At 42.0% G+C, this 62,342-nt stretch overlaps 1 protein-coding gene across 2 annotated transcripts; it reads left to right on the forward strand.

Moving 5' to 3' along the window:
- The first annotated feature begins 1,240 nt into the window (after nucleotides 1–1,240).
- On the forward strand, nucleotides 1,241–41,355 carry CDC42 (cell division cycle 42). Of its 2 annotated transcripts, none has more exons than XM_070404302.1 (6): nucleotides 1,241–1,324; nucleotides 26,637–26,791; nucleotides 29,286–29,358; nucleotides 34,930–35,039; nucleotides 35,161–35,358; nucleotides 38,439–38,622. In XM_070404302.1, exons 2-6 carry the CDS (start codon nucleotides 26,687–26,689, stop codon nucleotides 38,526–38,528), a joined length of 576 nt encoding a protein of 191 aa, XP_070260403.1. In that variant the 5' UTR covers nucleotides 1,241–1,324; nucleotides 26,637–26,686; the 3' UTR covers nucleotides 38,529–38,622. The 2 variants fall into 2 exon arrangements, with proteins under 2 accessions (XP_070260403.1, XP_070260402.1); XM_070404301.1 differs by lacking the exon at nucleotides 38,439–38,622 and adding an exon at nucleotides 39,881–41,355 and having other exon boundaries at nucleotides 1,242–1,324.
- The last annotated feature ends 20,987 nt before the right edge of the window (nucleotides 41,356–62,342 follow it).

Genomic DNA, 62,342 nt, shown 5'->3' on the forward strand with positions numbered 1-62,342 from the left:
TAGAACCAGTCTCTGGGGTTCAAGTCCCAGCTCTGCCACTGCCTGCCTTGGCGACCTTGGACAAGTCCCTTAACACTTCCGTGCCTCAGTTCATGTATCAATAAATGGGGGTACTAGCTCTTAACTTATAAAATGGTTGTTGAGTGTTAAAGTGGCTACTATTCCATGCCTACAGTAATCCACTCAAAAATGTAGTTATTCTTGTGTAATTAAAAAAAGTCCAAACAACAACATAAACTGATGAACAAAAATAGAACCAGAGTCATAGAAGCATCGAACAGACTGTCCAACCTATGAGGGAAGGCGGGGGTGGGGTGGGGGTGGGGGTGGAGGGGCGGTGAGAGGGTAAGAGATCAACCAAAGGACTTGTATGCACGCATATGAGCAAAACCAACGGACACAGACAGTAGGGGGGTGAGGGTATGTGCTGGGGGGTGGGGGCGGCCAGGGAGAGGTCAATGGGGGAAAAAGGAGACTTATGTAATACTTTAAACAATAAAGAATTTTAAAAAAGCTTAAAAAAATCCAAAAGAAAATATGACTATTAAGTTGTATATATTTAAAATAGGTGTCTTTCTTGGCCAAATAGCTGTGGTAGTCAACAACAATTGGAGTATTATTAAAATAAGCTGTTTCCCTCTAACACTGGGACACGTTTGAGAAAAGACAGAGAAGGTTCCTATTCCCCTGGAGTCTCCACACTAGCAGGGAAGACAGATAAACAGGTGCTGTGAGGACAGGGGGATCAGGAAGGGCTGAGAGCCAACCACAGGGCTCGTGAAACAGTGAATGCAAGGCCTTGCAACGGGGAGGAAGTCTCTAAACCAAAAGACGACGCTGCGGCTGGAGCGAGGGAGGCTGGGGTGTAGGCAGAGATGAGAAGAGACCCACAGGACACAGGGCCCTGTCGCCTGCAGGGTGGTCTTCCGCAAGTCACTTTCCTCTGGGTAGTTTCCGTCTTCTCTGCAAACCAGGGAGATAATACTGTGCTTCCCCAGATGGCAAGGATCAGAAGAAATGTTAGTGAAAGCCCTTTGCAAACGGCCGTTTACACATTATAAATAAAACCATCTGAGCAGGAGGTGCGCTCAGCCGCAGCCGCGGAAGCCGCGTAGGCTGGCGCGTGCGCGACAGGCAGCCCGAGCCCAGGCGGAGGGAGAGTGCATTCAGGTCCTCGCTCGGCCTCTGTTTGCCTCGCGGTCCCGCCCACTTCCGCGGGTACCCAACCGTGCGTCGCCTGCGTGCTGACGTCAAGCGCGTGCCCCTGTCCGGCAGCCGAGGAGACCCCGCTCAGTGCTGCCAACGCCCGGGCGGAGAGGCTGAGGTGAGTGCGGGGCCCAAGGCTCCCCGCGGGAGCGGCTTCCCAACTGTCCCGTCCCTACTGTGCCGCCCCGGCACCTCCTTGTCCGCGGGGACACCCCGCTTCTGGGTTCCGGGGACGCCTGGGAGCGCGGGTCGCGGGGTGGGGGTGGGGTTGCCCGGATCGCGCGGCGCCGTGCGGGAGAGCGCGGGTCTGGGTTCTGTCGGGGAACGGAGGGGAGGGGGTTCCGGCGGGGAAGGTGGGGGGCGCCCGTTCCGCCCAGGGGAGCGCGGCCGGGATGCGGGGTGCCGGCCGGAGGGCGCGGGCGGTGCCGGGTTGTCACCGGGCAGCGGCGGAAGGAAGGAGTCACACCCATCTCGGCCGCCCGGGCTCCCCTCCCCCCGGCTGGCCCCGAGGGCGGGCGGCGGGCCGGGGCGCCGTCGTGGGTCTGGGCCGTGGAGCCGCTCGCGGGCGCCGGGCTGAGCGGGAGTGCCTGCGGCTCGGGCGGCCGGGCTGCCCCAGCGCCCGAGCTTCAACTTCCTGCTTCGCTGGGCGCCGCCGCGGACATTTTGCGGCGGGCGGGGGAGGGGAGCGGAGTGGCCGGCGCGGCCGGGGAGCGGCGGTCCCGGGGCGGGTGGCCTGCTGGGTGCCCCCCGGGCTTTGCCCGCGACTGGCTTCTCCCCGCAGCCTCTCCTCGCCTCGCCTCCGCCGCTTGGCCCGGGCGGGGTGGCTCTGATCCCCGTCTCTCCGGTCTCTGCTGTAGGTTGAGTTCCTAATGCCATTTCCGTTTGCTTCTCCAGCTCTGTCTCTCCGCCTGCTCAGCGGAGCTTCCCTTTCTGGGAGTTACCTAACCATCTCTCGAAACTGTCGTTCTGCCGCTTTCTTAATTCCTCTTACCAGGGGGAAATTTTCTTTGTTCGTTTGCTTATTTTCCTCCCCTTTCAGTCCAAGAGAAATGCAGTGTGGAAGATTACGTCATCGCAATATAAGGGGTGAGAGTTTTAACTCCTGCAAGTCAGGGATTCACCCCATTAAGGCAGCATTTTGCAGCCTCAGTTGGCTATCCTGCCTGCTTTCTCAGTGCATCGTATTCAGAGATCTCTTCAAATCCCGGTCGTCTCAAAGGCACCCAAAAGCCAGGAAGGTTTACAATCTCAAGAGTAGTTTGTGCCAGGGAATAAAGCGTAAGACAACACCCTGTACAGCCACTTAGGAAGGCCATACCTTTAAAGACATCCCTTTGTACTCGAATGAAGTGCATTTATTTGTAGAAGCATCTTTGGTCCAGAAAGACTTGCCCAGACTGTCTCCTGTATGACTTCCTGATGCAGAGAGCGCACCTAAGTCGACTAACGTTGTGCTTTTTGTGCCAGGGGAGAAGAGAATTGGTTCATCTCAACCCTAATCTTTGCTTGCTAGACACTTTTAGTTTTGTAAGTAAAAACGAGTTTTGGATTTATAACAAGAAAAACTTGAGTAACATTTTCAGTCTTTTTGGATCACAGTATTTGTTCCCCAGAATGTTAGGTACACCCTTCATGAACTACAGGGTACAGTAGCACAGAAGAAATGTTAGCATTGTAAAGTAGATGAGATCCAATTGTGTAATGCATTGTAAAAGTAGTTCTTGTTGGAACAAGTACTTTCCTATTGTCCCTCATTTGTAGTGAGAGAATAAATTGCTTGTTAGGAAACACATAAAAGAAATGTAGGTTTAAATCGGCTTTCTGTAGTGTATAGGTGTTGTAGATTGGATAGGTGTGGAGCTTGGATCTTCTGAAATATGTTTGCCATAATCTATCATGTTTTAAGAATGTAAAAATGGAACACAACCTGCTGTCTTGTTTCTTGAATCTTCTATATTTAAGATGTTTAAATGTACATACTGTATATTAACTTGTATCTTTCCTCTTAAAATATAGCAGAATAGTTTGAGTTTATAGTGTTTACACTGAAGCAGTGAGATTGGTAATTAACTGAGTATTAAAAATGAGCTATTTTCTAGTAATTTCTTCAAGACCAAAGAAGTATCCCATCCTCTTAAAATGTTTTCACATAATAATGAACAGTTGTACTCAGTTCAAATTATTTTTTCTGGAATCTAAGACAGTTGTTATAGCTAGAAGGTATTCTGGGGGCTTAAATCAAATATTGAGAGCCCTGGCCAGTGTGTTCAGTGGTTAGAGCGTTGGCGAACCAAAGTATTGGGGGTTTGTTTTCTGGCCAAGGGCACATACTTGGGTTGTAGGTTTGATCCCTGGTCCCCGTGTGCATGTGGGTGGCAAGCAATGGATGTGTCTCACATTGATGTTTTTTTCCTCTCTGTCTTCCCCTCGCTCTCTCTCCGCCCCCCCCACCTCTTCCTCCCTCCCCTTCCACTCTCTTAAAAAAAGATCAGTGAGATTCTTAAAGCCCACTGAGATCAAATCTTGACTCTCTTGTAACTTAAGATTTGTTTTTTATTTGGATAATTTTTCCACTTAAAAGTTTATGGTCTATTAGAAAAGCATTTCTAGTTAATTCTAAAATGGTTACTCTAATAAAATGTATTAATCCAGGAGCTGTCACATTTGGAAAACTTTGCGGTACAATTTACTATGCCTATCTGGGAGTAGTATTTATAGGTATTCTTGGAAGTAAAGGTCAGATTGTACTTTTAATTTGTAGATACACTTTTTAAATGCATTTATTGTGTTAGGGTCTTTTTCAAGAGGATAAGAAACAATGAGCATTGCAGGCTACAGGGCCTCTGCAGCAGGAGAAGGAGTGCTTAATATTTTGTGAACTTATTTTCCATAAATGGATCTATATAGCCCACTATATCAAAGAGCTTTATTCTAGGCCTTCAATATTCAATATTCTTTTCCAAATCTATTAGTTTTCCCCATTAGAATATAGGTTCTTTGAGGTTAGGGCTTTGACTTCCCATGGTCACCGCTGTATCCCTAGAAATGTTTGTCAGATGAATGAATTTGATGATGTTTAAGAGTTAATCTTTTCTTTCTGCATACTTTTTTTTTTAAAAAAAATACATTTTTAATGATTTCATAGAGGAAGGAAGAGGGAGAGAGAGATAGAAACATAAATTATGAGAGAGAACCATGAATCGGCTGCCTCCTCCATGCCCCTTACTGGGGATGGAGCCTGCAACCCCAGCATGTGGCATGTGCCCTTGACCAGAATCAAACCCGGGACCTTTCAGTCTGTTTCATTCCTCTCTCTCTCTTTTTTTAAAGTTGATTTGAAATAGCCTCTATTTCTTTATCTGCCATTAGCAGCTTATTTAAAAAAAAAAATATTGATTTTTTACAGAGAGGAAGGGAGAGGGATAGAGAGTTAGAAACATCGATGAGATAGAAACATCGATCAGCTGCCTCCTGCACACTCCCCACTGGGGATGTGCCCGCAACCAAGGTACATGCCCTTGACCGGAATCGAACCTGGGACCCTTCAGTCTGGAGGCTGACGCTCTATCCATTGAGCCAAACCGGTTAGGGCCATTAGCAGCTTATTTATGCCACTTCTCCTCTACTCAACAGTATCAAGTTCCTGGTCATGTTATGCTTTGTCCCTTACTAGTTTCTACTTTTAGTTACTTATCTCTTCAGTCCAAAATATTTTTGGTAAAGCAGTTTTCATTACTTGCCATTTCAGCTATGTCTGCCACTGCTGCTGTTAAAAGCCCTGGATGTCAAACCTCTTCTTCACTAGTTGCCCCTCAGACGTTGGTCTCAAACTACTTGTTTTGCCACCAAATGGTATTCCATTAAAAAAATTGTTTAGGGCCGAACCGGTTTGGCTCAGTGGATAGAGCGTCGGCCTGCGGACTCAAGGGTCCCGGGTTCGATTCCGGTCAAAGGCATGTACCCTGGTTGTGGGCACATCCCCAGTGTGGGGCGTGCAGGAGGCAGCTGATCAATCTCTCTCATTGATGTTTCTAACTCTCTATCCCTCTCCTTTCTTCTCTGTAAAAAATCAATAAAATATTTAAAAAAATAAATAAAAGTCAATGATTTGCATTTAAAAAAAAATTGTTTAGGAAAAGATTTTTTTCTCAAATATTTAGTTATGCTGAAGTCCAGAACAGTTTCTAATATAGCAAACACCTATATATGGTTAAGTCATTCACCAAGCATTGGTGGTCTGTCACCTGAAGAGAACCTTGTTGCTCTCTCTGCTTTAACACTACACTTTAACACTTACATCATTTTCTCCAAGAGTAAGCCATTATGATTTGCCATTTTAATTCTGCTGCTGTGTGTTCTTCAGAAGAATGCTGCTAGTACAATGATTAAAAGTGTAGAGCCTGAAACTGACTGCCTGGGTTAAAATCCTGGCTCTGCTCTTTATTAGTTATGTGCAACCTAAGTAATGTCTTTATGACTCAGGTTTACCTTCTGTATAATAAGACTAGCAATGGTCCTGCCTCACAGTGTTATGAGAATCAAATCAGTTAATCTGTGGGAAATACTTAAGACAATTCACTGGCACATAGTAAGTGCAGTGTAGGTGTTTGCTTTTGTTATTATTACAACTTCTCTTAGGCTCCCACTTTTAAGCAGCTATCTGCATTTTCCCTAAACATCCATATTTTAATAACCATCTCTCTCCCAGATTAATTTCATGAAACCATTATTATTATAAAATTATTAAATGAAGTGGAAATTGTTGCCTGTTTTAAATTTTTGTCCATTATCTCAATCATCATCATAGAAGCAAAGTTGTAAGGTCCCAGGTATGCCTTGTGTGGTCTATGGACCAGCAGCATAAGCATCACTTTGGAGCTCATTAGAAATCTCAGGCTCCATCACAGTCCTACTGAAGTGGAATCTGCATTTAATGTGACCCCCCACGTGATTTTTATACATGTTAAAGTTTGAAGCACCTCTTCAGAAACAGTGTTGAGTATTTTATTCTTAGTTTCTCCCCTACTTAGTTAAATATAATATTTTAGGCAGTGTACCAGAATTTATTGCAAAGATCATATCTTAAAGTAAATGTGAAACCTACTTGGTTTTTAAAGGAATTATAGTTTCTTACCTATAGTAGAATCATCCTGTACTCATTATCAGGAACAAATGTTTAGTTATTAAAATGCCATTGCCCGCTTAACTAATAACTAGATAATCTAAGATTCTAGTTTAGTATATCAGTTAACACATTTGAATTCAAATGACATTTTATTGGAAACGAATTTTTATGAAGAGGATCATTCATGGTTATGAAAACATGGTAAATACAAAATTGTCATTTAGCTGGTCAAATGTAAAAAGTTTTCTGCTTTTTAAAATAATATTTTAGATATATATTTTTATTGATTTCAGAGAGAAAGGGAGAGGGAGAGAGATAGAAACATCAATGATGAGAAGGAATCACTGATCAGCTGCCTCCTGCACACCCCCTACTGGGGATTGAGCCTGCAACTCAGGCATGTGCCCTGACTGAGAATTGAACCACCACCTCCTGGTTCATAGGTCAGTGCTCAACCACTGAGCCACTCTGGCTGGGCATGCTTTCTTTAAAATAAACCGTATCTTCAGTCTCAAGGGAAGATGTTAGTAACAAAAATCTAGTCAGTCTTAGCTGCCATATTGAAAAATTATTGATATTTTTTAAGGACTAAATTGAATTATTTTTCTAATAACTTTTCCTTTTTTTTCCTTTTTTTAAAATATATTTTATTGATTTTTTACAGAGAGGAAGGGAGAGGGATAGAGAGTTAGAAACATCGATGAGAGAGAAACATCGATCAGCTGCCTCCCGCACACCCCCCACTGGGGATGCGCCCGCAACCAAGGCACATGCCCTTGACCGGAATCGAACCTGGGACCCTTCAGTCCACAGGCCGACCCTCCATCCACTGAGCCAAACCAGTCAGGGCCTTTTTTCTTTTTCTTAAAGTATTTGGTGTAGGATAAATTCACCAGTGCTATCTCTTTGCAGTGTACACTCTAGAGTAGTGTTTCCTAACTCTTTTGAAATCAAGGCAGACATAGAAAATGCCACACTGTAGTAAATGGATGAGGCTGCTCTTGGCTGACTGGAGTTGCTGAAGACCCCAGGAGAGCTGTAGGGTCAATGTCTCAGTCACACTGTGTCCATTCTTTGTGTCCCAAGTGGCAATATGAAGCCATCTAGGGTTGGAAGTTAAACCACAGCCATCCTTTTCAGCTAAATAGATTATCACTGTTTGCTACTCCTTGTGGAAACAAGTGATTGAGGACAGATCAAATGAGCCAATGAAACAATGGAGAGATGAAGGAATAAAAGAATACTGTGTTGAGTATAAGAAGGGGATACATTTTGTAAAAGAAAGCATAAGCAAGATTTCAGATACAATCCATTTGCTTTGTTGGTTGGCAGTTTAAGAATATTTGTAACTTTTTTTGGTTTACTTTTAAATCTGTTTAAAAGTAGATGAAGAGGAGTAGGAAATAAAGAATAAAGTTTCTTAACAAAGCATCTGTGGTTTCCGGATTTTTCATTATAATACACCTTTGTTTTACCAGCTGAACACTATTTGAGAGGAGGTCAGTTTTGGAATCTTCCAAAGTGGAATTTAACTATCACACTACTTTCCTAGAAAACCCTATTTTTATTGTGGAGTTTAAGATTAAAATTAATATTTTAAAATAAATTAGATTTTATTTATTCATTTTTTATTTTTATTTATTTATTTATTTAAAATATATTTTATTGATTTTTTACAGATCGGAAGGGAGAGAGATAGAGAGTTAGAAACATCGATGAGAGAGAAACATCGATCAGCTGCCTCCTTCCTGCACATCTCCTACTGGGGATATGCCCGCAACCAAGGTACATGCCCTTGACCAGAATCGAACCTGGGACCCTTCAGTCCGCAGGCCAACGCTCTATCCACTGAGCCAAATCGGTTTCGGCTGCTTATTCATTTTTTAAATATATCTTTATTGATTTCAGAGAGGAAGGGAGAGGGGGAGAGAGAGAGAGATAGAAACATCAGTAATGAGAAGGAATCATAGATTGGCCGCCTCCTTCATGCCTCCCACTGGGGATCAAGCCTGCAACCTGGGCATGTGCCCTTGACTGGAATCGAACTTGGGACCCTTCAGTCTGCAGGCTGTCGCTCTATCCACTGAGCCAAATTGGCCAGGGCAATAAATTATTAGATTTTAAAATGTAAACTTTTTTTTTTTTTTTTTTATCCTGTAGATTTTTTTATGTGGATACATAAAACATAAAGTTTACAGTTCAAAATCGGCAACAGTTGATGAACTAGGGCACATAAATATCAAACAAAATGATTCTTGATGTTTGCGATTCCATTGCTTCAAATTATCAGCAGGGCCTGGACCTGAACAGTCATCAATTTGAAACAGGCATTGACAAAACAATGACTCATTTCTGTCGATTCTTTTAAATTTTGAAAATGATCTGTATGTTAATAAACACTGACTTAATAATCATTCAAAGTCTGTATATATACTTATTGAACACCTTCTATGCCCCAGGCACTTTTCTAGGTGCTGAGGGTACGGTAGCTAACTAAACTCCCTGCCTTCAGGGAATGCATTCCTCTTGCGTGAATGGACACTTTTAAAAATACTGGAAACAGATACACAGGAAATCCACAACAGCGATTACCTGTTGGGAGAGGTAAGGACTGGGCAGACATGGGACAGATACAAGAGAGCAAGTTTTCACTGTGTGACCTTTCATATTTTCTAAATATTTAAATTAAATGAAATATAAGTTTAAAAAGAACAGGAAAATCTTAAATGCCTTTCCTTATTAATCTGATAGATTTTTGCTCACTAATTTATCCAAACCTGTCTTCAACCTCTTTACCTACTTAGCCAAAGGATTATACTCCATAACATAACCTCTTCATATACTTACTTACTGTAAACTTTTTTTGATAGCAATTTTTTTTTATTGGTTTAAAAACCTAAGCATATATACAAAATTAGGTACACATTTAGATGCTTCCTTTGAAAGAATGGTCTAGTCTTTTTAAACTAAGTTTTAAAAAAATAAAAACTGCAATTTTTCAACACTGTTTTGAAAACTTAAAAGTGCACCAATATACTTAGCTTCCTTACCTACAAAACTAGTGGCCTGGTGCACGAATTCATGCACATTGAAAGGAAATTAATTAGAAGAAATAGTTTTATATCGCTATTCGCCCTTTATAATAGAAGTGTCAACCAAATTCACAATTGACAATGACAGATCGAAACACACGCGTGCGATTGGCGCCAGCAAGAGCTTTATATGTATCGTGCATGCGTGAGTCAACTTAGCCTTTTACCAGTATATATATAGAATAAACTTGCTTAGTTAGACCTGCTTTGTGATTTAGCTACACTTTTTCCAGCCCAGTGAAGCACCCCAACTTCTCTTTCAGGTAATTGTCAGCAACACAGCAGTAAATACCAACACGAAGCAGATTGTATTGTAGATCACGCAGGGAGAACAAAGGGTAAAATATTTAACTGCAGCAGTGTTTGACTATATTCTATGCAGTGAGAAAACCTGAAGTCATTTTCAAGGTCTACAATTTCTTTTTAGTCAGGTCAAGTTTCTAAGCTTCTAAATCTCTATTTTCTGGCTAATGAAAAGAAAATAGGATTCCATCGAATCTTCTATCTACCAACTCCAGGACTTATGTGAGGATCAAATGAGATGAGGCTCGGGAAAATGCTTCACAGACATTTGGTTAAAGTGTAAAATGTTTCCACCTGGCTATAAAGCAAGTTGTGTTCCTGGGCTGAAGAAACTACGAGGAGGCTAGTTGCTAGGGAGAGGAAGCTGGATGTTGCCACATGACATCATTACCCAGCACCCACAGCCACTGTTTCTGGGCTGAGCGGGGCTGTGGGCCACATTTTGCGCCATGGGGTCTTGGCAGTGTTGGTTGTGATTTGGTGGGCTGTCGCTCCGGGGTGGTGGCAGGCCCTGTGTTCCACTTGGGGGAAGCTGAGTGTTGCTTTGTGGGTACCAGGTCTGCAGTGCCATTTCTCTGTAATTGGCCAGTGCACATCTCGGCAGCTCCTGCGTTGAGCGTCTGCCCCCTGGTGGTCAGTGCGTGTCATAGCAACCAGTTGGACGATCGGATACTTAGCGTATTAGCCTTTTATATATATAGGTATATAGATGGTGCAATTACAATTCTTACCTGATAAGGTCACAACAAATTGAATCAAGCAAATGCATATATCTATGCACTACTTGATGTTATGTTCACTTACGTTAGTTTGCACTTAAAACACAAGAGGAAATGGGAATTGGCACAATAGAGGCCCAATTTAATCTCATTGTGTGCAAAATTTAAAAGGTAACTGCCAGTAAATAATGGAGAGAGCAGAAGAAAATAACTGGAGGGGCACAATTCACATTGTCAGTTAGAATGTAAAGTTTAAAAAAATATGTTTTCATAGATTTTCTTTTAAGACAGAGGAAGGGAGGAGTGGAGGAGAGAGAGAGAGAAAGAGAGAGGGGGAGAGAGAGAGAGAGAGAGAAAGAAACATCCATCAGCTGCCTCCTACTGGGGATGTAGCCCTAAACCTGGGCATGTGCTTTGACTGGGAATTGAACCAGTGACTTTGTGGTTTATGGGTTGATTATTCAACCACTGAGCCACACCAGTTGGGCTATCTCAGTTCTTTTAAAAAAAATTACTATTTGGTAATTAAGCTTCCTTCAGGATCAAGATTAATTCATGTCCTGCATGTGACATGTGTTGAAGATCTAAGTTTGTTTTCTGCTGACACCACATTCTTACTTCTGCTCCTTTTGTTTGGAAAAATTGCTATTTCTTCTCCTATAAATTATACGAGTAAATTCGCCTCTCTGGCTCTTAAAATATCATGGTAAGATGTTTCTCTGCAAACATTAAAAAAAAACATGCCACCTAAAAATCTAAGAAAAATCTAAGACAAGCAGCTTTTAAAATAGAACTAATCACCCTTGCCTTTGTGGCTCAGTTGTCCTGTGCACCAAAAGGTTGCCCTGGTCAGGGCTTGATCCCCAGTAGGGGGGCATGTAGGAGGCAGCCGATAGATGTCTCTCTCCCTCTCTCCCTCTCTCTCTCTCTCCCTCTCTCCCTCTCTCCCTCTCTCCCTCTCTTCCTCTCTCCCTCTCTCCTCTCCCTTTCTCCTTCTCTTCTTCTCTCCCTTCCCCCTTTCTCCCTCTCTCCCTCTCCCCCTTTCCCAGACTCTAAAAATCATTAAAAAAAATCTTAAATAAAATAAAAATAGAGCTAATCAATGGCAGATTTTTGTGAAGACTTAGGTTGTAGAGATAATTCTTTGGCAATTATGTGATGCTTAAATTTGTTATACACTATTTTAATAGATTCCAATCTGAGTGAGTTGTTTCAAAATTGGAGGCATACAGTGGGGCCTTGACTTACGAGTGTCCCGACTAATGAGTTTTTCGAGATACGAGCCATCTCGGCCGATTTTTTGCTTTGAGTTGCGAGCTAAAATTCGGGTTACGAGCCAGCTTCAGATACCCCACCGCTAGTTGGCGCAGCGAACGTCACAGTGAACGCCACAACTTCAGCCCAGCATCACGTGTCTCACTCGTTCACTTTAAGATTTGACATACGAGTAATTTGAGTTACGAGCTCCGTCACGGAATGAATTAAACTCGTAAGTCAAGGCCCCACTGTATTTTAATTATAAAATGTCTAAGGGTAAGATTGCTTACCTTAACTATTTTACTCTGATACAGTTGTGACTACAATGTGATATACATACTTTAGGATGATACTGCTTTTTTTAGGCGTTTTCTCCCCCCCCACCCCCTCCCTTCCCGGTTTAAAAGTTGGTAGAACTGTGCATTCCCAGAATAGAGTTGCTCATGATGATACAGTGTGTTTATTCCCTAAAATGATGCTGGGTGGCTTCAAATGCTTGGTGTTAAACTACTTTAGCTAGTTCAGACTGCAGATTTGACTTATGTCTTAGAAATGGGATTTTTCTCCTTCAGAAGGATATCGAAAAAAATTTATTTGTTTTTTATTCAGATAGTAATACGGGAGGGTTTAGGAGCCTAAAGGACACATTAAAGGGTGTATTCTGAGTCCAAAGAACATGTTTTTGACTTGCTGCATCTCTAACCCATACTATCTATTTTAAATAATATATATTTTTATTGATTTCAGAGAGGAAGGGAAAGGGAGAGAGAGAAACATTAATGATGAGAGAGAATCATTGATTGATGCCTCCTGCACACCCCACTCTGGGTATCAAGCCTGCAACCCGGGCAAGTGCCCCACTGGGAATCAAACCGTGACCTCCTGGTTCATAGGTCAGTGCTCAGCTGAGCCACTCCAGCTGGGCTACTCCATACTATCTTTTTTCTTTTTTTTTAAAATATATTTTATTGATTTTTTATGGAGAGGAAGGGAGAGGGATAGAGAGTTAGAAACATCGATGAGAGAGAAACACTGACCAGCTGCCTCCTGAACACCCCCTACTGGGGTTGTGCCCGCAACCAAGGTACATGACCTTGACCAGAATCGAACCTGGGACCCTTGAGTCCGCAGGCTGACGCTCTATCCACTGAGCCAAACCGATTAGGGCATACTATCTTATTAATTTATGAATTCAGCAACGCTTTGAATGTGTGCTGTGTGGCAGTTACTGTGTCTGGGTGTTGGGGATGTAGCAGTGAATAAAATAGACCAAAGCAAATCTCTTTCCCCATGAAATTTACATACTAGTGTGTGAGCTGGAGATAAGTGGAGAAAAATGAAGTGGGGGAAGATGAGGGAGGGCTGGCGGTGATGAACAGTGGAGTACTTTAGGGTTCGGTAAAACTTGGGTTGCATTTTATTGGTTTTTTTTGGTTAATCCTGAGGATATTTTCCCATTGATTTTTAGAGAGAGTGGAAGGAAGGGGGACAGATAGAGAGAGAAACATTGATGTGAGAGTCACATTGATTTGTTGCCTCCCGCAGCCAGGGATTGAGTCTGCAACCAAAGTACGTGCCCCTGACTAGAATCAAACCTGCAGTCCTTCAGTCCCATGCTCTATCCAGAGTCAAACCAGCTGGGGCTTGGGTTGCATTTTAAAAAGGTAGAGTTGTTCCAAAATGAGATTTGAGCTAACATCTATAGAGGATGTGCCTAAACCATCCAGGCAAGAGAATTTTAGTTAGAGGGTGCAACTGTGATCACTCTTTATCAGTGACAAATACTGCTATGCTTACTTTTATAGGAAATCTTTAAAAATAGACCTTAAGTAGCCCTGGCAGGTGTGGCTCAGTTAGTTGAGCATCGTCCCGTATGTTGGAGGGTCACTGGCTCAATTCCCGGGGGGGGCCGAACATGCCCAGGTTGCCGTCCTGGTTGGGGTGGGTGCTGGAGGCAGTGGATTGATGTTTTCACATGGATTTTTTTTTCTCTCGTTCTCTCTCTCCTTCCTCCCTTCCTCTCTCTAAAATCAATAAAAACTTTTAAAAAATAGACATTAAGCAACTGTATTTCATAATGCATCTGGAGTACCATTATAGGAGCTTAGTTTCCCAAAGTATAGTGTATGTGAATAATTTTCATATCAAACAATTGAAGGTCAAGGCAGAAGTTTATGCTTTGGTGGTGTTTTTCTTGGTTTTAAAGTGTGCTTAAAAAAGCAGATTTGTTACCCTAATTGGTTTGGCTCAGTGGATAGAGCGTTGGCCTGAGGAATGAAGGGTCCCAGGTTCAATTCCAGACAAGGGCACATGCCGGGGTTGCAGGCTTGATCCCCAGTGTGGGGTGTGCAGGAGGCAGCCAATCAACGATTGTCTCTCATCATTGATGTTTCTATCTCTCCCTTGCTCCCTGAAATCAATAAACATGTTAAAAAAAAAACCAGATTTGTTGTCAACACATATTGGTTATTTTTCAGTCTTTGCAATTCTGTCTCTGTTGTTTTTGTTTCTCTCATTCTCTTTTAGTGGAGAGAACTATACAGTTACTCACTGTTGTGCAACCAAACTGAAACAACTGCATTCATGTCAGCTGCACTCTGTGGACATAATCTTTGGTACACCTGTTATAGTATCTCCAATTATACTTTGTCCAATTATTTCTTCAAGTACAAGGTTGAATGTTTCTGTACACGTTTGCCCCATTAACAACAGATTTTACATCAAAATTTGGTAGACTGCCTTGATTCAGAATCTTTTTAATTTTATTATTTTTAAAATTCTCACCTGAGGATATTTTCCCATTGATTTTTAGAGAGAGTGGAAGAGAGAGGGAAAGACAGAGAGAGGAACATAGATCTGAGAGAAACACATTGATTGGTTGCCTCCTGCACACGGCCTGGCAGGTCCCAGGCTGGGGAGGAGCCTGCAACTGAGGTACGTGCTCTTGACCGGAATTAAACCTGGAACCCTTTGGTCCACAGGCTGACGCTCTTTCCACTGAGCCAAACTGGCCAGGGCTTGATTCAGAATCTTGGTAATTTTGTCTTGTTCTTTAAAAATGGTTTGTGGTTTATAAAACAGACTGTATGAGAATCTGAATGTAGGTACTTCTGCATTACAAGATGTAACAAAGAAAGTCTAAATGATCATGGTTAGTTTTGTAGTTGGTTTCTCACTGATAAGATGTGTGTTGCCCAGGTAAGATAGTGACTTTTTATTTTTTTGCTGCAAATGTATGCTTGTATGTAGGATTTCTTATACTGGCTGGCACATGATTTCATCCTTGATAGACTTAGGGCGGAATTTGTTCACTGAATCTGAAAAGGTTGTTTTCTTACAAGAATGCCTTAAGAACATAATAGACTTTTTCTAACTTCTCCATTTATCTGTGGTACAAAGTTATTCTCTTATTTCCCAGACTAAGAAACTTTCTTATAATTTCTCACTTCCTTACACAAACCCACTCTCCACCCTCAAACCGGTCAACTATTTCTTTTCTCTTTCCATGCTCCTACCCTAGTGCAGGTCTTTTGTTTAAGTCTTGGATTATTAAAGTAGTTTCATAGCTGAGTTCCTTTGCTTCCTCTGGTTATCTTTGACAGTTCACCTTGGAATACAGGTATAAGATTGATACTCTTAAAAACATACACACACACACACACACACACACACACACACACATACTTGTTCACAGTTAAGAAAGAAATGGTAGCCTGTTCACCACCCAGGTTAAATGAAAACTCTGCCTAGTTTTCAGTCTTTAATGATTTGGACACATCTGTTTTTTTAAAATCCTTACCTGAGGCTATTTTTCCATTGATTTTTAGAAAGAGTGGAAGAGAGAGGGAAAGACAGAGAAAAATATCAGTGTGAGAGAAACATATTGATTGGTTGCCTCCTGCACGTGCCTGACCAGGGCCCGGGCAGGGGAGGAACCTGCAACCGAGGTACATGCCCTTGACCATAATCGAACCTGGGACCTTTCAGTCCACAGGCTGATGCTCTATTTACTGAGCCAAACCGGCTGTAGCGACTCATCTGTTTTTTGTGTTTTTCTACTTTGGGGTCCTAATTTCCTTATAAGGACACCAGTCACATTGTATTAGGACCCATCAATATGACTTTATTTTATCTTAAAGATCTTATCTCCAAATACAGTCAGTCATATTCTGAGGTACTTGGGGTTAGGGCTTCAACATGTTACTTTATTTGGGACCACAGTTCAGTCTATAATAGGCACTATAGCACATTCTTTATAATAGTTTATAGTATAACTAGAGGCCTGGTGCATGAAATTTGTGCCCTTGGTGGGAGGGAGGGTCCCTCAGCCCAGCCTGCGCCCTCTCGCAGTCCAGGAGCCCTTGGGGGATGTCCGACTGACGGACATCCTTAGCGCTGCTGTGGAAGCGGGAGAGGCTCCCGCCACCGCCTCTGTACTCGCCAGCCGTGAGCCTGGCTTCTGTGCACTGACCACCAGGGGGAAGCTCCTGCATTGAGCATCTGCCCCCTGGTGGTCAGTGCGTATCATAGTGACCAGTTGTCCTGCCGTTCGGTCAATTTGCATATTAGTCTTTTATTATATAGGATACTAGAGGCCCGGTGCATGAAACTCGTGCATGGGGTGGCGGGGGGTGTGTGTCCCGCAGCCTAGCCTGCGCCTTCTCGCAATTTGGGACCCCTTGAGTAGGGTCCCTAGGCCTGGCCAGTGATCAGGGCCTATTGGGGCTTTCCTTCCCCCGGCTGCCCACAGCTGGCCCCGCCCCCGCCGCTGCCACTGCTTGCCATCTGTGCAGCTCTGTCTCCCTCCCCTGCCACTGGTCGCCTCCCTCTGCGGGCAACAGGCATGGGGTGCAATTGCTTGGCTGGTCTGGGCCTCCCTCTACCAGGTGATCGCTGGCCAGCCCTGAACACCCGCCATAGCGTTGCTGGCCAGAGGCCCCGCCCACCTGCCACAGCACTGCCAGCTGGGTGGCCTGGGCCTCCTTCTGTGGCCACCGGCCGGGTGGCCTGGGCCTCCCTCTACAGAGCCCTGCAATCGATCACCCCGAAGAGGGAGGCCCCGCCCACCTGCCACAGTGCCACCAGCCGGATAGCCAGGACTTCCCTCTCTGGGGCAATTGATTGCGGAGCTCCGCAATTGATCGGCGCACAGAGGGAGGCCTTGCACACCCAGCCAGGACTCCATGATTGATTGCCGTGCAGAGGGTGGCTTTGGCTTCCCTCTGTGGGGCGATGGCGAGGCCCCCCGACCAATCGCATTGCACCTGCCTTTGTTGGCCTGTTGCCTGTGCGTGTCATAGCATGGTCGTCTGGACGGTCGTTCTGCTGTTCGGTTGATTTACATATTACACTTTTATTATTATAGATTACTTTATATTATAACCTAGTTTACCAGTCACCTGTTGGTGCACATGTAGGTAGTCTCCTGTCTTATTCCTACAAGCAAGACTGATAAATATCCTTGTGTCTACCTCTTTGCATACATGGAGAAAGTTTTAGAAATGGAATTGCCACAACAATCAACAAGTGTGGGCAAGGATGTGGAGATAGGGAACCCTAGTGCACTGTTGGAGGGAATGCAGTCACTGTGGAAACCAGAATGGAGTTTCCTAAAAAAATTAAAAATGGAACTGCTTTTTGACCCATTGATACCACTTCCAGGTATATATCCTAAGAATCCCAAAAATAATCAGAAAGAATATATACACTCCCGTGTTCATAGCAGTGTTATTTACAATAGCTAAGATCTGGAAACAGCACAAGTGCCCATTGGTAGATGAGTGGAGAAGCTGTGGTACACATGCACAATGGAATATTATGAGGTTGTAAAAAAGAAGGACTCTTACCCTTTGCAACAGTATGGATGGACCTGGAGATTATTATGCTAAGTGAAATAAGCCATTCAGAGAAAGATAAATACCATGTGATCTCACTAATATGTAGATTCTAATGAACAAAATAAACTGACGAACAAGATAGAACCAGAGGCATGGATACATGGGACAGAATGACAGATCTCAGAGGGGAAGGAGAAGGGGGTGACTGGATAAAGGAAGGTGAAGGGATTAGCTAAAGAACATATATGCATAGTCCATGGACACAGACAATAGTGTGGGGAGGGCCAAGGGAGTGGGAGCAGGGGCTGGGTGGAGGTGGACGGGGGAATATGGGGGACATCTGCAGTAGTGTCAACAATAAAATTTTTTAAAAAATATATTTTATTGATTTTTTACAGAGGGAAAGGGAGAGGGATAGAGAGTCAGAAACATCGATGAGAAACACCGATCAGTTGCCTCCTGCACACTCCCCACTGGGGATGTGCCCGCAGCCAAGGTACCTGCCCTTGACCGGAATCGAACCTGGGACCCTTGAGTCCACAGGCCGACGCTCTACCCACTGAGCCAAACTGGTTAGGGCAACAATAAAAAATTTAAATAAAAAAAGATGGAATTGCTAGGGTCAAAGAATGTACATGTTAAGTTTTGGCAAGTATTGACCTAGACATGGAGGTCTTGTTTCTTATTGTTTCTGATATTTTTTTGAAAGTAAAAATTTGCCTTGTGTGTTATATCCTAATCTAAAACCACATTGTTTTCCTGGGTACATGAATGGCTTTCATTTAGTACTTCGATGGAGTATAAACACAATACCCTATACAAGATTGCCTAGATAATCAGATTCTAAATTGACTGCTTATTTGGGTGACTTCACAATGATAAAAAGAGCTTGTAATTGAGTGTTAAGTACTGTACAGAGGAGTAACTCAATAATTCTTACAACCTGTGATGTTAGGTTTATTTCTGTTTTACAAATGGAGAAATAGTGTTAAAGAGGTCTTGTAGCTTGACCAAAGTCACACAAGAAGGGGTATATGAGCTGAGGGCTGCTTGACTGCTACTCCATATTGTCTTCCTTGGGCATATTCGAGACTTGATAAATATTTTTTGTATGATTAAGTACTGTTATTTTGTCTCATCTTAAAATAGAGGCAGATTACAACCCTTTTTATAACATTCCAAATCCTCTGGCTACAAATAAGAAGTTTCCTTTAAACTGTTCTTTGAGATCAGAGTGCCAGGATTTCAAAAAGGATTGATCAAGTTAACAAATAAGCCTGTCTAGTAGAAGCACAGATTTTTTTTTGAGTTTTCTCTTAATTGTAGTGTTCAGATGCTTTCCTTTAACAGTAGTAGGCCATTTTGATTTTTGCAAGTTTTAATTTAGAATAAAATGCCCTATTAGGTGTTTACTCTGTGCCAGGTGATTGTTAGTTGCTTTATATACATTACCTCATTTTTCTTTATAGCAGTTTTTTTTTTTTGGTTAATCTCCATCTGAGGATATTTTTCCATTGATGTTTAGAGAAAGTGGAAGGAAGAGGGAGAGACAGAGAAAAATATCGATGTGAAAAAGACATATGGATTCGTTGCCTCCCACACATGCCCTGGGGATCGAGCCTGCAACCAAAGCACTTTTCCTTGATCGGAATTGAACCCAGGACCTTTCAGTCTTCGGGCCAACACTCTATCCACTGACCCAGTGGTTGGCAAACTCATTAGTCAACAGAGCCAAATATCAACAGTACAACGATTGAAATTTCTTTTGAGAGCCAAATTTTTTAAACTTAAACTATATAGGTTGGTACATTGTTATTAACTTAATTAGGGTACTCCTAAGCTGGCCTTTGCTAAAAACGTCCTCAATCTGAGGGGTCGAACTCAGCGAACATACCCCCACTTCTAACGCCACTTTTTCAAAATAGACTCGCCCAGGCCGAAAACCGACTTCTGTGCATGGGCCACGAAGTTTCAATCGCTCTGTACGTGCGCGTCCGCACGTGGTATTTTGTGGAAGAGCCACACGCATGTGGCTCGCGAGCTGCAGTTTGCCGACCACTGCACTGACCCAAACTCTCTAGGGCTATAGCAGTTTTTCGAGTTGAATGGTATTGTGTAGATGAGAAAATTAAGGTATAGAAGTGAAGTAATTTGCCAGGATTCACACATTGAAGTGGAGCTAAGATTGGAACCCACATGTGCTTGTCTTTAAAAATCCAGTGCTTTTTAGCCAACAGGGTTTTAAAAAAAATTAAAAATTTTATTTTTTCATCTGGCCAGCATGGCTCAGTGGTTGAGGGTTGACCTATGAACCAGGAAGTCACAGTTTGATTCCCAGTTTGGGTACATGCCAGGATTTCGGGCTCGATCCCCAGGGTGGGGTGTGCAGGAGGCAGCCAATCAGTGATTGTCTCTCATCATTGATGTTTCTATCTCTCCCTTTCCCTTCCTCTCTGAAATCAGTAAACATGTATATTTTAACATTTTAAAATTTTTTTTCTTGCCATTAATATATGCTCAATACTGTATGAGGTGCTTTGGGAGGGAGATAAAGAAGTATAAGCCTAGTTTTTCCTCTCTGAGGGCCTTTAATCTATTAGAATAAGCACACACACATGTGAATAAAAACAGCCTGAGTAAGTAGTCACTTGTGTGATTAATTTATTCAGTGAGTACATATTAGTATCCGGTATTGAGCTATCTTCTTGGAATACAGCAGAGTCCCTGCCTTTACAGAGGTTTTCTTATTTTTTATCTGTTTCCTTTGCTGCAATATAACAAATAAATGAGATAATTATAGACTATGATCATACTATAGAGGAAATAAACAAGGTAATATGATAGAAGTAAGGAGGGAGGGGGCTGGATATTATTCTAGGTCCTGTGCTTAGGATTTTCTGAGGAAATGATTTGAGTTGAAATCTGAAGGATGAGAAATGAACAGCTTTAAGAATAGGGGAAAGAGTGCTCTTGGCAAGACAGAGCCCTGTATGTTTGAGGAATATAAAGAGATCTGTGTAGCCAGAGCATGGAGAGTGAAGGGGAGAGGAGTATGAAATATGAGATCAGAGCTAAGAAGGGCCTTGTCATGGGCGTTAAGAATTTATTTGGGCAGTTTTTTTGTTAATCATCATCTGAGTATATTTTGTCCATTGATTTCTAGAGACAGTGGAAGGGAAGAAGAGGGAAGGAGGGAGGGAGGGAGGGAGGGAGAGAGGGAGAGAGGGAGGGAGAGAGAGAGAGAGAGAGAGAGACAGAGACAGAGAGACAGATGGATTGGTTGCCTGCTGCATGTGCCCCAACTAACCTGGACCCAGGATCAAACCTGCAAACCACCTACATACCCTTGACTGGGAATTGAACCCGAGACCCTGTGTTGCATGGCTGACAGGCTAACCACTGAGACACACTGGCCAGGGCAGAATTTGGGCAGTTTTTGAAAGCTGGAATAGTTAGGGAAGGAAACTCAAGATGGGATTTTGGGATGGAAAGTTAGGTTAGAAATAGGATGAGTTGTAAGGTCAGACATCCATGGTTTGGAGAGATGATGTGAATAAAGTCATAGACTTTGAAATAAGCAACAAACAGTATTGGATAATTTATATAGTATCAGGCAATTGACAGTTGATTAGATGATCAGAATAAGATAGATGATGCAAATTCAGTCCTGTTTTTTCCCCAGGTTGTCTAGACCTCGGAGCTGTGGTAAATTCAGATTTGAGATTTGAGATAAGCACAGTGCTCTTATTTTTTGTTATCTGGTCTTTTGCATGAAGCAGAGGAAGGTTTGAATGTATCTAATAGCTCCTTGCCTTTTCCTTTTTTTTAAAAAAAATATATTTTATTGTATTTTTACAGAGAGGAAGGGAGAGAGATAGAGAGTTAGAAACATCGATGAGAGAGAAACATCGATCAGCTGTCTCCTGCACATCTTCCACTGGGGATGTGCCCGCAACCCAGGCACATGCCCTTGACCGGAATCAAACCTGGGACCCTTGAGTCCGCAGGCCGACGCTCTATCCACTGAGCCAAACCGGTTTCGGAGGTTCCTTTTTTTGAATTTATATTTTTTAATATATTTTTATTGATTTCAGAGGGGAAGGGAGAGAGCTAGAGAGCTAGAAACATCAATGATGAGATAGAATCATTGATTGGCTGCCTCCTGCACATCCCCTACTCGGGGGGTTGGGGGCGGGGGCGGGGGGGGGAGATCGAGCCTGCAACCCGGGGTGCCCTTGGCCAGAATCAAACCTGGGACCCTTTAGTCCGCAGGCCGACGCTGTATCCACTGAGCCAAATCGGCTAGTGCTCCTTGCCTGTTCTTAATTAAGAGAATAGAATTATATTGCCCTTAATTAAGAGACAAGAATGAGAACATTACCTATAAGGGTGTCAGTATCAGTAATGTTATGAAAAAAAAAATATGTTGGGCGGGGAGGATGATGCTGATTTATTGTCTGTATACCCCACTTAGGATTGTTGCCCCAAGAGAACAGGAACTTTGTTCCAGGCATTGGCCATGTATAAGGGATTAGCACATATTAGATGCTTAAAGGTATCTTGAATGAATGAATAAATCTACAAGTCTTGGATATTTTGAGGGGAAACCTTATAATTTCCATTCTCTTCCCATGAAAGAAAGTAGTAGTTTTATACATTTCATACTCTTCAATTTTTCCAAATTGTTTTGAGAAATTAAATTTAAAAATTATATAGCTTATTTAAATATGTGCTAATTGGATTTTTAAATGTTATTTTAAAAAACTTTATTATTATTTTTTAATTTTAAATATATTTTTAATTGATTTTTTTTTTTTAGAGAAAGAGGAAGGGAGAGGGAGAGAAACATCAATGTGAAAGCAAAACATCCATCCGCTGCCTGTTGTATGCCCCCTACTGGGGATTGAGCCTGCAATCCATGGAGGACTCTCTCCTACCACAGGGTTGTCTACTTTTTACTGATTGAAAGATATTTTACAGAATTACAGTTTTAATTTATTTTTTCAAATCGGAATGGATATATTTATTACTGAAAACTGAGGTAAACTGCTGGTCATATTTAAGCTTCTTTTGGTTCTTTTTTTAGGCAAATAACTTTTAGCAGTATCTCTATTGCTTTGACTTTTTGAATGAGTGCCAAAGTTTGTAAGATTATTTCCTGTTTTTAGAGGACTCTGGAAACAAATTATAATGTTTAAAAAGGACTGCCCTTGGCTGCCTCCTACATGCCTACCAGGGATTGAGCCTGCAACCCAGGCATGTGCCCCAGCCTGGAATCGAACTGGCAACCTTTCGATGCCAACCAACTGAGCCACACAGGCCAGGGCTTGACATTGTTTCCACAGGAAGTTAACACAGGATATGCAAACATGTCTGGCCTAGTTTTCTCCATGTTGTTGAAGCTGGCATTGTATATATTGCAAAACCAAAGTTTCTTCTCTGGTTACCTGCTTCCTTTCCATCTGGTGATATTTTAATACATGAAGTTATCATTATTTAAAAAAATATATATTGATTTTTATTGATTTCAGAGAGGAAAGGAGAGGGAGAAATAGAAACATCAGTAATGAGAAAAAATCATCGTTCAGCTGCACACCCCTACTGGGGACCCAGCCTGAAATCTAGGCATGTGCCCCACTGTGATCTCCTGGTTCATAGGTCGATGCTCAACTATGGAGCCACACTGGCCAGGCAATACATGAAATTATTAACACTATATAGCAAATGTTGTGCAGAATAGTTAATTAAATTGGAATTTGATGCTGAAATGACCACTTTTATAATGATAGCTTAGCTCTATATTTGACTACATTTTTAGTAAGTACAAAGAGTACTGTAATTATTTTGGAAATAAAAAAAATTTATGTGCTCCTTATTTGGTTGGCATTGTTGATGTTTTAAACTATATTAACTTAAAAGTGCCTTTAATCATTCAAAATTAATAGCTAACATTTACTAAGCATTTACTGTATGCCAGACACTGTTTCAAATTCTTTACATGTATTATCTGAATCAACTTATCCTATGAGGAAGGTATTACTGTTTTCATTTTTTAGATAAGGGAATACTGAGCCATAGAGAAGTTAAATAGCTTGCCTAAGGTCACATAGCTTGCATGGTAGAACCAGTCTGACTCCTGAACCAACGCTCTTAACAGGAGACCCACAACTAGTTTCGAACAGATTGCTGAGCTGTTAAGTTCAGGAATCCTAAGAAATGGAAGATTTGTGGGTATATAGAAAGGGGAACAGCAGACAAAAACTCAGTTACTATTTCTTCTGTCCCCTTTCCTCAATAAAATTCAGTAATTGTCTGCAGGGTGAAGAAACAGGAATTGAACTTCTGTTTCTTGCTTCCTCTTCTGTCTTCCTCTTTCCAGTGCCGGCAACTGTCATGGGTATATACTTGCCACTACATTTGCAATGAGCATGTTTGTTTTTATTAATGTCAATTCTCAGGTGAGGTAGTATAGTGTTTTAGAGCAGGGGCTTGCTTGACAGTCAAGACTGCTTGGGTTTAAATTTCAGCTCTGCTATTTACTGGTTCATTGATCTTGGCCTAATTACTTCACTGAGACTTGGTTTTCTTATCTGTAAAATGGGGATAATGTACACACTTCTAGGGTTGTTGGGAGGATGAAATGTATGAATATGTTTAGGACAGTATGTGGCACATAGGAAATGTTTGCTATTGTCTCTGTTATTATTTGAAAACACTTTTTAGGTTGAAACACCTCTGAAGTATATTACTTCATGATCTTTCAATATTCAACATGAATTTTTCATTACTGATGTAAAATGCCTAGGTGATACAATGATTCACTTTGATAATTTGAATTCTACTTTAAGAAACTATTTCTAGGTGACCTAAAATGTCAGTAATGTTTATCCTAGTTTAGATTCTTATGTTATTGGTATTCCTTATCTTGCTATCACACAGAAAAGTGGTTCTCAAACTTTATTGTGCATTAGAATTACATAGAAAGTGTTGTTCTGATTTATGAGATTTGGGGTAAGGCCCAGGAATCTGAATTGTTAATAAACGCAGTCCAAGGTAATTCTGACTGTGGTGGTCTGAGGTGTGATATTTTTGAGATTACTGGTTTAGAGGCTAAATTCAAGCATAAAAAGTAATAACTGTCAGAGTTTTGTTCATTTACATGTAGGCAGTGATGATTTGTAAACTAAAAAAGCACTTAATTTGGTGTTTAAAGACAGTGATAGGGTCTGTTCCCCTACCTAAATTATTTTGTTAATATCTGTTAGATAACTTGGTTATAGGGTCTACTCTATAGATACAGAAATAATACAGGAGTTTTTAGGTGAAGAAGAAATATTTGGGTGGATTTCTTGTGTGTGTGTGTGTGTGTGTGTGTGGTGTGTTGTGTGTGTGTGCATGTATTAAGTAGCAGCGGATATGGTCAGTTCATTTTAACCTCTGTTTTTGTTGTGCCTGGTATGTGCAAAGCATGAAAACTTTGATTAGATAGTTCACCAAAGAGAGAAGGAAATACACTGTAAGCTTTTTTTTTTTTAAATCCTCACCCAAGGATATGTTTTTATTGATTTTTAGAGAGAGAGAGAGAGAGAGAGAGAGAGAGAGAGAGAAAGAGAAAGAGAGAAATTGATGTGAGAGAGAAACATCGAATGGTTGCCTCCCATGCTTGCCCTGACTGGGGATTGAACCTGCAACCTTTTTGGTGTACAGGATGAAGCTCCAACCAACTGAGTCACCTGGCCAGGGCTACATTGTAAGTTTTGACTCATTGGATGAAAGTAAAATGTGATAGAATTGATTTATTTGACACACTAGGTAGAGAAATTCTTGCATATTGAGTATGAGCTACACGCCAAATCTTTTTTTTTTTTTTTTTTTTGTTAATCCTCATCATAGGATATTTTCTCCATTGATTTTAGAGAGAGAGGGAAGAAGGGAAGGAGAGGTTGAGAGAAAGAGAGAAACATCAATGTGAGAGAGACACATCGATTGATTGCCTCCAGCATGCACCCCTACCGGGGCTGGGGATTAAACCTGCAACACAGTTATGTGCCCAAGACCCTTCAGTGTGAGGGCTGATGCTCAAACCACGGAGCCACAATGGGCAGGGCAAGGCCTTGTTTATATTATTTAATCGTCATAACAACTGTGTGAGGTTTTGATATAATTAGTTCTGTTTTACAGATGAGAAAACAGGCAAAAAGAGATTTAAGAGCCTGGCCAGTGTGGCTCAGTGGTTGAGCATGGACTCGTGGACCAAGAGGTCACCGGTTCAAGAGCCTGGCCAGTGTGGCTCAGTGGTTGAGCATGGACTCGTGGACCAAGAGGTCACCAGTTCAACTCCCAGTCAGGGCATATGCCCAGGTTTTGGGCTCGATCCCCAGTAGGAGGCAGCTGATCGATGATTCTCTCTTAATGATGTTTCTTTCTCTCCCTCTCTCTTCCTCTCTGAAGTCAATGAAAATATATTTTAAAAAATGTAGATTTTGGCTTCTTTATGCCACAGATATTGAATTAGTAACTAGGCAACCCGATGCTAAAACAGCTGCTGAGAACGAGGGATTACCCTGGTCTCTGTCTGGTTTCTGATGTTGCTCATCTCTTACAAGGGAATGGTGGTGCTCTGCTGCTTGTTGGTTATAGTCCGAGTAACTGTAGCTCTAAGGTTGGATATATGGACCATTCTTTAAAGAAGTGGCCTTTATATTGCAGTGTAATACACATACATGTATACACACATGGGTGTGCACATACAACTGAAGGAAAAGTTTCACAGAATATTTGGTATACTAAATGGGATTCATTCTGAAATACAATTGGCCTCTTCTCTTTCACTATAGTAAGAATATGTTGCTTTTTACACAAATTTGAACTTTTAAAAACACCATTTAAGTAGAAATATCCAGGCATTAGAAACTTGACTCTTACGTATTATTGTGACTTTGAGCAAGTCACTATTTCTCGTTAGGTTCTTTCAGTGATAGTAGTTGGGGTACTAGTTCTGTTTTTGCTCTAAATGAATGAACCTGTTGCTAGGTGAAGAAAATAATACATATATAAGTACTAATAAATAAAACAAATATTCTTAATTTTTTTGTAGGTCATCATTGGATTTGAAATATTTAAAGTGGATATAAAACGGTTTCAGCAATGCAGACAATTAAGTGCGTTGTTGTGGGCGATGGTGCTGTTGGTAAAACATGTCTTCTGATATCCTACACAACAAACAAATTTCCATCTGAGTATGTACCAACTGTAAGTATAAAGGCTTTCATCTGTTAGTTAAACATACTATAATTTGATATCCTTTTGAAAATTCTTTCTCTGAGTGTACTGAAATATTTCTGTTGTCTGCCTTTGTTTCCTGTTTTTAAAGATCTTGACTTCTCATGGGTAAATTATATACACTTTAAAATTAAACAGCTGAAAAATCAGTGGAAAGTCAAAAGGGGTGACACAAGGGTTTGCAAGAAGTGCTGGGAGGCAAAACTCCAGTAGACAAGATTCTAAAGAGTGGTGTTCTCGGTTTGGAGAAGTATGCCCTACATCTTGGAATGAGGTGACTTTTTTATTTTTGACATCTTGGCCAATGATTAATCAGTGCTTGGAGGTCTTTTGGAATGCTTTTTGGGGTCTTATAACTTCAGAGAAAGTAGTATGTCTACACTTATTCTCCTGAGGGAGTAGAAGAGAATCTTATGGAGCTGTTGTCTTGGCACTAATGGAGCTCCAAAGTGTTTTTTAGGGGTGGAGAAGACCTCTGCTTTTGTTATGAGAATACTAACAGAAGCCTTTGGGGGTCCTCTCCCACAAATCTTTTTATTAGCTTCTTGGAAGAATAGAGGGAAAATGGGAATTACCAAGATAATGAAGAGAGAGAGACAGAGACAGAGACAGAGACAGAGACAGGGAGACAGAGTTATTTAGGGTAACACTTGTGAAAGAATGTGTTTGGGGATTCATTGTTTGTCCCAAGTTATTGGACCAACCCAGTGGTATAATTATGTTAAACATAGATGTGCAGTCAGTGGTGTGAGGGGAGTAGGGTTGGCCTGGCTTGGCAACATCCACCTCTGTTAAGTGAGCTGTTTTAGGGATTATGGAGCACCTATGTGGATTAATATTGTTTGTAAGTAAAAAGGAAGAAAATATATGAGTACTTTAGGTTAATCTTCAGAGACATGAGCACTGTTAAGAGGGTGAATTGTTAAAATGTTGGTAATTATGTTTACTTGGAATTGACAGTCTATAATATCCCAAGGCGGGTAAAGTGAATGAGGTAGACCAAAATTAGGTTTCTTGGAGGGGGAGAATTTAAATGTATAATTAAATTAAAAAAATCATTTTTTTTGTGTGTTGGCCCCTTTGGGGACATTATAAGTGAAAGAAATTCTGAGATTGAAGGGGACTTTTAGGGATAACATGGATCTTGTTTCATAGCGAGGGCAACTGTCAGAATTTTTGTGTTTCAGTTTTCATTAACATTATTTTCTTGTAAACATTTCTGATTGTTTTATGACTGTTTAAGGTGGGCTTGTGGGTGCTCTATGTGGTTGTATGTGGATTTCTGGAAAAGGGTTAGGTATGACTTAAGAAAATAACCAATATGGTTTGAGAGCTTAACCACATTAGTTACATTTCCTTGTTCTTGTTATTAAGAACTGACTTTTCCTTTAACTACCACCTCCCCCATGCCCTTGCTTCCACTCTTGTTTACATTTATTTTATTTATTTAAATATTTTTATTGATTTCAGAGAGGAAGGGAGAGGAAGAGAGAGATAGAAACATCAATGATGAGAGAGAATCATTGATCAGCTGCCTCCTGCACGCCCCCTACACTGGGGATCCTATCCACTGAGCCAAACCAGCTAGGGCTAAGCAAGCTCCTAACCTGTTAAAACATGAATCAGAAAATTAGTGTTAGATAGCTAAAAGGTGTCTTGAAATGTAACATCCTCCTACTAGTTGGAAAGCATTGCTTTTTAATTGTAAATTAATTAAAAGGCATCCATGAATTAGTGTTGGGTCTTTATCCACTTAGCACTATTATCTCCCATTTTTACAAATAACTCAGTACAGCCATATTAATATATATTGAGTTTGTCATGGGTTTTACAGTCTATTTGCGAATAAAGCATCTAGATCAAAGAAGGTATCTTAGGTCATATGGTTTGTACACAGTAACATAAACTTTATTCATGAAATCCCAGCAAATAGTCTTCTAGCCTTTAGTTGGACACTTACCTTGATTATCTTGAGGGAACCTTTATTTCTTTCTAACGGGCCTGTTGGCATCAAGGCTCTTCTTATCTTGAACCCTGAAGGGAAAAAGATTATCATGGACTGTCCTAGGAGATTTTAATTCTAGATGAAAAGGAAATGGTCTATGAAGAAATAATTTCTCAGAAGTCAGATTGAACATTGAGGTAAACTTTAAAACTATTGTCTCAAAATTTTCAAACTTAAACATGGTCATTTTGTATAGCTAGGGACTCTGCTACTGTGACATCTCTAACCCTTTTGTCCAGGCTGCTGGGGTAGAGCAGACATTTCAGAACACTCCCTGTAATTTTTCCCAATAACCATTTAGCTCATGCAAAGGGCTTGGTTGACAACGTTGTTTATATATAAAGAAGATGGGCTAAGAGAGGAGTAAGTCTTAGGAAGGAAACATTGCCTTAGTTTGAGCTGTCCTATCTCATTTTGACCACTGCCTTGCACACTAACAGTGTATTTTTATGTTTCTAGGTTTTTGACAACTATGCAGTCACAGTTATGATTGGTGGAGAGCCATATACTCTTGGACTTTTTGATACTGCAGGTGAAAACTTGATATCTTTTCTAATGTTTGGGTCTGTAACTATGACAGTTGCCGGTTGTCTTTTTTTGGACATTTTTGGGAAACTAGCATATTAGCAAACCACTTGCCATTTTTGTAATAGTTAGCAGAATTGAATATCATGATGGTTTTTGCTTGACCAAGAGGCAATCCCAGACCTGGAATGGCAAATAGGAGTTTGGAGGATCCTGGGTGGATGGTGTGGAAAGAGATAAAGTAGGGTGAGAGCAGAGTACTAGTACATAGACAAGATGTATTATCACTCCCTGAAATTTGTACAGTTAGCTTCATAGAGATAGCTTGTTATTTTATAACTACATTTGAAAATATTTTGAGGGTTATCCAATGTCTAACTTATAGTATTGACATTTGTGGTCAACTTTTCAAATTTTTTTCTTTTTTAACTGTAACCAATTCTTCAGTGTTATTTCTTATTTTAACAGTGGCTGCACATCTTAATTTCTGACTTCTCACAAATTTTCAGTTCAGTTAGCCAAAGGGAAATTTCAGTGTTATCCTTTTAGTATGTAGGAATTCTAAATCTTTCACTTTTTATGAATTACCTCTCACTGACTTCTAGCTGACATAATGCTTTTATGGAGTGTATTATACTGCCCAATGTGAGGAACTATCTAGATTCATTTGGGAGGGTGAAATGGAGAAACAATAGTAAGCAGTTAGGTTTAGAGATCAGTAGCTTTTAATAGTGTCTTAGACCTTTTGACATTTTTGTGAATTAAAAATTATGTGAGTAATGGTATATTAGAGGAACCTTGGAAAATAGAGAAAATAAAATAATGACCTATATCTCATGATATGTAAGGGATTTTGTTTTATGTGTGCCTTTGGAAGCAATCTATATATGCAAAAAAAAAGATAATTTAAAATTTTATTTTAAAATTTCAAAGTGTATTTTTATAAGCCTTTACATTTTAATCAGTATTTATTTTGTAGCTATATTGAAGTATAATACAATAGAATTCACTAATTTTAAGTATTCAGTTTGATAATTTTGCTGATTATAGAGTTGTGTAACCTCTACCATAATCAAGATATATCATCTTAAAATTTTCCTTGTGCCTTTTCCCTGGAAATTACAGATCTGCTTTCTGTCACTGTAGTTTTGCTTTTCTAAAGTTTCATATGAATGGAATCATACAATATGTAGTCTTTTCTGTTTGATTTCTTTCACTTAACATAATGTTTTTGAGTTTTATCTGTGCTGTATATCAGTAGCTTATTTTTCTTGGTGAGTAGTATTTCAATCTATGAATATAGTAAAGTTTATCATTTATGAGTTGATTGATACTTGGGTTCCACTTTTTTTTTAATATATTTTATTGATTTTTTACAGAGAGGAAGGGAGAGAGATAGAGAGTTAGAAACATCGATGAGAGAGAAACATCGACCAGCTGCCTCCTGCACATCTCCCACTGGGGATGTGCCCGCAACCCAGGTACATGCCCTTGACCGGAATCGAACCCGGGACCCTTGAGTCCGCAGGCGGACGCTCTATCCACTGAGCCAAACCGGTTTTGGCTTGGGTTCCACTTTTAAGCTATTACGAATAATGGTGCTATGAACATTTGTATTGACATATTTTATATCTCTTCAGTAAATAGCTTGGAGTGGATAAGCCTTTAGTCCTTTGATTAATATTGACTTTAACTTAGGTTGACAAGACTTTAATTCTAATCAGCCTCATTTTAAACGACATTTATAAATTTAATGTATTCAGTTTCCCATTTTAAATAATTTAGAGTGCTTGACGTGACAAGTGAAACATTACCAAGCTTTTACATACAAAACTTTAATAAACCTGGTAACTTGTGGTTTCCTGTACTAATTTATCTTAAACTGTTTTCTTTATAGCTTTCATAAAATTCTTAACATTTTCAACAAAGAAATCCCAAGTTTAAGATCAGTTACTCAATTACACATTTTATTTTATTTTTTATTTTTTTTTAAAATATATTTTATTGATTTTTTACAGAGAGGAAGGGAGAGAGATAGAGAGTTAGAAACATCGATGAGAGAGAAACATCGACCAGCCACCTCCTGCACACCCCCCACTGGGGATGTGCCCGTAACCAAGTCACATGCCCTTGCCCGGAATCGAACCTGCGACCCCTCAGTCCGCAGGCCGATGCTCTATCCACTGAGCCAAACCGGTTTCGGCTCAATTACACATTTTAAACTGGGATCAGAATCATGTTCTTTAGTATGGCATGTTATTTAAATGTTATAGACATGAGTGTTAAATATAAATAAGGCTAGGTTATTCCTAAATGTAACTGAAAGTTAACAATAACAGTATTTGATTTATTTTACCTCTATATTAGATCCTGAATCTTTCTGGGAGTAAAAAGACATGCATTAAGAAATAATTTTACCATCCCAGGCAAGGTAGGGGCAGGGGCTTTCATCTCAACTGGTTGAGGTCACTATAAGTCCCAGAGGCCTTTTCTGAGAAGCTCTGGAGACCTGAGGCTGAGGTGTCCAGGGTGAGTTTCCTCTCTTTGACACACTTGAGGAGACTCCATTTCCTTCTTCAAGGCCTTAATCTCAGAGTCTCTTTTCCTTGTTCAAGTCATGACATTAACTCAGTTTTCTTCTAAAGCTTTCATCCCCATTGAGATGGCGGCTGACTTTAACTGTTTGGTTGCATTTAATCTGTTGACTGTGTCATTTTGTTTTGAATTCTTTGTATAGCCTTCCTACCTCATGTTTGGCTGCAACTATTATGGTTATAGTTAAATAAAACTATTAAGCCCAGAGATAGGCTTCTCCCTCTGTTAAGGCCTTATTTCTATTTCTGCTTTTGATCACAACAGTAAATTCTTGCTAGTGAGTTCCCCACAATTATTGTGTTTTTTGTTTCTGCAAATGATTTACTGCTGTGTATATATTTTTATATTTAGCTTTTTAAATTTAACATATTTACTTAACATAGACTTTTTCCCATGCTGTAGAATCATTACCCCAAAGCCAATTGCTTTGTATGTCAAAATTTAATTGTTATTCTTTTTAAAAAATATTTTTTATTGGTTTCAGAGAGAGGAAGGGAGAGGGAGAGAGAGATAGCAATATCAATAATGAGAGAGAATCATTGATTGGCTGCCTCCTGCACACCCCACACTGGGGATCAAGCCTGCAACCTGGGCATGTGCCCTGACTGGAAATCTAATTGTGACCTCCTGGTTCCTGGGTCAACACTCAACCACTGAGCCACATCAGCTGGGCTAATTATCATGTTTTGCTAGCTCCTCTAAATTCTTATATTCTCTCTCAATGGTGGGCAAAAAAAAAAAAAAAAAAATTATTGGCATACAAAATATTTAACTTGTCTTTCCTGCCCTTTAAAATTTTTTTATTAAGTGTAGAGTTCAGTGTCATTAAATATTTCTTTTTAATACATAGGATTGCTGTAGCTCAGTTTTGAAATTAGAGTATTAAATCCTTCCCCTATGACTCCTCCCTTCTCACAGTTTGGAAGCGCATGTGGCTATTTAAAAAATCATTTTAAAGTATGTATTTTAGTGATTTTTTACAGAGAGGAAGGGAGAGGGATAGAGAGTTAGAAATATCGATGAGAGAGAAACATTGATCAGCTGCCTCCTGCACACCCCCTACTGGGGATGTGCCCACAACCAAGGTACATGCCCTTGTCCAGAATCGACTCGGGACCCTTGAGTCCGCAGGCCAGTGCTCTATCCACTGAGCCAAACTGGTTAGGGCTTTAAAAAATCATATTATCTGAAAATAAATTGCAAGCCTACAGAATAGTCGCAAGAATAGTTCCAGGAGCACCCATAGGCCCTTTAACCAAATTTACCAGTTGTTAACATTTTGCCCTATTTGCTTTACTATTCTTCCTAAAAATATATATATTTTTTTTGTTGATTTCAGAGAGGAATGGGGGAGAGAGAGAGAGAGAGAGAGAGAGAGAGAGAAACGTCAATGATAAGATAGAATAATTGATTGGCTCCCTCCTGCACACCCCCTACTAGAGATTGAGCCTGAAACCCGGGCATGTGCTTTGACTGGGAATTGAACTGTGACCTCCTGGTTCATAGGTCAACATTCAACCACTGAGCCACACCAGCCGGCTGGCTCTTTTTTGACATTTTTAAAATGACATTATTTTAATACAGGTCTATCCTCTCTTCCTCCTCCCCTTATAAAATGTTCCTCATTTTGAGTTTGGTCTGTGTTTCCTCGTGATTAGACTCATGAGGAAACACAGACCAAACTATGCTATTTGTTTGGACTATCACTTTAGTGATGTCTTCTTTAAGATATAAATCTGGAGGCGCATGATCTTCATCTGTCACTCACTGCTGTTGATATTCATGTACCACTCACTGGTGATGGTCATTTTCATCAGACAAGATGATGTCTGGTTTCTTCACAATTAGTTTACATTTCCCCCCTCTGTGGCTTATAAATAATCTTTTAGACCATGCAGATATTATTCTTTTCACCAGAATTTCTCCCCATGGATTTAGCATCCATTGAGTATTGTTGAATTATATTTTTTTCTAGGCATTCTCAGTTTCAGATACTGGTTTTATTTGCACACGTTTACTAATGTGAACCTGCTTTGGTAGTCATGAATGGGCAATGAGTATTGTAAGTTGGGTTTCACTGAGATTTTTGTTTCCTTAGATGGTTTCAGTGTAATCATTTCTTAAGCAGATCTGAGTTAATTTTTAACCATTTCTGTAGCAACAGTTCAATGTGTTTAGTACACTGTTGTTGGATTGCTAGTGGACACAGAGATTGAAAACTTCAAACTGGTAATAAAGCAAATAATACATACCATTTATTATATTCTAATGGCATGAAATATTAAGTAGAATTAGCACAGTGAGAATTTTCTCAAATATTATCTATCTATCTATCTATCTATCTATCTATATATATATATATATATATAAAAGCCTAAGTGACCATCTGACCGTACGATCGGTAGCTATGATGCGCACTGACCACCAGGGGGCAGATGCTCAACACAGGAGCGGCTGAGCTGTGGTGACTTGGCAGCAGTGGTTCTCGGGTGACGCACCCCAGAACCAGAGGAGGGAGCCCGATTCCAGGGTGCGTCATCCGATAACCACCCTCTTGCAATCTGGGACCCCTTGGGGGATGTCAGAGAGCCAGTTTTGGCCCAGTCCCTGCAGGCCAGGCTGAGGGTCCCTGCCTGTCAGAGGGACCCCGCTCACTCTGCAGATGCCCTCTGAGCCACTGCACTGCCCCAGGTGCGGCCAGCCAGGGAGGGACTGCGGAGGGGGAGAGGGGTTAGCTCCAGGGCATGTCTGACCCATCTCACCCAGTCCCGCCCTGCTGGCCACATTCTAATTAATTTCAATGTGCATGAATCCGTGCACCGGGGCACTAGTATTATATAAAGCCATACATTTTATTAGATAAGTTGCTTTCTCGTTAACGATCATTGTGCTGTTAGCTGCATACTTAATTTGTTGACTGGTAATTTTAATACTATGAGGATATCAACATTGAGTTGATTTCTCCAATTTTTTTCCTTCCTAGGGCAAGAGGATTATGACAGATTACGACCGCTGAGTTATCCACAAACAGATGTATTTCTAGTCTGTTTTTCAGTGGTCTCTCCATCCTCATTTGAAAATGTGAAAGAAAAGGTGAGTTGGTCAGGTATTCTTGTCGTGAAAAATGTTGTCACAGAACTTCTGTTGACTTGAAAATAGATCTAGAGGCTTGTGGGTTAATGAAAGTGTAATTTTTAAAATACCTTTTCCCTAGTGGGTGCCTGAGATAACTCACCACTGTCCAAAGACTCCTTTCTTGCTTGTTGGGACCCAAATTGATCTCAGAGATGATCCCTCTACGATTGAGAAACTTGCCAAGAACAAACAGAAACCTATCACTCCAGAGACTGCTGAAAAGCTGGCCCGTGACCTGAAGGCTGTCAAGTATGTGGAGTGTTCTGCACTCACACAGGTGAGGACTGTGCGGAACCCGATTTTTATTTACAGCTGAATAGTTTGTTCGAGCATTAGGATTCAGGGGCTGTTTCTAACAGTGGTCAAGAAAGCTGCCTAGGAAGACGATGATCAGCTTCATAGTTTATATATCTTTTTCTGGATGTCTGTATTATGGAGAAATTACTAGTCTCTAAGTAAAGCTCTTGTGTTGGTGAGCTTCCATGTTGTGTTGAGTCATTTGTAGTGGTCAGGGATTGTGTTTTAAAAAAAAATTGCAGGAAAGGTCCAGGTAAGCACAAATTTACAATACCCCCCTCTCTCCCCCCACATATACCTTAAATTTTCATCTAAATAGTACTGACCTTTTCTTGTCTATTCTATTCTGACAATTGATGCTATACTGTTTCTGGGATAGGGAGTTAGTCATAATAGAGACTTTCATGTCAGAAAAAGTTGCCATGGCTGTTTCTTAAGTATGCTTATACGTATAGTGTCTACAGTTTTGGGAGGCATTCCTTCTTTATGTGGCCCTCTTTCCTCTGTCTCTTTCTGAATGATTTAATTGGAACTCTTCTCATAGCTTAATGGGAAATGTCAGATTCTGAGGACAGGGAGCAGCGCTAGAGTGTGTAGACTGAGAGTTGTAACTGACCTGCGGTTTCATTTTCTTGACTTTCATGGTTATTGCAACTCATTCCCCCATTTGATTCTCTTGTCTGGGGCAAAGGAAAGAATTATGAAACTAATTCGTGCAGAACTCTTTTATTTTACTAGTTACTGGTGGCTTTGACTTTTGAACAATGAACAAAAACATGCCCAAGTAAATTAGGGCAGGTTTGAAGGGAAGAGATTTTTTCAGTTACATTAATCTTGATTATATGTATAGTAAGATAAATGGCATATTAGTTGCATATTATGCGTATATTAGGTATTTAGTATGTGGGGCCTAGACATAATTCAGTAATCTTCAGTTTAGTAGTAGGTTGGATAAAGATAAAATTTTCATGTTTATCTGGATATTACACAGGATAATTTCAAGGCCTAATATTCTCCCAAACCCAGTTTTCCTTGGCAATTTAGTTGTATTGTAAAAGCAGATATTTAAAACTAAATAAGATTTTACATCTTATCACACACAGCACTTACTGAGATTTAAAAAAATGCCTGATGCTTCTGTATTTTGATACCGTACTCAGAAAAGTGTTCGTGTGTTTGTTGGGGAAGGATATGTGTGGAACGTGTGTGTCAGATTATAATTAATTATATGCATCTTTTGCATATCCCTTTTCTCTAAATATGGGTTGTTTTGGGGGTGGGGGCAAGTAGGACAAGTGGACCCAATTTTAGGTCACTGATGAAGCTTATTTTAAAGAATTGGATGCTTCCATATATGACTTTTTTTTTTTTAACAGTATGAACAGCTTTATATAGTAAGTCATTTTGCAGAGAATAAGAATTTGAAAAGGTCTTAGCAACTGTGTTTTTCTTACCAGATTTTTATGTTGGAGAAGTCAAAAGAGAAGATAGAAAATAAGGTCCATGGTTATGTTTGGGAGCTAGAACTTTTAGGATTACAAATTCTGTTTGTTGGTTTCTCTAAAAGTAAACTATATAACCAGATAGTTTGTGGGTAAAAGTGAAGATTAGTTTTGTTTTATAGGGAATTAGTTGATCTTTGCCAATAAACAAGAAAATATTTCCTTCTTATTAAGGAATGCTCTAGTTTCTAATAGCTGTTCTCCATTTTTTTTCCCTTATAGAATGTATTTCCCTTTCCATTCTCCCTTCTTCCTTTTACATTTGACTACTAGAACTTGCTCCTACATGTGTAGAAAGAATTTCAGAAGATCTTTAATTTTTGTTTAGCATTTCTACTTTTTAAAAGATATGGAAAGAAGAAAACTTTTTAACCGCTTTGCTTCTTTTTAAGTACTTATTGTTATTTCTGATTTATTTTGTACCTAATAGAATGCGTAAGTGCCAGTCCTCTGGGATGCATTGGTGGGGCTGCGGTGGGAATAGGGTAGGGGTGGGAATATCTGGGGTAGGCTGGGGCTGGTACTTGTTATTGGAACTGTATTCTGGAACTTTTGCAAATTTTTTATTTGGGATCAAACTGACATAAAGAACATGTGAAACTTCTTTGGGTGGTAAACCTGTGGCTTCAGATTTAGGTGAGTTTAGGTGAGTCTGTAGACCTGGGCCCAAGGTACCAGTACTACTGAATCACTGTCACGTTGGAGTTCTGCCTGAGGTGTAAGTGTATTTATGCATCTTAATCTCTGTAGATCTGAGAATATTCTTTTTTTCACTTCATGCTTTTATGCTCTGATACCCATGCAGACACCCTAAAGCATTGGACTGCTTGCTAAAACTCATTCTAGGATCCCATTCTTTGTTTTCCTATAACTTGGGTGGTGGTTACTTGCTTTGATAACATTACTGAATAACTGAAGTGTTTGCTGTTTCTAGAGTCTGTTCTTTAAACTTTTCCCAGTTGGTACTGTTGAACAGTTAACACTCTTTCTAAATGTCTGAACCTTTTTGTTCTGGGAAACTGACTTTGAGATCCTGATTAATTCCATCCAGCTATGTCATTGAATCTAGAAACATGTAGCATGCCTGTTAGTCTGCTATTTGTGTACTTCAGTTATTCAGGGGCTGAATTCACAGAATTCTGAAATTTAATAGATTTCAAAATGTGTGTGCCATTCTTATCCTTAGAAATACTGGGGAATTTACAAGGCTTAATTACACAATGCAGCTCTTGTGTTTGCATATCTATTTTCCTCTCCTGGCATTATTTTCATTAAAATGTAATATTAGGTTTCAAAGTGTGATTGTTTTAGAAGTCAACATATGACATTTTCATAAAAATTTCTTTCTTGTTCAGTTAACCTTTTTGAAGTAAGAAGTTTCTGTTCAGTTACGTACTTTCCCAGTAATGGGCTTAAGTCTTACATTCTGGCATTTATTTTTCTTAAGGCACATTGCTTCTGTGAATCCAGCCCATTTAATCCAGACTGCTATTGTATCTGCTAGTCTTTCTAACCTCTAACCTGGCTGCTATTCTCTCTCCTCCCCTCTGTCTTGTAGAGAGGTCTGAAGAATGTGTTTGATGAGGCTATCCTAGCTGCCCTCGAGCCTCCGGAAACTCAACCCAAAAGGAAGTGCTGTATATTCTAAACTGTTTCTCCTTCCCCTCTTTGCTGCTGCTTCCTGTCCCACTACTGTAGAAAGATCACTTACAAACAAAGGAATAAAACCATCCTGTTCGAAAGCCTCTGTGTCTTTTTACTCACCACCTTAGAGCAACCTCTGTATTAGTTTTTGATCAAGAATGCAATATCTTATAGAATATTTTGTGTGATCAGTAGTCAAGTTGCTGCTTGAGTTGCCTGATGCTCAGAGCTTTTTGGTTTGGATTACTATTGCAAAAGGGAACTTGGTCTAGCATTAAGAATGTCCTCTTGGAGAAAATAAGAGTTTAACACTCCTAGATCTTAGTCTAGATGGAGAAAATAACACAAACATCATTTTATTCTTATGATCAATTGTTAATTGTAATTGCATGACAAACTTAATGGAAAAAGGGTGACCTGCTAGTAGAGTGTAATGGGGAAGGGACGATTTTTTCCTGGTTTTCCTTTGTGCAGTGAAACTTTGTGTTGCTATTGCTTTGGCTGTCTGTGCTGCAGTGGAGTATTTGTCAGTCCGGGGTGGGAAAGATATTGATGTATCTGCTACTGCTTTATGAGATTATTTGTTACATTATCTTTTAAGAATAGCATCCATTTTAACAGTTGACTTACGGTTTATGTTGAGATGTAAAGCTGCCACCTTTATATTTTCTTCTGATTTTGTCCTTGTGAGGGAAACATACAATTGTGGTTACCTTCAAATTTTGAAATTAAAAATATACAATTGTTGGTATAAATGCCTGATGAAGCTTTATTCCTGTTGCACTGACTGGCTCTAGTTTTATATATGTTCAGGTACCCACATTTTTGCTTCCTTGAATCCCCTTGGCTCTGTGTAATTGGTGGGATAAAGGGAGTTCAGAGTGAATATCTTTGCAGCCACTGTAATCGCTCTCTCCATCTTTGCCTGTGCCTTCATGTAATAAGGATGCCACTGCCTGGTGCCCATCCTCCCATATCCAGCTGTTTCATTTGAATGCAGAGCTGCTTCACTTGTTTTTATGTAAAATGTTTCAGCAGCACATTACAAAACGCATATTGAATGAGCAAATGACACATGTGCTTGTTTGCTTCTTGTGACATACATTGGTCTGCAAAAAGCTTTCTCAAAGGACCACTGTCTCACTCATGAATATCTGCTCCTCTGAATTGCTGGATCCTTCCAGGGCCCTGCCTGGACAAAACTTGGTGAAGTGAGATGATTGTGTTGTGATTCAGGATTGTTTTTAATGTTTTGTTCTTTGCCAACTTTTGGGATTTGAATGTTTTTAATTCGAACTTCAACTTTCTTATACTGAAAATCAGACTGCCCATTTTTTTTCTTTCTACCCCTTTCAGAAAGGCCTAAAGAATGTATTTGACGAAGCAATATTGGCTGCCCTGGAGCCTCCAGAACCGAAGAAGAGCCGCAGGTGTGTGCTGCTATGAACATCTCTCCAGAGCCCTTTCTGCACAGCTGGTTTCGGCATCATACTAAAAGCAATGTTTAAATCAAACTAAAGATTAAAAATTAAAATTCGTTTTTGCAATAATGACAAATGCCCTGCACCTACCCATATGCACTCGTGTGAAACAAGGCCCTTAGTTAGGGTCCCTTTCCCCCCTCTCAATACTAGTTAATTTTGAGTAATTGTGTATTGTCAGAAAAGTGATCAGTACTAGTTTTTGTTTTGTTTTTTGTTTTGTTTAAAAGCAAGGCATGCTTGTGATGACTCTGTAACAGACTAATTCGGGTTGTTGAAGCTGCTCCCGGGTTCCACTCTGGAGAGTGATCTGAGACATCTAGTATTTTTTTTTTTTTTTTTTTTTTTTTGCGGTGGGAGGGGAGGGGTGTGTGTGTGGAGTTTGTTTTTATTTAGTCATTTTTAAAAAATTTGTTAACCATTGGACAACCCTTTAGGTGAGGAGGATGGAGTGATTCCACATTCCACTTCCTAGATCTAGTTTAGAAAACATGTTCCCCACCGGTGCTCTTAGGAAGGAGTATAGTAAACGCCTCATTTAATAACATACTCCTTTTTGAAAGTTGCCTTTTCTCTCCACCCTTGAGTAGGTTCAGTATTTGATGAAACTCATGAAAGTGGGTGGAACCTGTCTTGCCCCTCCTCTTTTCTAGGATGCACTATATACGTGACTGACTTTCAAGGAAATTTGTTAGCCATTTGCTAATTTTTTTTTTGAAGTTAATGTCTAACTTCTTTCACTGATAAATGAAGAAAATATTGCACCTTTTGAAATATACCAAATGGATTAAGTACATAATTAAAAACATTTTTTCCTTGTCAGTCATTGTTTTATATGCTTAGCATAGATGTGCAGCTTAATAGTGTATGATATGGTGTTCCTAGAACACAGCTGAAGACCTGGTATATATGAGGGGTGCTAGAAGACAGATGTTTGTGGAATGTTCACATCCTCTTCAAGTTATGAGGATGGAGTCCTGCTTCATTAAGAAGCTAGGGGTGGGGTGGGGGGTGGGGAGAACATTTAACAACATGGGGACCAGTCAGGGGAATCCCCTTCTTTCTGTTTTGCATGAGGAACCCTAGAGCAGCCAGTTGAGGCTCTCTAGTTTAATAAAAACCATGGAGAGAGTCTTATGAAGACTCTTCATAAGTGTTAATAGGGATTTTATCAGTTTATTTTGGTTGCAGTTTCCAACATTTTAAAAAATGTTTAGGTAATATTCTCCACCTTCCCCAAATCCTAATTCTTGTAGTTTCATTAGTGTTGAACCAATGCTTTCTCATGTCTCAATTCTTTGTATATGCATTCTTTTCAGATGTATTAAACAAACAAAAAACCCTTCACAAGCCAGCCTGGGGGTTGTTATTTTCCCTCGCCTCTTTTTTAGATATTTAGCAATGGGAACTTAACTGGGCTCTTATTAACATCAATTTCTAACAAATTTTGGGATAAGATTTTAAAAGCTTTATTTCATTTTTGGCATTCAGTTTGAGATAATGCTTTTTACTCCATGTATTCAGGTTTGTGCCTTCTCCCCTAAGTTTGGCATGTAGCCTGCAAACTCCTATTTAATACCAAGTAGGTTCTTAACAGGTCTTTGTGAAGAGTGTTTAGGAAGCGCACCGCTCATGTTGGAAGGAAGCATACCTCTAATCCATGGGTTAGTTGGGAAGCAGCCAGTTCCTCCAAGTTTTCTGTATCTGTAGTTTTCAAACTTGGCTGCTTACTGGAGTGCCACTTGAGCAATGGGGTATTTAAAAGTTTTCCAGGTATTTCCAAAATGGCAGCCAGGTTTGAGAACTGCTGTGCTGTGAATCTGAATATGGGACACATTTTCTTTAGGTGGCCAGAATGATTCATTTACCTTAAGAGTATAATACTGATCTGTCTGAGAATTTTAGAAACTAAGAACTGTTAATCCAGTTAATAAGGTTGATATAGTGTAGCTCATTTTGATAGTTTTTTACAGAGAGTCATGTTTGGCTTGATTCCATACTGTACTAGAACCAAGCTGGGTTGGTTGGGAAGGGGTTAGGAAGAGGCAGATCTAAGCTTTACTATTTTACCAAGATGTCTTATTACTTACTAGTAACCTAGTGCGTGAAATTGCGCGAGACCCGGGACCCCCCAAGTCCTGGTGCGCCGCACCTCGCCACGCAAGCAGCCCCGCCAACCTGGCACGTGCCTCGCTGCGCACGCAGCCTCCTGGTGACAGGTCTTTGGTCGTTATATAGCATTACGACCACTGGGTTTTTATTATATAGATTTTTGTTGACAGTGCTAGGAGAGGTACCTGGATTGAGACTCTGTGAAGCAGGTACTACGTATCCCTAGTTTTTAGTACAGTGGCATATAGGTCCATTCTGATTATTGCTATATCCCTGGCCTAGAGCAGTGCTTGACATATGAGATGGGTACATGATATCAAGAATGAATAAATGAAATAAGGCAGGTCACATGATTGTGTCGAATTATGCACACCTCAGAAAAACTAGTGACAGAAGATTGATGCTAGCATTGTTTTCTAATTAAAGTTTCACTTTCACTTTCATATATCAGAAGAATATGGGTGGCAAATAGATGAAGCTAACATTATTTTCTACTTAAATATTGTTTTCTATTTGACTTAAGAAACTTTTCTGTAATCTTGGCATAGTGAGTGATACTGCCCACTTTGGAAAAAGGTTATTTTAAACAGTCCTTAGCAGACTTAGCATGTGACAAAATTTACATTATTTAGGCTCATACATCACTGGTTTTCTAAAATAATGTTTTACTGGAGGTCTTAGTAATAGGTTCTGTAGTTTGTTACAGTTGCATCCTTAGAGCTGGATTTTATGCCAGAAGGGAAGTATATGCTAATGGGAAGAAAGGGTTGTGTTATGAAAGGAGTAATTGCAGTATTTCCTTATTCTAAGATGTATTTTTCCTCACATATTTTTATTATAATCAGAATACCGCTTAAAATTTCGGTGTACATTTAATGTAGAGTACATTTTTTTGTTGTTGGAAGAGCTGTCATTAAATCAGTAGTGTCTTATAATTTTTGTCTTCATAAATGGATAAAGATATTTCTTTTTCCTCATTGTTAGGTTTGGGCTATTTTCTCCCATTTTGATGTTGTTAGTTACTTGGTTGCTGAGTGCCAAGAAACTCTGGTATATAAGGGCACTGCTTCTTGAGAAGGATTGGTACAGCTAACATACGTTGGAAATTTAACAGTGTGGGAGAGACACAACATTTCACCAGGAAGTAGCAACTCTAGTACTTTCAGGAAGGGCTGAGCTCTTCAGTGGTGAGGGTATCACTGCTTGGTATGTGAGAGAAGTAGCTTAGCTCTCCTTGGCCTTACCCCAAGTCCTCCCACCTCAGAGCATAGTGATTTAACTACTTAGACCAACAGAAGGCCTCACCTTACTATTTGCTTTCCAGGGCTATTTAAATACCTTTCAGTTTATATATTACTTTGAGTTTTTTCCAAAGCGCCCCTACATTTTTTTTTTTAAAAAAAGTTACTTTTATTAGATATTGCTACAATAATATTGCATTGTAAGCCATCCTAACAGTGGCTTGCTACAATAAGCACTTATGTTTTTTATGCATGGGTCAGTTGGGTTTTGCCTCCAGGCTTCAGATTGGGCTCAGGTTGGCTCCATGTTTTTTATTCTGGAGCCTGGCTCCAGAAAACAGGCAACCTGAGAGTTGACTTCTTTCTCATGGTGAGCCAAAGGGGTGTGAGGTCAAGCACATTTAAATTTCTCGTGTTCCATTACCCAGAGGATTCCATATACCCAACCCCAAAGTTTGTGCCACTTATTCATTCAAAATTCATATTTAGTAAATTCAAAAATAGGGTTTTTTAAAAAGCATTTACTAAGACTCTAAGAATATAACTAAAAATGTGGGCTCCTGATTTGTAGTTGGATTTTTAAAAAAATATGCTTTTATTGATTTCAGAGAGAGGAAGGAGAGGGAGTAAGGGATAGAAACATTAATGATGAGAGAGAATCATCAGTGAGCTGCCACCTGCATATCCCCCCCCCCCCCCCCACCCTCAGGATTGAACCCGCAACCCCGGCATGTGCCCTGATTGGGAACCGAATTGTGACCTCCTGGTTCATAGGTCGATGATCGATCACTGAGCCATATTGGCCAGGCTGGAATTTTCCTTACGATTTTGATAGCTGCTTCCTCTTGAATAGCCGTGTGGACTCACCCCATTTTTAGAGTGGTTCTCAAGAGAGTAAAAACCAGAAAAGAACCAAAAGTAAAAGTCTTAAAAATCTTATCTGTGCATGCACATGCCATACATTTATTGGTCAGAGCACTTGTTCCATACTGGGCACTGGAGACCTGGGGAAGGACAGCCCTTACTCAGCGTATCCTTTGGTAGGTAACTTTCACTCTCCTGGCCTCTCTCTGTAAAATAATTAGTGCTTTATCATTGTTGAGGTCTCAGATGCAAGTCAGGTGCCTGGTTCAGTTAATGGGAAGCTTAAAAAATTTCCCGTAGAGTGGGACCTGCTAGTTCTTAAAAGCACCTCAGGTAGGATTTAAAATATATTTTTATTGATTTCAGCGAGGAAGGGAGAGGGAGAGAGACATAGACACATAGGTTGATGCTCAACCACTGAGCCTCGCAAGCCGGGCTCCCCAAGTAGTATTTACCTGGTTGATGAGCTACGCATGGGGATTAGTGCACACCTCAGTGATTCGTAACTTCGGCTGCGTGACTATCACCTTCGGAGCTCATTTAGAAGAGAGGTCAATACTGCCTGCGCCATTTCAATCAATCCCTGGAGATAGAGTCTGGTTTTTCAAATTATTTTATTTTTTTTAGGGGCATCACTTCTTTAAAGCTTACCAGATTATTTTAATAGGCCAACCAGGTTTGAGAATCATGACATTAGATGATTTCTTAAGGTTTCATTTACACTTGACATGAGTTTTAGAGTAAGTTTGGGCTACCTGTCTTTACAGTTTTATTTGTTCTTTTAGGAAAGAGGTTTTCCAAAATTGTCCCAAACTAACACTCAGTTCTTGACTCCTTATTTAGAAATAAGGTTAACAAAGTTCATATAATAATCTTACTGGTAGACTGGCACAGATATTTTGGGCAGATTCCTAAGTAAATTAAGAAGGTAAGTATTTGAGTTGTAGAGATCAACTAAGGTTTTCTAAGTCAAAGCTGGAATGTAGAGGAAGGCTGTATTTCCCTGATAACTTCAAGACAAGTGTGCTCTACACGTCTCACTGGATGGAGATGGATATCTTTTTCACTTAGGATATTCTAATTCATCTGCTGAGAGTACATGGGACCAAATTCCAAATAGTGTAAGTTACTGCTAGAAATGAGTATGAAATTGAAGTTATTCCAGGACTAAATTGGTCTTCTATGATGTGAAGTCTCTTGCTAAGTTAAAAACACCATCATTTTATCCTGGCCTGTGTGGCTCAGTTGGTTATTGTCCCATGCACTGAAAGGTTGCTGGTTCAATTCCCGGTCAGGGCACATGCCTGGGTTTCGGGCTCCATCCCTGGTAGGAGGCGTGCAGGAGGCAGCTGATCGATGTTTCACTCTCACATCAATGTTTCTATCTCTCCCTTTCCTCACTCTAAAAATCAGTTAAAAAATCTTTAAAAACACCATTATTTTATCATTTTATTCCTCTGCTGCAGATTGCCCTCCCCCCGACCCCCATTATTTGTCAGACCTTTGGGCGGGGTGTGGACCAGTGTTAAGTGGCTTTATTTCCCCCTCTTGTCAGTGAATATTTAGTTCCAGGTGGATTGATTTTCTTAATTTTTTTTTAACATCTGAGTGATTAAACAGGTATCAGCTTCCTCTGTGTATTAGCCTTATACTGTGAATTGATATTTAATTGGATAGGATCTTAGTTTCTGTGTCTTGATTTATAATTTAGCTGTAATTTCTTTTTTTTAAATTCTCACCCAAGGACATTTTTCCATTGATTTTTAGAGAGAGTGGAAGAGAGAGGAAAAGACAGAAACATCCATGTGAGAGAAACACATCAATTGGTTGCCTCCTGTATGCATCCTGACCAGGGCGCAGGTCGGGAAGGAGCCTGCAACCAAGGTAACTGCCCTTGACCGGAATTAAACCCAGGACCCTTTGGTCCACAGGCTGATGCTCTATGCTTTGAGCCAAATCAACTAGGGCTGGTTTAGCTGTAATTTGATGCAAAGTCCAGTAGCCAGCCTTCTCAGAAGCAGGAACTGGAGAGGTACCTGTGTGGGTTTGCAAATACTAGCTAGTATTTGTTTCTGACCCTAAGCCTTGGACTGAAGTTCTTTCTTAACTCTCTGATCATGGGCTATTGGGACGAAGATGGGAAAGCTCGTGCCACTGCCGGGATATCTATTTCTTGTTTCTTTTAAACAATGTATTGAGCTACTTTAACTCAGGCTCCTCTGTTTTCTCTTTCCCAGTGAGCTTGCCTGTTGGCTTCTTGGATTATTGAGATGAGCTCCACCTAGTGGTGAATTTGCTGAAATTCTGGTTGTTGAACCGAGGGTACCTAGTTTCTGGACACCACTTCTTATGGGGTCTTGATAAATGTCTGAAGGGAGAGGAGAAGGTGATGACAAAGAAAGGAAATAAGGTTGAGTAAATGTACTGGTGGACTAGGGAGACTTATGGATTCTTTAGGAGAGGTGGAGAGTCAGTCTGAGAATTCATAGGCATTAAAAAAAAAATAAATCCAAGGTGATGTCTGCTGTAGGGAAATAATAGACCTTGAGTTTCTTTTCTGGCCTTACTAGCTGTGTGACTTTGGATAAACAGTGAATGTCCCTGATCTTTTGCTTCATCTGTAAGTTAGGAATAATAATATCTACACCTTAGGGTTGAGCATGAGGATTAAATGAGGTCATATATGTGAATATGTTCTGTAAACACAAAAGTGCTATGCAAATATTAACAGCTACAAGATTTGCATTGCAATGGAAAGAATTTAGGTTATGTATGAGGAATTATTTACTTATATATATCTTTGTCACATGCCACTGGGTGTATGTATATTGGGGATTTTGTATTTTAGTAATTACAGGAGTACACATTTAGTATTTAAAAACTAGGATGTTGGAGCTCAAGGTACGTTACAGCTTTACAGCTTTTTTTCTATCCTTACCTAAGGATATGTTTATTGATTTTGGAAAGAGGGAGGAAGGGAGGGAGGGAGGGAGGGAGGGGAGGAGAGAGAGAGTGATAGGAGAGAGAGAGAGAGAGTGAGAGAGAGAGAGAAAGAAAGAGAAAGAAACATTGATAAACATTGATGTGAGAAACATTTGTCGGTTGCTTCCCGACTGGGGATTGAACTTGCAGCCTAGGTATGTGCCTTGACTAGGGAACAAACAACCTTTTTGGTGTACAGGACGATGCTCCAACCAACTGAGCAACCCAGCTAGGGCTAGAGCTTTCTTTAAGAAGAAGCTAAGACCTAGAGATGGAGTTTTCTCCTAGATTTTAATTTTGTGGAAGTATTTCATATACACACTAAATTGTATCTAAAGAGCTCTAGATACTTTACCTTTGTTTTTAGGGCCTCTGGAAGGCAGGAAAACAAAAACCTCTGCAGATCAGGTTAGTTGTACAGTTTTCCCAGTGTCCCAGAGTTACCAGGACTGGTTGCCTTAGGTTGGCCAAACCTCTGAGGCTAGCATGAGGATCTTTCTGGACATCAAGGGATAAGAAACGTTCAGAAGATGTTATTATATTAAAAACTACAAATCTCCCCAAAGCTTTTGTTTTGTGTAGTCAATTTAACAGGTATTTATTTAGTACCAAGAGGCCCTCTGTTAGATAGCGTGGTGGATGAAGATGGTTCTAGTAAGAATGAGAGTAAGAGAGGGTAATTTAATATACCAGGAAAAGAAGAGAAAGTACAGTTGTGTGTGTATATTGTTGGGGGATGATGGAGTGAGGAGTGGAAAGAAATCAGGAAAAAGGTGACACTTTAGATGTACTTAAAAGATGGGTCTGACTTGGAAATGAGGAGCTATATGGGGTGGGGGTGGAGGCAGGTGGGTGAGTATAGCTTTCTGGAAGGGAGGAATGTGAACAAAGATGGGGGACATCTGGCATGTTTGGGACGTAGTCACCTGCTTAGGGATAGGTGTAGTAGGTAGAAAGCCAGCTCTCAAGGGCCCCCAGGAACCAATGAGTGAATTAAAGAGGGAACATTAATCATACTGGTGGAGGACTGTTCTAATTGCCTAGGATCATAAAAGAAATGGAACATACCCTTTGGTGAAAGAAGAGCTGTTTATTAAGCACTTGCTGTGCTTTGGACTGTGTTAAACCCACAGTATTAGCACATTTATTTCTCTCAACAGCTATATGACATTGATACTACAAGTATCTTCATTTTATAGATAAGGACTCCTAGACACTATACTTCCAGCCAGAGTTGGAACTCGGGTCTGATTCTGGAGCCTGTATGTTTAACCATATATATCTTATGAAAATAACATACGTATGACTAATTACAAAGCTGAAAATTGCAGTTCAAGCATCCTTAATGCCAGGGCAAGCATAGTGATATAAAAGCTTCATCTACAGTGGCAGATTGGGTAGGAGCGTTAAAGGGAAGGTGACTTAATTGTAGCATGAGAGAAAGATAGCCTTTGTCTTTTGTATGAGATGCCTTTGCATTTGGGTAGCGAGCCCCTAGAGTCATTAGAGCAGCCTGTGTGTTGGCAGAGCAGGGTTTGTGAGAAAGCTGGGCCTTACTGATTACAAGGCCAGGGGGATGGTGGGAGTGCCATCCCTTTCTCTTTACCATGCCACATAAAGGCTAGCATCGCACCATTGTTTCCACATATCCAGTGCAGTCCTCATCAGGAGGAAGGAACCCTGTTACTGGGAATAAGCTCATTAGCTGGACTCAAATAAGGGAGGTGATTGGGATTCTGGAGCTACATCTTCACAAAGCTCAGGAGTCCTCACACTGTTTTGAATTTAGGTAGTAAATTCAAACTTCAAATCACCTTTGTATTAGTGATTTCACTCACCTTCAATACAGCCCTGTGAGGGAGGCAGGATAGATGGCAATACTGAGGTTAAACAACTTGGCATTGTGATGGAAAGTGCATGCATATGCCCTCCCTGCTGGCATGGCTCCGTGGTTGAGCATCGGCTTATGAATCAGAAGGTCACGGTTCAATTGCCGGTCAGGGCATATGCCCAGGTTGCGGACTCAATCCCCAGTGGGTTGTGCAGGAGGTAGCCAATCAATGATTCTCTCTCATCAATGTTTCTATCTCTCCCTCTCCCTTCCTCTCTGAAGTCAATAAAAATGTATTAAAAAAAAAAAAAAAGGAAAGGAAGTGCATGCATAGGCTTTGGATTTGAGTTTGGGTCCTGTCACTTGATCTTTGACCTTCTGTAAGTAACTTAAACCTTCTGAGCCTTGTATTCTCCTCTGTGAAATAGAAATAGCTATATTAACTTTACCTGAGAATTGTGAGGGTTAAATGCAATGCTTCATGTAAAGCACTTAGCACAGGCTTGGTAAGTGGTACCAGAGCCATAGAGCCCTGTTGGCTTCTGCGTCATAGGCTGCTATATGAGTGAGGGTCCCGCAGCCCCATTGCCAGGAACCAGAGAAGACTTGCAGGGAGCTTGAGAGTGTATCATGCCCTCCTCTGTCTCATTTATAACTCTGTGACAGGGGTGGGTATTTGGAGCCCCAGAACCACAGGGGAGCTTCATGCCAGCACTCTGCTCCTTTGTAAAGCACATAGCGCACACTGTGGCTGTAACTTCTGCTGTTTGAGGTGCGATAGCAAAAAACTAGCATGAATTTCTTTTTCCTTCACAATTTCACAGATAGATTTTTTACTGTGGATCTGAGAAACCTCAACATACAATTTTTTTCTTTCACCTTTTCACTCAAAAGAAGCACTCTGTGGCTTCTCTTTGGCATATCTGAATTGCCAGCAAAACTACGCTTGTACTTTGGAACCATTAGTAAGTAAAATAAGGGTGACTTGAACATAAGCATTTCAGTACCTCGGCATTCAGTCTGATAACTGAGACAGCAACTAAGTGACAAACTGGCAGGTAACATATGCAGCACAGATACGCTTAACAAGTGGATGATTTATGTTCAGGTTGGGACAGAATGGGACAGTGTGAGATTTCATCACACTACTCAGAATGACATGCACTTTAAGACTTATGAATTGTTTATTTCTGGAATTTTCCATTTAATATTTTTGAAATGCAGTTGACCATGGGTAACTGAAAGTGCAGAAAGCAAAACCACAGATACGGGGGAGGGGGGATTTATCTGTGGTTTGTATAAAATTCCGCTGCCTTCGATGCCACTTGATTCTAAGACCAGCCTTTCCTTAGCCCATAGGGATCTTGAAACCTGGTAAATGGAGTGAGACTAAACGGAGTCCCGTTTATTTGTTTATTTTGCATTATGGTGTTTGATGTTATCACCTCATTACTCCCAGGGTGGTAATGTCATTACTGGGAAAAGCTCTGGATTGGGAGTTGGATGCCCAGGTTCTAATTGGGGCACCAGAATTTCCTTGGAAAAGTAGCTGCATCTCTTTGGGCCTCAGTTTCCCCATGTGTAGATAAAGTAGTTTTCTATTTCTTTTTGGTTTGTGTCTTTCAGCAGTAGACCTCTTTACCCCCAAATAAAATCTTACATGGAACCTTATTACAGAAACCGAAAAGGTCAATGAAATAACTGCTGCGATTGAAACAAGCCCAGCAGTTTCGCTCTCCTGCTTCCTTGTCCCAAACATAGGAACACACTTTGTGCTCCCCATGGGAGCTGTAGGGCTTTGCTAAGAGATTCGAACACCACTGGTGTAGGACATCTCTACAACTCTAGGAATGTTTTGCTCTTGACAGGTAATTAATAAAAATATAGGGTGTCCCAAAATTCATGCAAGATTTGAATTTTGCGTGAGCATTAACAACAACAACAACAAAAAATAAAAGCCTAAATTTTACTTGGTTTATTGAATCAGATTCTAATATCTGATGCCCTTTGATTTCAATCCCTTCAATTTGATAAGCATTACCAAGTACCAATTATGGCCCAAGAGCAGGGACAGTGAAGACCAGTGAAGACCACGGCTTTGCGTATGTGCCAGCAAAGCTGTGGAGGCCATTTACCTGATGTGCTATTCCATACATAACCCTATACTGTATACTTTATGAATCCATAAAAAATTTACAATTTTTAATTATAAACCTGTGTTTTCTATCAAAATTACTTCTTGCGTGAATTTTGGGACACCCTATATATAAAACCTATGTATTAAATATACAAGTAGACTATTTAGTCTTCAAGAATAATCAGGTTTTCATTGATGTATTTGAGAGGGTCTAAAGTTTGGTTCAATCTATAGTATTTTGTATATTGCAGTGTCCAGTAAAGACTGATGTGGTTTTTGCTTTTAGGATAAATATGGTTTAACAGTAAATATTAACTTGTAATGCTCCAGAGGAGCCACTAGATGGCAGAGAAACAGCAAGAAAAGTGGTTGGTTGTGGGACTTTGCAAGGTTTCTTGAGTTTCTGCCTTTCTCATTGCCCCTGAGAAGAGTGCAAACTCTCAAATTGATGGGAAAAGAGCCCACTACCCACAGTGTCTTGTCACCCATATCTGTAGCCAGTACTTCCAATTCTGAGAACCATTACTACCTTCCAGAGCCAATGATCTTGCTTGCCATTTTTCAAATAACTAAATGTCTTAAAAAAATGTGTGTGTGTGTGTGTGTGTGTGTTTTATTTATTGATTTGAGAGAGAGATGGATTTGTTGTTCCACCTATCTATACATTCATGGGTTGATTCTTTTTTTATTTTTTACTTTGTTCATATTTCACTAGTTTTTCTTTCTTTTTTTTTACTACATATGTCCCCTTTCCCCCCCATTGACCTCTCCTAGCCCGCCCCCACCCCTCACCCCAGGTCTTCACCACCCTATTGTCTGTGTCCGTGGGTTATGCATATATGCATACAAGTTCTTTGGTTGATCACTTCCCACCTACTCACCCTCCTCTGCCTTCCCTCTGAGATTCCACAGTCTATTCTATGCTTCTGTGCCTCTGGATCTATTTTGTTCATCAGTTAATTTTGTTCATTAGATTCCACATGAGTGAGGTCATATGATACTTGTATTTCTCTTACTGGCTTATTTTGCTTAGCATAATACTTTCCAGCTCCCTCCTTGCTGTCTCAAAGGGTAAGAGATCCTTCTTTTTTACTGCTGCATAGCATTCCATTGTATAAATGTACCACAGCTTTTTAATCCACTCATCTACTGATGGGCACTTGGGCTGTTTTCAGATCTTAGCTATTGTAAATTGTGCTGCTATGAACATAGGGGACATACATTCTTTCTCATTGGTACTTCGGGGATATATTCCTAGAAGTGGGATCACTGGGTCAAATGGCAGTTCCATATTTAGTATTTTTAAAAACATATCTTTATTGATTTCAGAGAGGAAAGGAGAGGGAGAGAGAGATAGAAACATCAATGATAAGAGAGAATCATTGATTGGCTGCCTCCTGCACGTCCCCTAATGGGGATCAAGCCTGCAACCCAGGCATGTGTCCTTGATCAGAATCGAACCTGGGGCCCTTTAATCCACAGGCTGAGGCTCCATCCACTGAGCCAAACCAGCCAGGGCCATATCAGTTTTTTGAAGAAACTCTATACTGTTTTGGCTGCACCAGTCTGCATTCCCACCAGCAGTGCACTAGGGTTCCCTTTTCTCCACATCTTCACCAGCACTTGTCATTTGTTGATTTGTTGATGGTAGCCATTCAGACAAGTGTGAGGTGATACCTCATTGTTATCTTAATTTGCACCTCTCTGATGATCAGTGACTTTGAGCATTTTTTCATTTCTCTTGGCCTTTCGTATGTCCACTTTGGAGAAGTATCTATTTAGGTCCTTTGCCCATTTTTTAATTGGATTGTTTGTCTTCCTTTTGTTAAGTTGTATTTTGTTCATCAGCTTATTTTGTTCCTTATATATTTTGGATATTAACCCTTTATTAGATGTATCATTGCCAAATATGTTCTCCCATACAATGGGCTCCCTTTTCATTTTGTTATGGTTTCTTTTGCTGGGCAGAAGCTTTTTATTTTGATGTAGTCCCATTTGTTTATTTTCTCCTTAGTTTCCTTTGCCCTAGGAGACGTATCTATAAACATATTGTTGCAAGAGATATCTGAGATTTTGCTGCTTATGATTTCTTCTAGGATTTTTATGGTTTCATGACTTACATTTAAGTCTTTTATCCATTTTGGATTTATTCTTGTGTATGGTGTAAATTGGTGGTCTAGTTTCATTTTTTTGCATGTATCTGTCCAATTTTCCCAATACCACTTATTAAAGAAACTGTCTTGGCTCCATTGTATGTTCTTGCCTCCTTTGTGAAATATTAATTGAGCAGAATGGCTTGGGTCGATTTCTGGGCTCTCTGTTCTGTTCCATTGATCTAACCTGTTCTTGAGCCAGTACCAGGCTGTTTGGATTACAGTGGCTTTGTAGTATAACTTGAAATCTGATATTGTGATTCCTCCAACTTTGTTCTTCTTTCTCAAGATTGCTGTGGTTATTTGGGGTCTTTTTGGTTACATATAAATTTTTGGAGTATTTGTTCAAAATCTGTGAAATATGCTTTTGGTATTTTAATAGGGATTGCATTGAATCTGTAGGTTGCCTTGGGTAGTATGGACATTTTAGTAATGTTAATTCTACCAATCCATGAACACGGTATAGTCTTCCACTTGTTTATATCTTCTCTATCTTTTGTCAGTGTCCTGTAGTTTTCCAAATACAAGTCTTTTACCTCCTTGGTTAAGTTTATTCCTAAGTACCTTAATTTTTTTGTTGTAGTGGTAAATGGAATTGTTTGTTCAGTTTCTCTTCCTGATAATTCATTATTAGTGTATAAAAAAGCCATAGAGCCCTGGTGGGTTTGGCTCAGTGCATAGAGCGTTGGCCTGCAGATCTAAAAGATCCCAGGTTTGATTCCGGTCAAGGGCATGTACCTCGGTTGTAGGCTCCTCCCTGGCCCAGGCCCAGGGCTGCATGCAGGAGGCAACCAATCGATGTTTTTCTCTCACATGGATATTTCTCTCTGTCTTTCCCTCTCGCTTCCACTCTCTCTAAAAATCAATGGAAAAATATCCTCAGGTGAGGAGTAACGAAAAAAAAAAGCCATAGATTTTTGGATGTTTATTTTGTATCCTGCTACATTGCCAAATTCTTTTTTTTTTAAACCAAATTCATTTATTAAAGCAAGTAGTTTTTTGGTGGAGTCTTTAACGTTTCCTATGTACAATATCATGTCATCTGCGAATAATGAGAGTTCTAATTCCTCTTTTCCAATTTGGATGCCTTTTATTTCTTCTTGTCTGATTGCTGTGGCTAGGACTTCCAGTACTATCTATAATAATAAAAGCGTAATATGCTAATTAGACCAGACAGCTGAACGACGTTCCGGACATCATTCTGGACATCCTTCTGGACAAAGCCCCTGTGGTGGAGGCCAAGGCAGAAGTGGTTAGGGGTGATCAGGCAGGCAGGCGAGCAGTTAGGGGAATCAAGCAGCCAGGCAGAGTGGTTAGGGGTGATCAGGCAGGCAGAGGGGTTAGGGGCGATGAGGCAGGCAGGCAGGTGGTTAGGGGTGATGAGGCAGGCAGGCAGAATGATTAGGGGTGATCAGGCAGGCAGGCAGGTGAGCAGGTGGGAGCCAGTGGGCCTAAACTGGCAGTCGGACATCCCCCGAGGGGTCCCAGATTGCAAGAGGGTGCAGGCCATGCTGAAGGAACTCCCCCCCCCCCCCCTCCCAAATTTCATGCATCGGGTCTCTAGTATTGAATAAGAGTGGTGAAAGCAGACATCCCTGTCTTAATCCTGTTCTTAAGGGAAATGATTTTAGTTTTTGCCCAGTGAGTATGATGTTCGCTGTAGGTTTGCCATGTATGGCCTTTATAATGTTGAGATATGCTCCCTCTATTCCCACTTTGCTGAGAGTTTTTATAAAAAATGGGTGTTGGGGCCTGGCTGGCATGGTTCAGTGGTTGAGTGTCCACTTATGTACCAAGAGGTCACGGTTTGATTCCTTGTGGGTGCACATGATTGGGTTGCAGGCTTGATTCCTAGTGTGGGGCGTGCAGGAGGCAGCCACTCACTGATTCTCTCTCATCGATGTTTCTCTCTCTCTCTCTCTCTCCCCCCCCCCCCCCCCCCATCTCTGAAATCAATAAAAATACATTTTTTTTAAGGGAGGGGATGGAGTGAGTTAGAGTTACTGTGGAAGTTGCAGGCTTTGGAGTAAAACATCTAGGTTTCAGACCATCCCTGCCATCGAGTATCTGTGACTTTGGACAAGTTCGTTTACCTCTCTCAGCTCCAGTTTCTTAATTCCTAAAATTAGAGTTCCCATGCTAGAGGGTTGGTGAGAATTAGAGATGCGTGCCCAGCAGGGAGGACATGTGCCCCGAGTGAGTGTTCCACATCTGGTTGCTCGCAGTCTCTCCTGTGTGCTGCCTGGGATGGACCCCTGATGGCCTTCTGCTCTGGTGAGCCAGAGCAGGAATCCCAGGCCTGGTTCTTGGGAAGCTCACCCCAGGGGCTATAGAATCTGATGCATTTGTACTTTCCCAGGAGAAGGGGGAGGACGTCTTTAAACTTCTTGCTGGCTGCTGGGCCCTGGGACAAAGGGGAGACAAGCCCCAGGGCTGAGACAATCATGTCTTTATTATCTCAGATGTCTCAGGCCTGTCCCCCGCCTGGAGATATATGGCCGGGAAGGCTAGCTCCATGGCCTCGGCGGGATTCCAGGTCCTAGGAATGTCTGGCTGTTTTATAGCAAACAGAATCACGCACAACAGCCCAGCATCCAGGCATCTCCACCCCAGCAAGCTCTTTCTCTCTGCCAACTTGTAAAACAGTGGGACCTACAGCAGTGTGACACAGGCCCCATGCCTCTTGGGGTCTCAGCAGCTGGCATAGAGCAGCAATCCTGGGCAATGGCGAACCCATCCAAGGCTCTGGGCACAGGGCCAGCAGCGCAGACCTGGCCACACCCAGGGACCATCTTTCAGACCAGGCTTTGCCTGGCTCAGTTCTCCAAGCTGTGGGCTGCCCGGATTCTAGTCTGTTTCTCTCCCTTTGACCCTTGGGAGTAGCTGCAGGGAACCACTGAGAAGGCTTGTTTACAGATGCACTTGGCACAGGATGGGGAGACCAGCAGCGATGAGTCCTTGAGTTCCAGCTTCCAGCTGCTCCCAGGTGCTGGGGAGCCTTCCACTCTGGGCCCCGAAGAAATGAGTCCACACTGTTGTCTTTGGCTGAGGCTCCAGGAACTCGAGGATGAGACCAGGAGACAGTGGGTCAGATGGCTGTCCAGGGCATCATTTATAACAAAGCCGTGTGGGCTGGCCCTCCAGGGGGCCTTGCACAGGGACCAGGGGTTGCAGACCCAGGCTGAGGCTTTTCTCTGGGGCCTTGAAGGGGGAATGGGGTCCTGCAATCCAGGGACAGTAGTGGGTGGAGGTGGTTTAATCTATTCGAGCCTGGTGTTGTAGCGTTTTAGAGCTTCCAGGGACGTGAGCCCATCCTGTGCTGCCCTCGTCAGGCTGGCCGTCCACCTGGCCTCTAGTGCCAGCAGATGACTGCACTGCCTTTCTTTCTAGAGCACATGCCTCAGTTCATTTGACATTTATTCACTGCTTCCTGACTCCCCTCCCCTCATAAAATAGTAGATCCAGATCGCACCCCCAAAGAGCTTGTAGTTCAAGGAGGAGGGTGGAATGTGTAAACAATAGTGTGTATGGCACAAGGTCTGTAAAAGGGCACCCACCCATTTTTCTCTAAAGTGTCCTCTGCCCAGCTGAAGTCTCAGGAGCCCACACTGAAACATCTGGCTCAGTGAGTCTCAGGATCAGAGGAGGGGTGGCTGCAGGCACATTCTCCAATGTTAACAGCAGTAGTAATAGCTGATGGCTGAGCAGCAGCTGTGTGACAGGCAGTGTGCTAAGTGCTTCACATTCTCTATCTTCGCATTCGTTCTCTTTATAACAGAGGAAACAGGTTAAATGACTTACCCAAGGTGCACAGCTAGGACTCGGTGGAGCTGGGGTTATTTGACTGCAGAGTATTTAACTACTAGGCTTCTCTTGGGGCGGGGGGAGCATTAGAATAGCCAGTTGACAAATGGTGTATGTAATTTGAAATGCCACAAGATTTATTTTGAAATGTCAGAACTAACAAAGCAAGGGCTTTTGTCTCTCAGAGGCGGGGGTCATAGGTTAAAGGTTGAGAGCATCATTTTTGCTAATGAGCTGATGCCTCTGCTGGATGAGCTGGACAGAGCTCTGACCCTTGAGGGCAAGTTGGAGGGGTGTAACCTGGCTTTCCCCTCACCATGCTGGGGTCTTCCTGTCAAACTGAAGCTTGCTGTGGTTAAAGGGGCATCTGGGCAGCCTGGCAACCAGGAATCATGCCATTTTGAAAGTACCCTAGGTGCTGAGAGGAGACAGTTGGGGTCGAGTGTATGCGGTGCCATCACCAAACATATGGCAATGGTAACTGGCCAGGTGAAAAGGGGAGAGTGCATGTCCTAGGCCAGAAGTGAATGGAATGGGGCAGGGAATTACTGGACACCTATCTCCGTATGGTTCAGTTCCCATAGTAGCCTTTGAGATGGTACAGATGGGGAAGCTGAGTCTCATAGGAGTTAACTCATCTGAGGTCACCCAGCTAGTGAGAGGCCTAGAAGAGGTTCAGTCCCAGATCTGTGCGATTTCAGCCCTCAGACTTCTTCCACCACACCGTGTCTGTTCTTTTGAGGAATGAGTCTAAAGTCCCCTCTCCTCATCCCTTTCTGATTTGAAGGATTGAACTGCCCTCTTTCAGCCTCTTTCCCGACTGAAACAGTCTGAACTCATAGCAGCAGCCCTGCATCCTCTTGGTCAGTTCTCTGGATCCACTCCAGTTCTGTGATGAATCGGAGGGGCAGCAACTCGCCCTGTCCTGGCTGTGATAACCATCAGCCATTCCTGAAGCTTCCCAGGTGGCTCCAGCCGCTGTCCAAGCAGGGGATGAGGAGGAAGCCAGGCTGCAGGAGGTGCTGGGGAGGGAGAAGAAGGGGTGGGAAGACTCGCAGGAGAAGAGAGACCCAGCACATTCTAGTGTCATCTCAACCTGATGGGACCAGGAACCTACAGTATCATCTCCACTCCTCCCACACACGCTTTCCCTCACACTTAAAGAAAGAGCCAGAGTGCTGGCTGAGAACAACCATCAACATCCCTTAACTCCTCCACGAAGCACTTCCCGGTTCAGGGTTTCACTCGGTCCTCCAACAGCCATAATGGCATGGGTGGGAGGCTTTCAAATTAGGACCGGATCTGGTCCTGGCTCTACCATTATCAGCATCTCTTTAACAGCTGAGGTTTAGAGCTGACTGACTTGCGTCAGATTTCACAGGCTGTCGGCAGTGGAGCTAGAATGAGCCCCTGTCTAGAAGGAGGTAGGGAGACGCAGTATCTGCAGGGTTCTGGTTAGGCACTGGTTAAAGTCCTGCTTAGGAATCTGCTTGTTTCTGTGTACTTAGGGTCTGTTTGTTTTTCTTTAGTTTCCTAGTAAAAGACTTTTTTGAAAAATACCTCCCTTTTGGCTGAACTAAAGGGGAATAGGACTCATCTACTCATCTATACCTTGGTTCAGGCTAGATATTCTAGGGCCAGGTGTGGGAGCAGCCCAAAGAGAGTTCAGACTGGATTGTCAGCTCCTTCCTGCTGTGGGCAGGGACCTGACAGCCTATCTGGCGGGCTTGGAAGTGGACCTGAAGTCTCCAGCCAGCAGGGGGTGGTGGGCAGGGCTGCTGTTTGCAGCTGTGGCGTTGTCAGCCCTAGCAGTGTGATTCCAGCCTTTCTCACCCTCTCCCCTACAGAAAGCTGTCTACAATGCATAGGTCCCCAGCAGAGCAACAGAGTGGAGCTTATCTCAGCCAGAGACAGATAATGCTGTTTTGTGGGGAAAGGGTGGGCTCAAGGCACTGAGGCCTGTTGGCCCAGGAAGCATCAGGTCTAGGCCAGCATGGGGCGAGGGAAAATGGAGAGGTGGTGGGACTGGAGGAAGGGCCTGGTGACACACACAGCTGCCACCATAGGCAAGTCTCTGCCGCGAGCCTTGGTCTCCTTATCTGTAAAGTGGGGATAAACCATACACCTGCCTCTCAGTGGGTTTATCCAACAGGATATATTCATGTCCCATCATTTGCTTGTGAATCTGAAGTGGGATAATGCTGGTGGTGGTATTTGGTGTGGGCCTGGCCCTCTGTTGATAGGTGCTCAGTAAGTGGTAGTGGTGCTGCATATCAATGATCAGCACCATTTCCTGAGGGGCCTGGCCCATTCAGGGAGGCCGTATCGCTTTCCCCAGTAGAAGCTCCAAGGAGGCTGCAGTTTCTGATGTTGCAGCAAAGTCCAGGCACCTACGTAGGTGAGGAACCATGTTGCAGATAGAGGGTTTATCTCAGAGAGAGGATGCTCCCTGGTCAAGGGCTGAGGAAGGTGGAATTGGGCTGGAATGAAGAAGTCGGGGTGCAGGAGTAGGGCCTTGTCTGCTCTCCCGGTGGTTGCTGGGTTGTGCGAAGGAGTTACTGGTCTGTGCCAAAGTTTGTTCTGATCCCCTCCTGCCCTCTTGGTGCCATATCCCCATTTATCTATCTTTGGGCCTCTGTTTCTTCTGCTGGGCCCCTTTTGCCTTCTCGGTTGTGGGGGTTCCACCATCCTAGGGGGACAGGTAGTTGCTGATGGGAGTAGAGTCTGGCCCTGCTCCACGGTTGTACACGGTCTGTTCCCTTGCTGGACCGTGAACCCCTTGAGGGCAGGGTCCAGGTCTGAATTGCCTCTGGGCTCCCAGGTCCAGCATGAAGCCTGTAATCCTTGGGTTCTGACCAGAGGGCTCAGGCCCTTCTGGCCTCAGTTATTGGGCTGGTCAAGGCAACACAAGCCTGAGTTGGTCCTTTTCCCTCACAGGTGGCATGGGTGGGGGTAGGGGTGGGTACTGAATTAGAGTATATGGCTCCTTGTGTCCAGCTTCCTCTTCCTGGCTGGCCCAAGGCTTGGGAACAGTGGCTGCCTTTCTGGGGCAGTCAGGGCGCCTGGCCAGAGTATGCCTGTCGGGCATGGTCAGCTCTTCAGCAAGCCTCGGTCCTCCTCTTAACCCAGAGAAGGCCCCGGGTTATTGGTGTTGTTCTTGGCGGACCACCGGGCCCCTCAGCAAACAGGCAGGCGAGTGTGCACCCGGCCTGGGCCTGTTTGTGTTGGCCTCGCCAGGCGGGGGATTAGCTCAGCTGGGCTGCTAATTGCCTCCGAAGTGCCGGCCGGGATGCTGACAAGGGCTGGGCCTCTAGGCCCCTCCTTCCCAGCAGGCACTATGCCAGGCTAGGGGGCCTGGCCCAGGAGGGCCCCTTTCTCCCCTGTCAGCGCCTGCTTGGCCTAGACCCTTGAGATGCGGGCAGGGGGTCACTAGGGCTGGCGGCTCAGGAAGGAGTGGGGGGAGATGCTTATGAAGTCATCGCCTGGGCCCGGCCACACTCCTCCCTCCCCCACATCCCTTAGACATCCCCTCATACCCCCCTTCTTGAGTCAGATGCCTTCTCCTGAAGCTCAGCACTTTCTCCTCTTACTAGGAAGCTGCTGGGCTCTTTTGCCCAGATGCCCTCCGGCTCCTCAGTGCCTTCCTCCCTTCTCATGCCTTTCTCTCCCTCTGTTCCTGTGTCTGTACTCCCACCCTCTGCTTCTTCCTCACTCCATTTCTCAGCCTGTCTTAGCTCCTCTCAGTTGCCTAGACCCTATACTTCCTTTTACACCCTTGCTGTGATCTCTGGCCCTTCCTTGGCCCAAGATCCACCTTGAACCTGGCCTTGGGTCTTCCCAGACTTCCCTTGGACCACTGGCTGCCAAGAAGGGGCTGAGAAGGAGGTCTGCTTTATCACCCAGACCTCAGCCCTGAGCTCTGAGGGCAGCTGTCAAAGATGGATCTGCACACAGCCTCTGAGCTGACCCACCCCACCTGGCAGTTCTGAAAGCCGTCCGTCTTTACAGGCGGAGCCTGGCCCCACTGCCTATGCTTCCCACAGCTCTGACTCCCACTCCACTTCTGACTGGGCCCTCCTTGTCCCCTGCTCCCTGTCCGAGCCCTGCCTCTTGCCCATTGGACCTTGGTTCAGCTTCTCCTCTTGGTGCCAGGGGCGGCTTTGCCATTGCCTTGCTTTCTGCTGCCTGGGAATCCCACCCTGGGATTCTCTGTCTCTGTTCCCAGCCTAGGATCTCTGCCCTGAGACATCTGTCTGCTTCTGATTTCTGGGATGAGGCCAAAGGAGGACCACAGCCTTGAGATACCTGCCCTCAACTCTTACCCAATTCCCCACTGTCTCTGCTTTCCTCGTTCTATCCCCTTTCTGGCCCCCTCAATCTTAGAGCGATTTTAACCGCCTCCCACACTCCTGTAAAGGGGATAATACTAATATACTAATAGCTGCCATTTGTTAAGCTTTACATGCGTCATTTTATTTATCATCCCCGATAGAGAGGTTCTATTATTATTTAGCCCCGTTTGGAACTGGGGCAAGGGGAGTAGCACTATATATTATGAATGAAAAAATGAGTCCCAGAGAGGGACAGTGAGTTGCCCAAGGTTGCATATAGTGAAGGGATTCCAGTCCCCATCTGTCTGATTGCAAAGCTTGGGTCCTTTTCACAGTTCTAAACAGTGGTTGGATGGACACCTTCATCTCCTCGCTCTGCCATCGTGGACTCTATTACCAGGCTCTCCTGCACCCCGCCCCCCCCCCCCCCCCGCCCCCGATTTGAGGAAGAAGTGTCCTTTTCTATCCGTCTGTCGTCTAGACCCCATCCCTTCCTTCCTCATATTATTCTCCAGCTTCTGGAAAGCACTTTGCATCGGCCCTTTACTATCCCACGGAACCGTTGGAAAGCTGAGAAGCTCCCAGGCTGGTGTGAATTTGCTGCAGTGGGGGGTGGGTGGGGCGACAGGCAGTACCCGCCTGGTGAGGATGAGGATTTCACTAGAGTGAGGTTCCTCAGAAGCCACCGTGGGTGTCCCCATCCGCGGTGACTTGCGTTATAGGGCATTTTCTATCCAGACACCTCATTTTGGCTCGACTCCAGTCATGGAGTTTACTTCCGGCCACAGGCTTTGAACCCCTGTGTCCTTGACAGGAACTAAGTTCTTTTCCATTTGTCCCCTGTCTCCATCGGCACCCACTTCACCAGAACCTCCCCTGGCA

This window comes from Myotis yumanensis, unplaced genomic scaffold (assembly GCF_028538775.1).
Source record: "Myotis yumanensis isolate MYYU_CA2020_CCGP unplaced genomic scaffold, mMyoYum1.0.hap1 SCAF_2, whole genome shotgun sequence".
Classification (NCBI taxonomy): domain Eukaryota; kingdom Metazoa; phylum Chordata; class Mammalia; order Chiroptera; family Vespertilionidae; genus Myotis; species Myotis yumanensis.

Coding starts and splice junctions, on each gene's coding strand:
- CDC42 (XM_070404302.1), top strand. CDS start 26,687: ATGCAGACAATTAAGTGCGTTGTTGTGGGCGATGGTGCTGTTGGTAAA. Junction 29,359..34,929: donor TGGACTTTTTGATACTGCAG/GTGAAAACTTGA, acceptor TTTCCTTCCTAG/GGCAAGAGGATTATGACAGA. Junction 35,040..35,160: donor TTGAAAATGTGAAAGAAAAG/GTGAGTTGGTCA, acceptor CCTTTTCCCTAG/TGGGTGCCTGAGATAACTCA.